This window comes from Chenopodium album, chromosome 13, assembly GCF_948465745.1.
Source record: "Chenopodium album chromosome 13, dcCheAlbu1.1, whole genome shotgun sequence".
NCBI lineage: Eukaryota > Viridiplantae > Streptophyta > Magnoliopsida > Caryophyllales > Amaranthaceae > Chenopodium > Chenopodium album.
Window position 1 is genome coordinate 53,600,228 of NC_137846.1, and position 71,505 is coordinate 53,671,732.

Below are 71,505 nucleotides of genomic sequence, written 5' to 3' on the forward strand. Positions count from 1 at the left end.
TTACAATCTATCTCACATTGCCCATTTTGAGCTTCTAGACGCTGCTATTCTTCCTCGTTTTGCGTGCTGCAACCACTCCATTCTCCCTCGGTTTGCGTGCTGCCAGCACCCCCAGCAGCCCCCTGCTGCGTGTTACCAGCACCCCCATCAGCTCCAGCAGCCACAGAAGATGCAGCGTGCTGGTCAGGGAGGTTGGCAGTCTCCTCCGCGACCTCCCTGCGGTCTGGAGCTGCCTGCCGCGGGTGGGTTGCGGAGCTTGCTGCCTCCCTCTCCACCCCCGTATCTTCACTCACACACTCCTCCTCCATCATCACGCACCACTCATCATCACTATCCCCAACATCTCCACCACTCACACTCACCTTTATGGGCTTCTCACTAGGAGCAATAAAAGGGAAGTCGGTCTCAAAAAATGTCACATCTCTTGACACAAAAATTTCACAAGTTTCCAAGTCGTACACCTTCCATCCCTTTTTCCCGAAAGGATATCCGAGAAACACACATCTCCTACTACGACTTGCAAATTTATCACCCTTACTCTTCAAATTATATGCATAACACAAGCACCCAAACACCCGAATATACTCATATGAAGGTGTTTTGCCAATAAAATTTCACAAGGAGTCTTATAATTAAGCAATCTAGAGGGAGTTCTATTAATTAAATGACATGCCGCTTGCACACACTCCCCCCAAAATTTTATAGGCAAATTTGCTTGAAATCTAAGGGCTCTGGCAACATTTAAAATATGTTGATGTTTTCTCTCGACACGCCCATTTTGTTGAGGTGTGCCCACACATGAAGTCTCAAAGTAAATGCCATTGTCAAAAAAATACTCTTTCAACGAATTGAATTCCGTACCATTATCACTACGAACCACTTTAATTTCTTGAGAAAATTGACGTTTCACAAGAGCCACAAAATTGTAAAACATGTACTCAACTTCCGTTTTATTCCTTATTAAATAAGTCCACACACCCCTAGAATAATCATCGACAATGGTTAAAAAATAATGAGCACCGCAAGATGATGGAGTCTTATACGGACCCCACAAATCTAAACGTACTAGTTCGAAAATCCGACTAGCTTTATTCACACTCAAAGGAAAACTACTCCGATGTTGTTTCGCCCGAGGACATACATCACATAATTTAAATTTATTACTACTACGACTCACAAATGGAAGTTGTTGTAGTACCTTTGCCGAAGGGTGCCCCAAACGTTTATGCCACAACTCTGTCGAATGATCCCCATCTATCTTCAAAGTCTTCACCATAGGAACACCCCGGAAATAATAAAGCCCATCTACTCGTTCACCTACTCCAATCACCTTCCTCGTTGTTAGGTCCTGTATAACACAAAGTTTATTAGTAAATTGCATGATACAATTTGATTCATCACATAATTGAGTCGTCGAAATTAAATTGCAATTCAATTGAGGCACATAAAGAACATTATCAATAGTCAAGCCCCCTTGCAATATAACCGATCCAATTTTGGAAGCATTGGCATAATTCCCATCCGGCAATCCCACCGGATAATGGCTCACATTCGTCATATTTCTCAAAAGAGAAAGATCACAAGTCACATGGTTTGAGGCACCGGTGTCTATAATCCAACCCAAATCGTGCTTATCGGGAAGCTTGGACTGAATAGAGTTTAAATGATCAAGTAGTTGCTGTATTTGAGCCTTCGTGACCCCTACAAGGGCTGTCCCATCTGAGGCGGTAACAACAGTATTAGTCATCACACAATTTCTCATAATATTCCTCTAAAAACTACACAAATCGTCACACGGTAAACCTCACTGGTAATAAAAAAATCTCACAATTCCTCACAAGCAAAGGAATTGAATATATAAATAATTGAATTTGTGAACCTCACAGACTCACAAACACACACGTGAGAACTCAAATTCCCACAATCTCAATCACTCTTACAAGCATCAAAATTGTAACTAAGAATATGATCCCACAAATACTCACAGTAGGATCGGATGCCGCAAAATTGTTCCTCTCGGAAGGAAAAAAAAAAAAAGAATTATATGATGTGAACTCTCATACCCCTCACGATTTCACGAAATTATGTAAATTACGTGCTATCAATTTGTCAAAAAAAATTTTTGGATCAAACCTAAGCTCTTGATACCATGACAAAATATAATGAATAATTCTCTGTCATTCTCATTGATATAAACGGCCACATACAAAAGTATATATAGAGTAGGATACTTGGAGGGCAAGTCCAAAATAACCTAAAGATAATCACAAAATATATTCACAATATTTATCTTTCCTAATAACATAACTACAAAACATTATCACCTGAGATATTGTTAGAATGTGTTTCAATTTGTAATTTCATTTAAGGATACATAATTAAGTAGAGCGAGATACAAATTAAAGCATAATGGAGGGAGTAATATTTTGGTCGGGTTTGTCTAACATTGTCACAACGTGAACTAACCAATACACGAAGTACATTGTGTTGTCGTTTTTTTGCTTTCAATTGTTTTGTTTCCTTCAATCAAAAAGTGATTCAAAATAGATGTTATGGCATAGTTTCCATCCTATACTATTGTGTTTAGACCATCAATAGAAATTACTACGTACATGTTCTAGTACAGTCTTGAGATAAGTAATAATAATATTTATACTAACAATTTTGAAAAAATATACTACTCCGTAACAAAATTTTGAAATACACTAGTTTTACTTGTCTCGGTGGTTTGTTCAATATTAATGTATATTACGAAGTTACCCATATATTCACATTCCGTGTAAAAATTTCAAAGTAACTATTATTAACTCAATTTTTATAAATCATAAGAAGAAAACAATAAAAATTACAAATAATTTGTGATCTAACAAAGACATAATCCAAATTAAATTATCATACATTTTTTTTTTTTTTTTGAAAGAAATTAAATTATCATACATTGAGTAAAAAAATAATGAAATTAAACAGATAATAATTACAAGATTTCATTTAAAATAATCGTGATCCTATAAACTTAAACAATGCCTTCGCCTCCTCAGCAATTCTTACATCAACTTGATTCCTTAAAAATGGTGGAAAGAACAATAGATATCCTGTACCCATTACTAGACCAAGGCTTAATGGGCCACTTAAAGCCCAATGCAACCTTAACTTACGGCCCAAATTCTTCTTCAAATAGCTCTCCAAAATAACTAAAATCCCATTTAGTCCAAAAAAGCACGTGACCTCCCACGTGGGATTAACAAATGTTAAGTAGTAAAAGATTAGTTCATGTATTAGACCAGATACTAGAAAAACAGTCATAACCGAAGGAATTAAGACCTTTTGTTGACGCACATTATTTTTGGACAAAAATACCCTCATGGGTACATATATGGTGTGTCGTAGTACATCTGTTACCATGAGGTTCCACCTTCGACTCCAAAAATCTTGGAGTGAAGTTGACAAGTAAGGCTCATCGAACGGCGGATGTAGCTCCACGTCTAAGATGGCCTTTGCTAACTTGTTGCATATTACCACAATTACATCAAGGAATAAGTACATTATGCCACAATAACTTATCCAAATAACACATGAGTGTAGTTTTCTTTTGTAGGCATAATAATATGTTGAGAGGATTGAGAAAAGCAAGGCCTCATGCCATAAAGTTAGGGGTATTACTTTCTTGGTTTTTTGTTTTTTGGATATTGAATCTTTGATTTTCATCGGAAAAATAGCAACCAATACAAATCTAACAAGAGAGGTTAGTTTTATGGGTGCATCGCCTTTCTGTTTGTCAGGTTTAGCGGTAGGATTATGTAGACAATCAGACAATGGGCCGAGGCCATAGGAAAATAAGAGTAGTTTAAAGTTTCCTACGTATGTGATGAAGTATGAAATAATTCCTTTAAGGATTACGGAGGAAAAAGAGAGGGGGAAAATGATAAATAGAAAGAAACATGGAAGATAAAAGATAAACCTTATTTTTCCCTTTGGGATCTTCAAAGCTATAAAGTAGCAATAGCATAGAGATGTTAATAGTATTGACCATGCCCGGAGAAATGACTTGATTTCACCCTCCATTTAATCTTTGTTTGGAATTTATTTGGTTGCTTGGTTTGGTTTCCAATCTTTGTTTTTTTTTTTTTTTTTTTTGGATTTTTGGTAATGATTCTAGCTTAATATGACATAACAATCCTCAAATACTCCTATAAATTTCAATTATGATATTCTAATTTTAGGGACTAATGAACTTGTTAGAATCAATTATATGAAACCTAAACAATCACGTAAAATGGATTTTTAATTTTACACATAAGAGTTGTCTTTTTACTTGGTCATGTAAAGTGAGTGCTAGGGTAGATCATTTTATAAGCAAAGGAAACGTGTTTTCCATGCATAAACAAATGTGTGTACTTAACAAACCTCTTTGTAAAGTTAAGAGTCTAATTTTAAGATTATTAAGTGATGGTTTAAGTTTAACCTTTGAAAAATAAATTAGTTCTCTTTTTTTGTTTTTTTTTTTTTTTTTGTTTTTTTTTTTTTTTTTTGTTTATTACAAGTTAATCAAGCATTGACAACTACTCATTATTTACGAGATTTTTGATGGATTAATATGTTCCTTTACTCTTTTAGTATTAGGTAACTAGAGAAAACATGTGGGGAAATTATAAAGAGCAAATTTCACTCTTAGATGAGATTATAAAAAATAAACCACAAATAAATTGTAATTTCAATACTAAAAACAATTAAGCTAAAATTTCTCAAAATAATAATAATAATAATAATAATAATTGAGGATCGTGGTTCTGATGTGGGTCTATCTATGTTGTTGGTGGATTTTCAAAATGCCTTCAATCTGGTTGATCGTTCGGTCATGTTAAGTGAGGTACGTCGCCGTTGTCCAGGCATTTCGCGATGGGTTGAATTCTGCTATTCTAATCCAGCCAGGTTGTACTATGGGGACCAAACCTTATGGTCATCTCAAGGGGTGCAGCAGGGTGATCCCCTTGGTCCTTTGCTTTTTTCTTTGGTTTTACAACCCCTGGTGTGTAAAATTAGAGAGACTTTTGATGTATGTCTTCAGGCTTGGTATTTAGATGACGACACGATTATTGGAGACACTTTGGTGGTGGGGCAAGTTCTGCAGTTGATTATGGAGGAAGGACCTCGTTCTGGGTTATGTCTTAACGTGGAAAAAACTGTAGTTTTCTGGCCTACGGAAGACCCTCGAAGCAGGCTGGTGGGTGTCTTTCCGCCTAATATTGCTCGACCTTTGCGTGGTGTTAGGTTGCTTGGAGGTCCCGCTAGTTCCGATTCTGGTTTCAGTGGTGAGCTTGTGATGCAGAGGGTGACCAAGACCATTGCCCTTATGGATAAGGTCGCTATGCTAGATGATCCTCAGTGTGAACTGTTGTTACTTAGGGCATGTACTGGAGTTTCAAAACTCTACTTTGCATTACGTACTTGTCCTCCTAGTACTTTTGAGGTAGCTCAGCGCACTTTTGATAGAGCTCTTCGATCTTCCTTGGAGCGTATTGTTACCGCTTCGGGGTCTGGGTTTGGTGATTGGCAGTGGCGGCTTACCACCTTACCATTTGCGTTTGGAGGGCTTGGTGTTTATTCTGCAGGTGATGTTCGTCACTATGCTTTTCTTGCTTCTCGGTTGCAGTCTGCTGGGTTGCAGACACAACTTCTTCGGCATACTGGCATTGTTGGTCTTGGACGAGCCTTTGAGGATGCGTTGTGTCTGTTTAATGGAACAGTGGAGTCTGACATTTTGAGTAATCCGAGTGAGGTCGCTGCCCCTAAACTCATGAAGAAATTGGCAGATATGTATTTCACAAAGATTACCGCTTCTGCCGAATCTGCTTATTCTTTAACTCCTCGACAATCAGCATTGTGGAAATCACAGCAGGGTGATCACACCTCTGCTTGGCTTCGGGCGGTTCCTATTTCGGGGTTGGGTCAGACGATGAACGCCAAGACTTATCGTTGTGTGTTGTCCTATCGGTTGGGTGTTCCATTGTTCTCTATCTCGACGTCGTGCTCTGCTTGTTCGAGGGTTTTTGCTGGAGATATTTTCGGTGATCACGCGGTGTCTTGTGCTGGTATTGTGGGTATTAAACATCGGCATAATGTTGTTCGGGATACTCTTGTTGATGTTTGCTATCGTTCTGGGATTTCAGCGAGAAAAAAGGTTGACATTGGGTTGGCTGGAGGGAACGACGAGGCCCTCAGACCCGCGGATGTGTTACTTTATTCATGGGATCGTGGTCGCGATGTCTGTGTTGATTTGACAGGGTCTTCTCCTTTGACACAGTCAGGGCTATCTGACTTTATTCCTGGGCGGGTTGTGGCTGATGCTGCTCATCGGAAGCGGGTTAAGTATGAAGCTCGATGTCAGGCGATTGGATATGGTTTCATTCCCTTCTCCTTTTCTTCGCTTGGGGAATTAGAGAAGGAGGCTATTGCGTTACTGAAGCGGATTCAGAGGTTCTCGACGACGCAAGACATTAGGGCTCGTGCTGCAGCTCATATCTTCACTAGGGTAGGATTTGCTATAGCTAGAGGAGTGGGGGCCCAGATTGTATCTCGGCTTCCCACTAATTTATTGTAGGTTGTATGACTTTTGTTTTTGAGATATAATAATAATAATAATAATAATAATAATAATAATAATAATAATAATAATAATTACAATAATAATAAATTTAGGCTAATGGTAACATTCCTTTGAGAAATCTACAAACAGCATTGACTTCCTCAAGAGATCTAACATCAATTTTATTCCTAACAAATTGGGGAAAGAACAACCAAAATCCAGTTACCATCACAAACCCAACAGTTAATGGACCAGCTAAGGCCCAATGTAATTCTCCAAAGCCCAATCCTCTTTTCAGCCCAATCTCAACAACCAAGCACAGCCCATGAAGCAAGAAGAAGCATGTGACTTCCCATGTGTGACTCGCACGTGTAATGTAGAAGAACAACAACTCATGCATCAACCCAGACACCACAAAAGCAGCCATAGTAGCCACTACTTGGGCCCACCTCTTCCCGATACGATCAATCAATCAATCAATCAATCAAAGCCTTAATCCCAAAAGTGGGGTCGGCTAACATGAACCAAATTTGATTATTCCGTGTAGTCATCAACATAAATCTTTCTCCTCCATCCCTTACGATCCAAAACTTCATCCTCACGTAAATCCATGCACTTCATATCCTTCCTCACTCCTTCCAACCAAGTCATCTTTGGTCTCCCTCTTCCTCGTTTAATCCCTCCATGGTCCCACTCTTCCACTCTTCGCACCGGTGACCCTCGGGTCTACCTCTTCCCGATACGGATTTCCCAAAATGCCATTACTGGAAAATATACAGTATAACGTAGTATATCTGATATCATAAGGTTCCATCTCCGACCCCAAAAATCTTGCAACGATGTCGACAAGTAAGGCTCATCGAATGGTGGAGACAGCTCTAACCCTAGAATGGACCCCACCATTTTATTACAAACACCCATAACAATCTCCAAATTTAGGTACACTATACAACAATACACCCCTAAAAGAACATTAGGGTGCAAACTCTTGTTGTAGTTACTAAAATACCCCGCGACAATAATCAATGAATAAATCAAACTCTTCAACGGCAAACTAAGTGGTAATTTTTGAGTAGGGGTAAAAGGGTCTTTTCCAATCTTCTTAATCTTGATGGGAAAAGCAGCAATTAAGATGAAATTAAAGAATGATTTAGAAGGTAAATCATGGGTTAATGGACCAAGATTAAAGGAAAATAGGATTAACTTGAAATTAGCAAGCCAAGTAATGAAAAAACCGGTTAATCCTGCCGTTGTTGGGGTAGATAAAGAATATGGGAGAATAGTGAAAACAGATAAAATTGGTAATAAAGAAATTAATCTGACTTTACCTTTTGGAAGCTTTGAAACTATGAAATAAGTATAAATTAGAGAGATTAATACCTTAAACCATACCTTAATTAATGCCTTAATTTCCCCGTTTTCTTGTTCTTCCATTTTTTATTTTTTTTTTAATCAAATTTGAGAAATTTTTTGACTTCAAAAATGTAGGAGTTTCAGATCTTTATTGGAATGGAATGTTTGATTAGTTCAATCTGTAAAATTATATTCTGTACAGTTGTGATATCTAATTGAATCACCATCTAGTTGACCACGTTGGTACATTATTATATAGGGCATTTTTATAACGTTAACTTTTTTTTTTTTTTTTTTTTTCTAAAGTGGAATAACGTGTAGTTTGCCTTTTATAAATTTTGATTTGCCTGATTATAGGAATTAAAAGGCACCAAAAACAAAAATTTTGACCCTAAACAGAGTTTCCATGCATCATAATTTGTTAATAGTAGTTTAGTACCACTGAATTTGATCCAATCAACTCTTTATTCTAAATTTTTTGATGGCATGAATTGTCCTACGCATTTGAAAATCTTTGATAAGTCTGATTGAAAACTCTCAAGTAGCTCTTGAAGTCGATGAAGAATGCTTGACCATATTTGTCACGGCCAATTTTCATACGTTAAATTTATTTTTTTAAGTTTTGGTTGAAGAAAATTGACAAGGATAAAAGTGGTTGGGTTTAACGTAAGTTATTGTCCTCTACAACCAAAAATAGTAGGAAGCAAATTTGAAAACAGACTATATGAATAACACTACTTGTACATTGTACTGAACTACTAGTTGTACTTTGTAGTTAGTTAATGGAAGCAATAAATAGAGAGCTAATAGCCATAATAAATAATACAAGTGCAAAAGTGCTAAATAATACACTCAACTAGTAAATCTTGTTGACAAATAATACATTCGAATATAGTAACTACATATCTATACTAAATTATAAATCCTGTCATTTAATTATCACTTTAATATAAGATCTAATACCAACCGTAAAGAAAAATTAGAGTTCTAATTCTTTCACTCATAATATAAAAATCTTCTAATTAATTTATACTTCGTATAATAATATCCTTCAAATTCTTGGCAAATACTTTGATATCCTCAATAGACTCAGAATCAACATGGCTCCTCCAAAGTGTAGGAAAGAACAACCAATAACCCGTTATCAACACAAACCCAACTGTTAATGGGCCTGAAACGGTCCAATGCAAATTCAACTTCCAGCCCAATTCCCTCTTAACAGCCATCTCCAAAACCACACACACCCCATGCAACAAGAAGTAGCACGTGACCTCCCAAGTGGGCCAAACCCGGGTTACATAAAAGATCATAACTTCATGGACAAGCCCAGATACAAAAAAGGTAGCCATTGTACCCATCACTTGGGACCATTTAAGGCCCAACAAATCAATAAAAATTGACCTGACGGGTTTATATACAGTGTGACGCAGTGTATCTGATACCATGCGGTTCCACCTCCGACCCCAAAAATCTTGAAGTGATGATGACGCGTAAGGCTCATCAGACGGCTCTTCGAGGTCTAACCCTAGGGGACCCACAATGAAAGCACAAAATGCAAAACATAGGTCAATAAAAAGAAATAATGCACATCCAAACATAACCCAACTTTTTGTACGGTCATAAATTATTACAAAAAGGGTAAAAAAGAAAGATCTTAGCCAATTATCAGGGGGTAATATTCTAGTGTGGTGGGTGTGATGTAGAGGATCTTTTTCCTTAATTTTAATGGGTAATGCAGCAATTAAAATAAAATTAATTAAAGAGTTTTGGGCCGATAATGGGCCGAGATTGAAAGCAAAAAGAAGAAGCTTTGAGTTTGCAAGCCAAGTAATAAACCAACTTATTATTGTGATTGGAATTGGTCTAGAAAGAGAAAGTGGGAGAATTGTGAAGAGTGAGAAAATTGGGAGGAGTGAAAAAAACCTAATTTTGCCTTTTGGAAGCTTTGAAGGTATCAAGTAAGAGTAGCAAAGTGATGCTAAAATTATTAAGCAAGATTGGAAGAATTTTTGTGCTTCTCCCATTTTTTTGGGATTTGTTTGAAGTTTGTGATGGTTTTTTTTGGTTGCCAATATACTTTGTTTTGTCTTTGTTACTATGTGTTTGGTTTTATAGTGTAACAAAGGATGTATGTGTCATATACTCTTAGAAAAAGTCATAGTCATAGTCCTAGTAGCTTATATATAGAGGAGACCTCTAGATATATACAAGTACAACCCAACCACTATTCATATGTTATTGAAAATCTACCTAATACTTCTTCCGATCGTTATTAAGGGTCTGTTTTCATTTTAGAACTGAGTTGAATTGAACTGAGCTGAACTGAACTGAAATGAGCTGAACTAAATAATAACTGAAGAGAACAGGCCCTAAGTACAACACTTTTTTCAATAACCTATTTTTATTTAGTGTAGTAACATTTTATATATGAAAATCCTCCATTATTTTTTGACACACCTTTCTTCATCCATAGCCTCCACTCTTATTGTTAATATGGAGTAACATTGATTAACTTTGACGATTTGAGAGTTGAATGTAAATTGTAATGCGTACAACCATAGAGTTGCATATAAAACGAGTTCTTTCATAAAAATGGATGATAGACTTAGAATACATGTAGTTTATCAAATCGGCTGATTTTTACTCTAAACTTAATTATAAGATCTAATTTTAAATTTATTTTAGTTGTAAAATTAACCTCAAGTAACGTTTGTATTTCCTTAGATTATATTTAATAAACTTAATATAATCTTAGGTATCGTTTGGTTGAAAGGCAAATTAAATTCTCATAGGAAATTGCATTTCGTGAGAAGTTATTTTCCTAATAAAATTTCTAGAAACTTCCTAACCTAAGTTTGTTTGGTTAGTAATGGGGAATTTAAAATTTTCATGAATTTTAATTGACCGAAGGCATGAAGGGGGCTGGCCGGCTCCTATGTTGTTAAAAATGGTAATTCCTATAAATTTTCATTTCCTTCATTTTATTCTTTTGTATGTCAACCAAACAAGTATCCAACTTATCAAATCTAATAAATTTCCATAACCCCCATTTTATATTGTCAATCAAACAAGCCCGGCCTAAATATATAAATCATTTTTCTTGAATTATTAAGTGAAAATAATGTGAACTACAAGTATATATTATGGCTTTAGTTATGGTTTTATTGTTCTTAAATGCGTTTAGTTTAGAGTTTATTTATGTCTTCAATTAGTGACATACTGACATTTCACTTTGAGTTGTACTGTAATTGATATACTAGTAGTTTATTTTTTTTTACTGTTGGTCGTTTGGTAGATGAAAAGATAAGCGAGGGTAACTAATACGACGTAGACTAGTCATAAAACCCTATTCAATTTTACCACATTTTTAGCTGCCTTGTCTGATCCACTTAACAGATGTATTTATTCGTTTATAAATCACATTCAATGGAACAGAATTTAAGTACATTGATAGAATCGTTGCCTGTTTGATATTAATGCCTTTTTTTGGTGCATTTTTACTTTTAGTAAGAGTGATGGATTTGAGTTGAGCATATGCAAATTGTTTTTCTTTTTTTTTTTTTTCTCTACACTAGAGATTATTGAATAATTCATTTGAAGTTACACTAGAGTTGATCTTTCTTCTTGCGGATTTATTGAGGATCTGATCCATTATGAAATTGTCTATCACTTGCTCGAATTTAAGTTTAAAAATGTAATAATGCTTAAGTTTGGCAAAATTATGATTATGATTATGAGTTAGAAGAACCTGCTTTAATTTTCTTTTAGTGCATTCTCATTTTGCTCAATGAGTGAATATATGGACAATTTGGTACTCAACTTTTATCAAGAACTTTCAAAATTGATTCACAAAATTTCCACATTACCTTATGGCTTGCATTAATTTGTGTAAATGAAACCTTCTACTAATGGGACGAAAGGAGTACCATATAACCATGCAACAAACCAACAATCGAGATGAAAGTAACTTCAATTCAAAAAGGAAAATTTGTTGAAAACCATCTTATAAAAATCAAACTTTGTTGAAAACCATCTTATAAATTTTTTTTTTGTCAAAGCACACTTGTTTTAAAATTTTTTTTGTTGAATCCCACCACTTTTCAGATTTCGACTATCGATTGACATTTCCAGCGTTGATTAGCATGTGCACCTCAAGTGACCTACTAAACTCCACTTTTCTATTATTTTCCCCCCCTTTTCCCTTCATTCCTTCCCCTTTCGTCACTTACGTTTCCGTGCAATTGTATAAAAGGCTATAAAAACCAAAATTTGATGAAGAGAATTGACGAAGAGGGGAATGAATAGAGGGAAAGGGGGGAAAACACAAAAGAAAAGTAGAGTTAAGTGAGTCACGTGAGGTGCACATATTAGTCAACGCCGGAAATGTAAGTAATTAGTCGGAACACGAAGAAATGGTGGAACTTAACAAAAAAAAAATTAAAATAGGTGTACCTTGACAAAAAAAATTTTAAAACATGTGTGTTTTGACAAAAAAAAAAAAAATTATAAGATGGTTTGCAACAAAATTTGGTTTTTATAAGATGATTTTTAACAAATTTTCCATTCAAAAATGTATACTCTCTTTGTTTTTTAAATACACGCAAAAAGGTTTTAAATAGTTTGACACAAGGGTTATATTAATATCATTCTCAATATCACAATATGCTTTATAATACACGTTGAAAGCCTGCAGGCCAGCTTGTACCAGCACTAAATTAATCAAATAATTACATCTCCAACAACTTTAAAAACTTATTTATTAATTTAATTATATTTCTTTTTAAATTAGATCACAAATACTTGTATAAAACTAACATATATTCCAAATAAAATCCTTCTAAAGACCCATAAATTTTTAGTTATTTCATAAAATGGAAGAAGATGAAGGCAAGAAATTCATAAAAGCATGGATAATAATCTTTGCATCACTTTGTTACTCCTATTTCATAGCCTCTAAAATTCCAAAGGGTATTGTTAGATTCATCTCTCTTTTACCAATTTTCTCTCTCTTCACTCTTCTCCCTCTTTCTCTCTCTAGACCTCTTACAAATATCCTCTTTGGGGGTTTTATCGTGTGGCTCGCAAACTTCAAACTCTTATTGTACGCCTTCAATCATGGCCCTTTATCATCATCATATGAGAATAATGATGATCGATCATCTCTTCTTAGATTTATTTTTCTTGCAGCTTTTCCAATCAAGATTAAGAAAGTCAACCCCTCAACAAAAGGCCAAGAGGGTAATTTAGTCATTTCACCCAACAAAAAGGAGGTAGTATTACCCTTGAACTTTTGGTCAAAGGTTGTTATTTTTGTCATTTTAGAAGTGGTGTACTCTTACAATAAAAATATGGTGGCTTTTTGTGGTTTGATGTATTTGGCTATTGATATTGCATTTGGGGTGTGTGATTTTTTAGTGGGGTCCACACTTGGGATCGAGCTCGAACCACCGTCTGATGAGCCTTACTTGTCGACATCGCTACAAGATTTTTGGGGTCGGAGATGGAACCTCAGAGTAACAGAAATACTGCGTCACACTGTATATAAACCCGCCCAACGGTTGTGAAGTTTGTTGGTCAAAAGTGGGCCCAAGTGACAGGTGTCATGGCTTCATTTGTTGTTTCGGGGTTGATGCATGAGTTGGTTTATTACTATGCAACACGAGCGATTCCCACGTGGGAAGTCACGTGGTTCTTTGTGTTGCATGGTGTGTGTGTGGTGTTGGAGATGGGTGTGAAGAGAAGTTTGGGCCAGAAGTGGAAGTTGCATTGGGCTGTTTCCGGCCCATTAACAGTTGGGTTTGTGATGGTAACTGGCTTTTGGTTGTTCTTCCCACAATTAATGAGGAATGAGATAGATGTTAAAGCAACTCAAGACATTATTGATTTTGGCAAGTATTTGAAAGAGGTGGTGATGAGAAGATGAATTAGTTTTGTAAGATCTTAGGTTCATCAAAGTTCGAAGTTTCTAATTGTGTAGTTGTGATTTGATCCTATTATTCCATTTTTCATTTTCTGTTCATGATATGTTGCTTACCTTTCATTCTTTTGCCCGGAACGAATAGTAATCGTTTTACATATAATTAAGATAGGATTCATCTTACTGAAAATATAGAGTAAGGCTAAATAACTAACACATAAACCACCTAACACTCAATAAGTAATCAAGATGTCGACAATATCGCACATTCTCTCTTATAGAGCCTAGTCATGCATGAAAGATTCAAGGTTGATCAAAGGAGCCTTACATTGATCTCCCCTTATTTCACTGGCAATTTTGCCAAATGTTAGATAATTAATCTTACATCTTACGTTACCATCAATTTCTTTTATACTTTTATCAATCACTAAGCCTGGAAATATTTTGATAACCTTAACAAAGGCAACCAGATTTTAGAAGAATTACATCATTACTAACATCTTAAAAAAACTTCTTGTTAGCAACCGTAAATTATGAGACATGTCATGGCAAAACTTAATCCAGGACAATACCATCGATATCCCCTACCTTAAAACATGCTAATAAATTAGAAGAAACGATGATTATATACACCTGATAAACAATTATGACTCCCAGCAGAAACAAAACCCAGGCCCCTAAACCGAAATTATATAATAGAGGGTCAGTGCACAGCACACTTCAGTTGAATACACTGTCAATATCTAATCATTGATCCAGCCTCCAGATGAAGAATAAGGATGGTAAGGATTGGCAGGACCTGGGATGAAGCTCCCCATTGGAATGCCAGGATGATCATGCCTTGGACCTGGATGATGGTTGTAGAATCGAGGATCAGTGGGGCTGGGGCCTATATCAGGAGGACCATGAACAAATCCAGCACCACCACCCATCATAAGGCTCGGTTCATCCAATCTAGCACTATATTTATTTATAGCTGACATATGATCCACTCTGTTATGGAAAAGAGATGGTTCTGGCATGTATGTTGGTGCTGCAAACCGTTCAGGGGTTTCACTGTAAGACTGGTTTATTCCATATCCACGAGGGTGGTGATAATTGGGAATGGGGCCTGCATCTTCAGCCCATATCTCTCTCCTGTTGGGATAAACATCACCTTGTGGATGGTACTTTGCCACTGTGTCATGACAGTAAGGATTCCCAATTCTGTAATTTGTAGCCCCTGGGTGATCATGATCATGATCATGAACTGGCCCTCCACTCATTACATTCAAAGGGGACTCGTACATAGAAGTTGGATTCTCCACGGAAAATCGTCTCTCTTCGTGATGGATAGGCTCGAAGTTTGGAGATCCTGGATGATGCCTTAAATTGTGGGGTTCCCTTCTGCCTCTTTTATCAAAAGGAGAGTGATGGAGCACTTCATGACGAGTATTATCTGGAGTAAAACGTTGACGTTTGTAGTCTTGAGAGGACTCAACAGGCCGTCCAGCTACATGCATCATTTCACGGCGCCTCTTTTTCTTTTCATTCTTCTTCTTACTTTTACTATTCCCTGGGGTAGCCTTTACTTGTTTGTCTATACTATGATCCTTGCGAGCAGATTGCTTCTTAAGATCTTCATTTCCACCTACAGCTCTGTCCTTCTGACCTTCAGGTGGATGAGTTTGTGGGGAAGCATTGTCAGCCTCCTTTGCTATAGAACTCTGACCGTGATTCTTGAATGACAAATCACGATCTAGCCTATTAGTCGGGTCGTTCCTAAGAAACAAAGTGATGTAGAAAAGTGAAACACAGAAACATTCTCCATCCTTCAAGATTATCAGAGAAAACAAAGTATTCAACTTGTCACAGTCAAGTTTGCAATATTTTTTAGTACATTCTATTGGTGGGAACTGGGAAGAGTTTCAAATCGTAGTTTTGCATCGGCATGTGTGTCATGTTACTATGGAGCACTTGAGAACAACGGAGGGAGTATCAATTTAAGAATTTTTCTTTACGTCTTCAAAATTTTACAGCTCTATTGGTAAGAGGGAGTATTTGATAGCTCAAGACATAATTCAAAGACAACTAGCTTATTAATAAACTACACAGAGGCCCTATACACTAAAAACAGGTTTTAATCAATAAAATTGAAAAAACACTTGACAATCTGTAAAAACCAGTTTAAAAATCAAAAGTAAATTCAGTTTAAGTAAAAAAAAAAAATGGTGAAGCAAACAGGGCCTAAAGTGTTTTGCACCACCCAAAACACCACAAAATGCACTGCCAGGATACAAATGGAGGGTTTTCTTACCCTCCCACACCCTCAAGATGCAAGGACAGTTTTTAGACTGATGGCTGGCTCTCACCTCATCTAAGACACCAATAAAAAAATTCCCATTTGCCACAGTAAATTAATTGTAAGAGCAAAAGAAAGTTTTTTTGCTACTGAAGAGACCTACCGGGCTACAGGGCAAGAGGGAAAGAGAACAACAACAACAAAGTCTTGTTCCCAAAATGATTTGGGGTCGGCTAACATGAAACGTCACAAGGAATTGTACGATATAAAGAAAAGGACATAACAAAATCATCATTTAAAGAGTTTGAAAAAAGATGAGTAAGTGTGTAAACGAAAGAGCAATTAAGAAAAATTAAGGGAGTTTTAAAGGAGAACCAAGAAAAAAATTCAATAAGGTTTTAAAAGTGTGGTTAAAACATTGAAGAGGGAAAGAGGGAGAAAAAAAAAAAAAAGGTAACCCATTTAGGTTTAAGGAATAAGGCAAGGAGCATCCCAAAACTTCTCATCTGTACTACTTTTATGCAATTTAACCAGCTTACCAAAACTGGGTATTATTCGCACAGGTGCACAGCTCAAGCTACTAAAAATCCAGTGAGCATACAAATCTAAGTAGGAATGGCAAATAATGAGCTGAAACAAAAATGGGATAACTGCAGCTCACTCTCTTTTCTGTCCATGCGGATGATTATGCTTCTTTGCTATTTCCATATGTTTAGCAGTCCAATCTTGGCGACTCCAAAGATAGAGGACAGGTGCTACAACGTTCCAATCTTCCAACTGTTTGTCATTTATGTCAACTGATCCAGGAAGATAGAAAGACTGCAAGGAAAAGGGGCATCAAAAAAGATATGCAACAAAAAACTGTAAATAGATAGGTAATTCAAACAAATTTCATATTACCTTTCCAGAGAGTTGATCTTTATTCTCCCAGACCAAATCATAAGGAGGTTTCTTTTTATCTAGCCTAAACAAACAAAAACACAGCTAAGTACACACACACACACACCAGAGAGAGAGAGAGAGAGAAGGGGGGGGGGGGGGGGGGGGGGGGTGAACGATACCTTTCTGTTTCAGGGGGGACAATAAGAATAAGGAGCTTTGGCTTAAATTGAAGGGCCTTGTTTATGAACTGGTTTGCCTTGCTTGCTTTAACCCCAAAAGGAGGATTTAGCCCCATGATCTGATCCAGCGTTAACAACAAAGCAGGAGAAAATTTTCCAAGATTAATAAATAATTGACTCAAAGTATCAAACTGATATAAATTTTCATGAAAATATTTCTCACCAACTTCGACCCCGTTGGCAATTCATTAGGTTGAACATCCATCCAATCTCTTGTCTCAAAGCAGAAATCATTCTGTAGAAGTATTCATTAAAATCACTTTAACATGATAAAAATCAGAGAACAAGACGAGCTATAAGAGGAAATATAACAGCCTTGGTCAATTCAATAAGCTGAAGATAAGATTATGAGCAAGAGAGACTTTGAAAATTCATGAAATTTTTTTTCAAGGCATAGGGATCATCAAAAAGGAGACCGAGGGAGGGAAACAGATGATGAAGGGGGAAGGCTGAAAGGTGCAATGAAGTTGCAAGTGGACCACAGGCTGAAAATTAGAGGGTTCAACCAAACAGCATCTCTGGGAAGTACACATGCTTTAACTCCAGCTTTGTAAAGCTAATTTATCATACAAATGCCACTGGCCAAACGCAACATTCTGCTCACACCAAGAGATGGGAAAGGATTCCAGTTCAAAACAAAAAAACCAAAAGGCAAATATGGTCCATCCTGTTGTTTCACCCTATCTTCACTGCATTTACCTCACAATAATTCTTCTGCATCCCCCTCTACTTACATCCTCTCATATCTCCATTGCTCACTCCACTCTTTGCTTGCTTTCATTATTATTTGATTTTTCTTGAATTCTAATTACACACGGAAAATATGTAATACCTCTCATTCTCACCAAATATTACTCTGTGATTTACATGTCCACTTGAGCTATACTTCATAACAAATCCATGAAAGAAACTATGGAATATATGATTTTTGGTTTGAAAATCTTGGAGATTCTTCAAATCTTTATCAATCATCAAACCAAATCCCAATCCTACGCATCAAGGTGATACCACAGTAGTAATACCATTTCTTCCCTACAACAGATAACATGGCTTTGGGAATATTTACATATAAGTTCTAATCCAAGGTGGTGGGCAATTTGATTGTTGGTGGTTAGGTGCAAAATTAAGTATCTAACAGACTATCCTCTTGGGAAACAGGGGTGAAACAATAAGCGTAAGTCCTACAGAATACACATGGAATGACAAAGGATAAGTCTCTACCCTTGAATATTCTGCGTACACTCAAATTTTCAAATATAGCCAAATTGCTGGAAAAGTTTAGGAGTTCTGTAAAAGAAGAAAATACATGACTAAAGCAATTCTCAAAACACTTATTAACAATCATATCTCATTTTCAAAATCTTCAAATATACTCTAAAAACTATTACAATCAAATCTCGCTTCAAATACCCCTTCATCTCCTATCACGTCTCAAACAACAATTGGGAAGCACAACTCATCTCCAAAAATTTTGTGCACTAAGAAATGATCAACTATTTGGGGACAAAGGGGGTGATTTGCTCAAGTCTACAAAAACTGCAGTAAGTTGGAAAACAATGCAAGGTTAAAATGAAAGAGTTCATGTGAAAGCAAAAAAGAAGACACACAAAAATTTTAGATAATCCCACTTGTTGAAGTTTCACCTGCAAACTCTCCTCTATTGAAGAATGGTGTTATTCTAAAGTAAAGAAGAAATTGAAGACTACACTAGTATGTGAGTAGATGAAAACTGTATGATATTAACTCTTTTTAAAATAATTGACAAGGCACAAGCACATCTGTACATTAAATATAAGTATGAAAATCACCAACTTGAATCTCCAAAATCCGAGAAAATATTTCCTAGTTTGCCAATTAATTCCACTGTCTCCAAAATTCAACAAAACATGTGTTAAGGGATGTTTTGTGGGGTTTGAAGCGAGATTCGGCACTTTAGCAACTGTTTAGGGATTCAGAGGGTAAGTTTGTCAACTTTGATCCCCAGACACGTGTCACTTATAGTAAGTAATTCAAGAAGTGCTTTTATCACATAAGATTGGGGTTAACAGCGACAACAAGTACATCACCAAAGTGACAATACATGCATTCACAAAAGTCAGTCTAGATCAAGGTAGCAAAGTTCAGCTCTGGATCTGGATTAATGAATCAGCCACAGGGGTAAACCTTGAATAAGAAGTTTGGCAAGTGGAGAGCATGTTATTATGGGTTCAGAAAAAACCTTGTCATACAATTGGAAAATTCATGAAATCACTACAGCTAATATGTCTCATATGTATTAATATATATGACATACCTAAACATCTGACTGCAAAAAAATTATTAAGTGGTATAACTTTAGATACAACAACAACAAAGCCTTAGTCCCAAAATGATTTGGGTCGGCTAACATGAATGGTCATAAGAAACCGTATGATATAAAGAAAGGACATAACAACAGTATCATTTGAAAGAGTTTGAAAAAAACGGTGACTAAAGCAAGCAAAAGAAAGAGCATCCAAAAAAAATTAAGGGAGTTTTAAAAGAGAACCAAGAATAAAATTCGAGAAAGATTTAAAGGGGTGGTTAAAACATTGGAGTAAACAAAAAACATGAAGGTTAGAGAAAACTTTAGAAAAGGAAATCAATACAATTCATAAAACATTAGTGGGATAAAATAATAAATATATAATCACGACACATCGTTGACGTGAATTTTCTCCCTCCACAATGCCCTATCCAATACCATATTTTCCTCAATCCCCAAAGCACTCTTGTCACTCTCAATCCCCTCTTCCAAGTTTTCTTAGGTCATCCAATACCTCTCGCGTTCCCAAACACTTGGTACAAGTTAAGATAGCCAAGGAAAAAAAATATGTAATAAGAATACCTTTGGCCTGAAAAGATCATAATTTTTGTAATTGCATTTTCTCCCCCTAGTTTCAAGCTTTTCTTTCATAAGCTGGCTGAAATCATTAGCTCCACAACAGAAATCAACTATCTGTTCAAAATGTTTAACATACAGCAAAGCATTAGCAATATAAGAAAGAACTACATCGAGAGTTTTAACAAGTAACGGAAAGCCAAAAATACCCACTACCTACAGCACATAGAAGAACAAGCGTAAAAATCAACTAGCTTAAACATGCAAATACTGCATACTACAAATACAGTTTTAGCACTAAAATTGCAAGAGAATAATTATAATTCGTATATTATCTACCTTATATGCAAGATCTTTACAAACTATTGCAATTGATTTGAAAAACAAAAAAATTGCACATTACAAATCCAAGTAACACCTTCCATCAGTAACTACCAACAGGTTTAAGTAATGCGAGCTTTTTTTTCTCAGAATGACCATGAAAAAATTGAGGCCAAGTCAGCATAGTCACTGAATCTGAAGGCACCTAATACTAACATTTCCACAGCTAAATCAATACCCTCAAAAGTCAAAACAGAGAATCACCAAAAGTTCAATATCACTTAATACCCAATATTGAATTTTCGGGAATGGAGGTAAGCATAAAAGATCTATCACCTTGATATTAATGAATGATTTTTACAGGACCTACTATAACTAATTATATAAAGCTGACCTCACTTATCAAATATAGGTTGCGCTTAAAGACACTGCTACTAACTAATACTTTTATATAAAAAATAAAAAAAATGATTTAAGTATATAACAAACATAGTGGAAGAGTACATAGCAACAGAAACTCATACCGTGTCATCGTCGTTAACATACCAATGAAGTAATTCAGCAATCTGCACACAGAAATGATGCTTTCAGAAAACCTTTCAGAGATTTTGCTTGTATAAATTACAGAAAACACAAACTACAAAAAAAAAAAAAAAAAAAAAAAAAAAAAAAAAAAAAAAAAAATAATCCAAGGCAGCGCTATAACATTGCACATCCTTCGGATAACCTTATTTACCTTCTAACAAGGATAACTTGGATGCATAGATGTGCAAATCAACATAATAAGAAGCTCATTTCAAGGGCATGGTACATATTATTTCCAAGGAAGTAAGCTCATTCATACAGAACAAGGTTTCAATGACAAACCAGAAGACTTTGCCAGAAAAGGCAAAAGTTGACTAGAAGCTTGAGCAATACAAAGCCAGGATTACCCAAAAATAAATAAAGAAGAAGTAATAGTCAAGCAGGCAGGAATTAGGGATTTAAAGAGTCCAGGGCTACAACCCACAGGCTTTTGCTTTAAGCCCTGAAACTTTAAACTTACCTTACCGCCCACTTGGAAAAAGTATTAGAAAACAGAGAGCTAATACCCTAAAACCTGAGCCAAAAACATATCCATCCCAATCTATTCCACATTTGCTTGACCCCCCAGGTAAAACATAACCACTTACCGCCCACTTGGAAAAAGTATTAGAAAACAGAGAGCTAATACCCTAAAACCTGAGCCAAAAACATATCCATCCCAATCTATTCCACATTTGCTTGACCCCCCAGGTAAAACATAACCACTGTCAAGAACTAAGGTTTTATTTTGACATTCTTGCATGACTAGTAGGACCAGACTTCGTATAAAACATAAAATTTTAATTATAATGGTGGAGATGGCATTTCCTGTACAAGAGAATCCCGATAATTACAAATGTAATTTCTGAACATATATATCCTCAATAAATAATCAGATAAACTCTCAATTCCTCCTGCATCCAACCCAGATTTGTTTATGAGGAAACAACACTCCAACATATTGGATGGGAAAGCAACTTCAACTACAACTTTTTGACTCCATTGCAAATCATTATTAAGATATATTATTTACACTTTCATTATTCCAAAGTTCCAAATTCATCAAACTAGATGGGAGGCAAGGGTAAGCAAATTAAATTAAGAGGTCGATATCTCTTAACAATTCCATAAACTTATTTCTTTCCTTGCATCTTTTCTGCAACCAAACATAATATTTTAGCAGCTTTAAAGGCAATGTCTTTCTTTTCTTTTATGACAAAAAAAAAAAAAAAAAAAAAAAAAAAAAAAAAAAAAGACTGGAAAGGATTGAATGCAGCTTATGCAACTGAAAATTAAGCAAGAGCTTATTTGAATATGCTATGGCTCACCCTAGACCTCCAGAGCTTTTTACATGGAGCAGGAGAACTCCATGGGGTAATACTAGATATATATGATAAGGATAATGTTAGCTCATAGCAAAGTTTAGTAGAGGGCATCAAGGTCTTTTTGTAAGAATTTGTTAGAAAAAAGCTTTGCTACGCCAGTAACAAGTAATAATAATAAAGGAAAGTGTGATAGATCAGCCAAGAAAAACCAAATAACAGAGAAAAAGCAATAGACCAGTAAAATAGAGAAGAAAGATTGAGGCTTTGATTAACAAAACAACGGTTTACACAATCGATAGGTTTAGCCTACCAAGCTCTATAGTGACTTGAGGTCACAACTCTCCAAATAGTGACTTGAGGTCACAACTCTCTCAAGGAAGGATTCACTCCCAAATCTCTGCCTACTTTTTCCTTTCTCCTCTCTCTGTTATTTATACTAAGGCTAAATAATATTAACCTAATAATACTAGACTTCCCACAGTGCCCTTCCTAAAGTTAGCCTATAACAGAAAGCTGTAATACGGGAGGCATGTGAAATGTAGAGACAGAGCATAGAAGGAATTATCACCCGTCAAAGAGTGATAACTTTGCAAGTGTTAATTATACTGATCTTCAATAAAAGTAGTTCAGTTTTCCACTGTTTTACTGCTTCCTTGAGTTACAGCATAATTCTCATAATTTCCAACTGTTCCAGTTTGGTTCTAGCAAATTTCCATGTTAAATCAAGAAAATTTGTAGAAATGCAATTCGCCAGCACCAATATGACTTTTTTTACCAATAAAGGCATGCAATTAAAATTCATCTAAATCAAGTGGTAGAATTACAATCACAATAAAAAACACTCAGAATTAAAGAGCTAGATAATTCTCACTCACTGAGTAAATAATATCAGAAAACAGCTTACCTCCTTTAGCTTTTCAACCTTGGTAAAATGACGACCATACGAAGTATAGCGCATACCATAGAGGAAAGGAGCAAGGTGAACTCTAAGCTTGCCCTGCAAACAAGAAGGATGCAGCATACAATCAATGTTCAAATTTTTTTTGATACCAGAGTAGCTGACAATATGTAGCCAACTAAAGCACTAAACTACAGTCAAAACTCAAAAGCAAAACAATTATGCAATCTTAATCACAAATCAAAAGATTTATTATTTCCCCGATATAACCTTTCTAAATACTTCGGTCTTCGATAACTGCAACATGAAGCCCATGTGATGACAAGACGCTTTTGGGGGGGGGGGGGGGGGGGTCAAACTGAATGTATATTTGGGAAAGTGGAAATAGTCCCTAAACTTTATAAGGATAAAGAACCATGCATCTAAAACACAATCAACCAGTTTAGGGCTTGTTTGTGACCATTTTTTGTTTTTAGTTTTCTGTTTTTTTAAAAACAAAACAACCAGAATCAGGAAAAGTTGTTTCCACATAATTGTTGTCAATTTTTTAAAAATTCATGATATTAATAAGTTTGACCAATCTTCAATTCATTATAAGACATATATCATATGATTTTGAAAAACAAAAGGCCAAACATCAGAAAACTACAGCAATACAGAACAAGCCCTTATATTTTAGTTGCAAGGTTTCAAAAATAATACTTCCTCCGTTTCTTTACTTGCAACACCTTTGACTTATACCACTTGGTTTTAAAAGGCGTGAGGCGCACCAAGGCACAAAAGGTCCCTGGAGCCTAGGCGCAAGGTTCAGGCGCGCGTAGGCGAGGCGCACCTTAAGACCCTAAAACCTCTCCAAAATGATTTCAAGACTAATATTGTACTTAAAGCTACATATCACATCTATTATAAATGCATAAAGGGAAGCATAATTTGACAAAAATCATCGCTAACTCATTAAAATGCAGAAGTATTTGACAAGTACTTAGAGACTAGTTAGAGTAAGACATAATTAGCATAATTTAATTAAAAGAGAGAAAGAAAAGCAAACATAGTGTAGTGGATGGTCTCCTAAAGCACTAAAGAGTCTCTAAATCAACATCAAAGTCTTCAACATCTTCATTATCCGCATCTTCACCAATGTTCTCCTCCCACTCCTCCTCATCATCATCATCATCACTATCATCATCATCATCATCATCAATCACCATTGGTCTCTTCCCTTTATTCCCTCTAGATGATGATAGAGCATTGTTTCTAACCCTTGATGCCCCTCTAGTAGCATAGGAAGGCTCATTGGCCCCGGTGGCTTTACTAACCGCACTACATGTCATTAGACTAGCATTGATAATTCATAGTTAAGGAAACATATAGTCATTAGAGATCATGTCACACTTTAGACCTGCCTCAATTTTTACTTTCGTAAAATATCAAATTTATATTTATTAATAATTAAACATACAGGTGATAGAAATAACAAGCGTGAAATGAGATGTGTATCAAGTAAAAAGAAACAAAGAAAGTAACTTTTTGGAAGAGTTTAGACCTTCGATCAGTTTAAATCCTGAATTTGACTTTTGAGTGTTTGTCAACCAGCTTAAGGGGCCACAGGTTCCAATAAAAAGCTCTTTTACACAATGCTCAGTTGCTCACTAGTCACTACTCAAGCTTGTTGACTAGGCTATTAAAATAAGACCTAAATAAATATACTTTAAACAATTGAAGCTTTTAAGGCTTCTTTAATGGAAGAAGATGATAAAATGTTGAAGAAGTACGATGAATCAAACTGGTAGAGTAATGGGATAGCCAATATAGTCACATAGGGAATGCCACAAAAATTTGTGGACCCCGTTGCCCCCTTCTATTTCTTATCTTTCCTTTTTTTTTTTTTTTAATCCTTAATGAGTTAATGTTGTACAGCCGTAAATGGGTAACTTTAAAAAATTTCATTATTTTTTGAAGTTATTTACCCGTAAGGCCATAATTCAGATTTTCTTTATAAAAATATACAAGTATCTTAAAATTTTCCAACACTTTGCCTGATATAAGGATTTAAAAAATTATTCGAGACACTTTTTGACCGTATCCCCATAATCGGTTATTTTTTGAATAAGAGGATCAGATCCTCCAATCCCTACTTGGATACGACACCCAAACTCGAATCTGTGCAACATAGATGGAGGTATTAACCCAACAGAGAAATGATGCAAAAAGTGGAAGTCAGAAGACATACTTCCTCCGTTCTTTTTTACTTGACCCGCTTTGACTTTTACACTATTCACCACTTCTCTTTTGACTGTCTTTTGTTAATAATATGTAAGGACGAAAATATTCATCGGGGGTCTTTTTAAATTCATCTCAATAAGTACTATCATAATACATTACTTTTGTAATTTTTACTTAAAAAGAATTAAAGTTATTGATCGTTAAAGTTTTGCATTGACAAACGTAATAAAAGAAGAGGAAGTATAAAAGTAATGCAAAATCCCACAAAGTCTACCAAGAAATTGTTGGGATGACATTTTTTATGGGACCAAAGGAGTAGTATGGAAAACCGATAATTTGGAGTTATATGACAGAAGAGACTCTTGCTGGACTACCTAGACTTTAAATATAACCAAGGATGTAAAACATTGCAGAAAGTTGTGGCGAATATAGCTTAAGAGTAAATTGATCACTAGAAGAAACTACTTTCACTTCCCACAACCAAAATACAACAGCAACCACTCCATACTTGTGGAATTGTGGTTGGGTAGGATGGCAAAATAAAATATTTAATAGCTCTCAAAAACCTCATAAACTATGAAATCAAATAACATAGCAGAAAAGTAGTGCTTAACACAGCAATGTACAGAAACTACCTTCCAATTGATCATATTGTTAAAAACTGATGGGTCACAGGCTTTTTTTACATCTACAACACTGCTTCCTCCATCTAGTTTCTTAATTGCATCACGAACAGCCTACATACAACACAAAAATGAAACATACAGTGTCAAACAGTCAATAGCACAACCCAACTGCTAGGATGTAATGGCACACTGGAAAAAGCAACAACAAATGTCAATTTAATCTTCTTAAAATAGGTCAAGAATTATACATCACATGACTTTTGCACTTTCCCCTGTGTAATACTCTTACAGGGTTCCATTTTTCGCTTATATTCACGGCTAGAAATTAAACTCTCATGTTTTGCAATGATATCATCCAAAGTGATGATAGACGAAGCTTCACTCATCAAATTGAGAATCCTGCATTACGAAACCATACATTATCACCAAAATAAATACACAGCAGAATTTTAATTAGCCAAGCTGCTGGTTATAGAACTTGTAAACTCCTCGGCACAAAGAATATAAATAAAAACATTTAGAGAAAGCAAACTCAGAAACCTCACACCAGGAATAAACATTACCATCTTTCAGACTCAGAATCTAATTTTGGCACAAAACTGTTCACGGCAGATTTACTTGTTTCAGAAGATTCAACCACTGCGAGTTTCTCAGTCTGGCAAGGCTTGAAACACTTGCGTTCTTCAACTGCAAAAGATCCATCAATGTTTGTCAAACCAGACTTCTTTTCAGATGGTATCTTCTTGGATAAATTACTTTTTTGCAATTTAGGAACTCTTCTGTCAATCTTTTTATCAGAATCAATGTCTTCAACAGCCTTTTTCTTAGACTCAATGGCAGGTAAAGCCAGAGAAGGTGCCTTCAAAGAAGCCATTTCCTTTTTTACTGCAACTTTATCTTCCTGCAAAACTCCTACAGAGGACCCTGTCTCCTTTTTTGTAACACCAGGAAAGATAATATGGTCCCTTGAGGGAGTCCCTAAATCATCCCTAATCTTATGCTTCCTGGTGTAAAAAAGAACATTATAAAAAATAAAAATAAAAAAATTAGTCACTGTTTGAAGAATTATACTATAACAATGTGACAAATATATACAATCCAAAAAATAAAAGCTTGGCAGCAGAATTTTAAATTCACTCACAAGCAATATATCAAAATGCGGTCTACCAATAGGCCTTCCCAAGCCCTTTGTTCAATGCCTGCATCTTCATCTTCTTCAAAAGCTATCTTCCTGGTGAGAGTGACATAAACAAATCAAGTGACAATCTAAAAGGACCGGTGCTAAAAGCAATCGAACCTAAAATTTAAAATAGATTTTACCTGGGTAAACATTTTTTGTGATATGCCTTTGGACAACGTCTACAAACAGCCATCTGCAGTTGAGGGTTGCTCTTATCCTCCGCTTGTTTACAGACACAGCAAGTATGAAGGGGGCATGTAAATGACTCTCCCAAACGGATCTTATCTGCAAACTCTTTAGCAGCATCTTCATTATTCCCATGTAGCCGTTTTGCAACACAATGGGGATGATAGAAGTATCCACAGGTTGCATTAATACATTGAAACACCTGGGGAAAAAAAAATTTGACACTCATAGAGGCGTCACAGTAGAGACATTTTGCACATTTGGAGAATTCATATAATCATATAGACAGACCATGTATACTTTGATGCAGCATATCGCAATTCTACATATAGTTGATAGATGTAGCTCAACCATGTATTCAAGTTTCTGAGATACAGAAGAAAAGTTTCTAGAGACATGGAAGAAAAGATAAGAGTAAAATAAAAACAGAGACCAGTCAACCAAATTTTAAGGTTCTTGTTGCACTCAGACCAGACTTATTCATCTAAAAATATTAGAAAATAAAGAAAACTGAACTGTACACATCAAACAAAGTCAAGTTTTCCAACAAATTCAATCTGAAATCACTCAATGGCCACATTGCATAAGAAAAGATATCAAAAACAGCTTGTTTAATTGCTCACAACCTTTCCAGTTCCTTATACTACATTGTAAAATAGAGTAGCCTTCTTATGCAATGTACATCAATATATTTATGTCACAAAAACTATGAAAGATTTGTACGGACAGCCAGAGATAGAAAAGTAATAAATGAGCATATAAACAGAAAAGGGTGAGCAAGAAGCAAAATCTTAATTTATCGAGCTGATACCTTGGCACCAGTCTGTTTATCAGAAGACCCTAACTGCCCACAGGAGAAGCATTGATGCTGCTTATATTGACAATTTTGACACTTGAAATAAGGCAAAGCCTGCAAGGTAACACTTCATATCAAGTTCCACAAAAAAATAAAAGTGCAGAAATTAATTTTGATAAGCAGAAGCTAGTAATTCATTTGACAATGTGAATAAAATGAAAAGCAACTCACCCGCACTTCCATCTCAGTAAAACCAAGCGAGACGCATTTTGACGGTTTACCGGCTCTTCGAGTAGCATGAAAGGATCTCATGCAACTTCCTTCACAGCTGCATTAAAACAAACAAAATATAAACTAACCATAGACATATCAACGTAATATACTGTTTCAAGTATATCGTGTCCCAATCCATAAGCTGTAATTCACATATGTTACATAGTGAAATATCATGTAAGCAGCTATACACTAAAATCAAACTGATCCGCCATATGATTTTCACAGAAAAGAACAGAAACCAAAAAAAAAAAGTTATATATAAAAAGAAAGTGAAATAAGGTCTCATGGAAGAAATGATGCATCAGGGGTAAGGGTGGGACTGTTGATTTGGGAAGGCAAAAGTGGGTGGGACAGCTGTCTGTCTGTCTGCTAATTCCCTTTTTTTTATGTTTTACTTTTACTTTAGATTATTTTCTTTGGAAAGGTGCATAAAGCACATGAATAAACTTAATATCACATGTCAATGTGTCACGTACAAAGTATATCATTTTGGCTTTGGGCCTTCTATTTTTTGGTACCAATGACATTTTTTTTTTTTCGACAATAGTACCAATGATAATATTATGGAATACCATTTTTTGTTAAATACCCTTCCATAATAATTGACAATTATTACTGTTTTTTTAATTATCTAAAAAATTTCCGACACTTTATATACTAGCCGTGTCCAAAAAATTAGTCAAGACACTCTTTTGACCGTATCCCCGTATCAGCTATTTTTTGAATTGGAGGATTGGATCCTCTGATCCCTACTTGGATATGACACCCATAACATAGTCCAAGATCAATAATACAAGATGATATACATACCACAATAAGGGACCTCCCTCATCACATAAGGAACAAACTGAATCAAAAGGCTCATCCTCATCGCTTTCCTCATCAGACGAACCACCTTCATCACTAGAGCCAACTTTGTCATCACCAGAACCATCCTCGAGATCATCTGACAAACAATCATCATCACTAACCACAAACTCACTTTTTCCTTTAGCTAAAACATCCTGTGTAACCAACAACGGGCCCGCATAAGCATAACGTGCTATGATGCCACTTCAATAGAAAGAAAACATAGAACAAAAATATATACGAAGTATTAGATAGTAAATAAACAAACCTCATCAGTTTTATGCTTCTTCTGCGGGTTTTTCTCAAGAAATGCCATTAAGCACTGTCCAGAGCCATTCTTTGATATTAGACTAAAGAATACATGACAAAAATTATAACAAATAACATAAACTAGAACCATAATACATGTATTTAATCATCAAGGCAGATAAAAAATTAGCGTATAGACAATGTGAACAGAGAAATACTGCAAAGCACATCCATAGTATAATTTTCACAAGTCATATAATAGAAGCCCCGGGTCCTCGAGTAACTAGCAAAAAATTAATTGGTGTTACAACTAGTTAGTGGCCTACAAGAATGAAAGGAGGCAAACAGAGAAAAGTATTGCAGATGATTAGTAATATATAGAAAGAACAACTGAAATGTAACAAAATATAGCCAGTTTTCAACAAACTCAAATGAATATTTTTTTAGCTCAGGGATAAGGAAATATATTAATTAAGTTGTTTGGTCACAAAATTCCAAGATATGCAATTTTTTCTTCAACTTTGTTATCTCAATTTCTCCTCACTTATAATCCATTGCTTCACGCTTTTTTTCACAATCCTTCCACAATGCATTAACCTTAAGATAAATCATTGCTTCCCTATACTCACCACTTTCAAACCATCTTTCTCTCCCCTCAATCAGACAATCACCCATTGACACCTCCCTTCTTCCATAAACCCCACTACTCCCTCCCCTAGCCCACAGTTACACTCCCTTTTGACTTTCTCCCTCACTCACCAGCCAACTCAGCCCTTACCCCTCCCACAAACATCCATTTTCTTCACAAACCGCAATCCGCAAGAATTCATCCAAAATACATATTTTTTTCCTTGCTTAATTTCCCAAATCCATATAAGTCAAACATTTCCCAGCCACAGGCCCACAGTCACCAGATTCCTCAAATTTCTTTGACCTCCTGCAACTTTTTTGTTGTTTCAAAAATCCCATATATGCACCAGTGATACAATTGACACTCCCTTGCCCTTACTCTTAGGACAACCTTACCCCAATGCTTGCCCCACTACCACCCTTCACTTTCTTTTGCCTCAGCCTAAACCAATCCACCACCACCGCCCTCCCTCTTTTCAAACCCCTCCCCAAAAAATACCCACCGGCACAACCTGCAATAACTCCTTGTCATCACAAGTACAGCGATACCTTCCAGTCTTCCACAGGTTACCTAGATTTTGGCTTTGTTGAGATCATTAATTACTAATACTACTATCACTAAAGGATTAACCCTCGTTTACCATCATCTAAGAGTACATTTTGGTAATCCAGAATTTATCGATGATTATGTTACTATGAAATAAAGAAAACCCAAACAATAATGATGAAGCATACAATTAACACAATTCAACAAAAAGAACAAATTGGTATCTTTTTTCTATCAAGAGCTTTGCATCAGGTGAATGGTTATTGGTAAAATCCCTATGTAATGATAGAAAACTGATTTATAAGCTTAACATGAGTTTCACATCATTAGAAGATTTTACTTCTATGAAATACACTAAATCTTTAACCAAAGCATAAACAAAGGAACATGTGTTGCAGACAAGGAACATGTGTTGGTCAAAGGAATGTTAAATCAAACTATCAGACAACAAAAAAATGCCTATTGTCAAATACATAAATAAGGTGATAGAGCAGATGAGAGTGTCATGAGACTGACATACCTTTGATGTTTTTAATGATTTGTCGTGCTTCACAGCTTGCTCAATCAAAGCCCTATTATGAGTGAGGTCTTTTGTAGAAGGGATGCTATCATACAAGCTACAAATCCGAAAAGAGGGTGAGAAACTATACTTCTATAAATGCAAGCAAAAGGAATGTCCTATTTACCATTAAATACCTGAAAATATCCGATAACTTGTTCCTAACACGACTCCAAGCCCACTCTGGCTTTCGTTTTACAACATGAAGAAAATTCACGGTTATCAACACCGTCCTAATATATTCCTCATAACTTTGCCTAGGCTTTTGAAGTTTGATCCAGTTGTTGTCCTTAGAAAGAACCGATATCTCCGGTTTTACTCTGGAGCAATCAAACTTCCAAGCTTTCACAGGCTTAAAGATTTTATCCAGTCCACCATCAGCATTACCACGAACGTATATCGGGCTTTCCGGCCCCTGCTCGGTCTCATTTGAATTCCAGTTCACAGGCAGAACCGAAAATGAAATCGGTTCCTCACCATCATCAACAAAGTAATAATTTGTGACGGATTCCGGCAACTCCTCCATCTCATCATCAGAAATTGCCATATTCTCAACCTTTGATAATTAACAAGTTATTAAAATCAAAAACCTAACTTCAACAAAAAAAAATCCTAAAACACCTTCCAGTAAAGCATTAAAGAAATTGACAAGATAATTTAGCATCAATAAACAAACAGAATCAATCACAAATTCACAATCAAACAATGATAAAATTCATGATAAATAAATAAAAAAAATTAAAAATAATTCACAATATACAGAAGTTCTGTTATCAAAGCAAATTGCATGTAACAAAATTCTTGCAACAAAATCGCTTCAAAAATATCATAACTTTGTTAATTTTAAGCAATAATTCAATCATTTGCCGTAGAAGAACCCTAAATTGACTATTAATAAACGATAAACCCTAAATTGTCGAATTGAAATTCGATTGTTAAACGAAAGAAAGGAAAAATTACCTCGAAAGTAGCTTCAATGGAAAATTGAGAGCACGCTTCAATGGAAGAGAAAGCGGTGTAGAGTACTACGTACTGAAAAGTTATTGAATCTAATTTATATCGATGGTCAGAATTATCCCTACTCTCCCTTTTATTTTAATAAGTGTTACAATTTGACCGGTTTATAGTTTTAGACAATTTAGGTCTTGTTTAGTTAACCTTAATTTTACTTATTTCAGAAAAAATAAATTCTGATCAAATCAGAAAAAATAAGTTCAAACCAGATCATCGTTTTATGTGCAGTTTTTTATCACCAAATATCTTTAATTTCGTAATGAAAAAAATTATGAAAATCACATATTAATAAAATAACTCATTATTACGAATCTAACAAGACCCCACTTGATGTATATTTTCCATATACATTATCATATATTTAAGGTCAAAGTTTGGTCAAATCTGACATTCAAATCAGATTAGACCAGATCAGATAAGCAAAAATAAGGTAAACCAAACAAGCCCTTTATTGAAAAATAATAAACGTGAGAGGAAATAAATAATAATAAAAAAAAGTACTGGTGGGTTTGAGTGGGGACCATAAGAAGAGAAATATATTTCCTAAAAACGAGAAGTATAACATTTATTAGAACACGACCGCATTTAGTAAGTGTAACACTTATTAAAACACGGAGGGCGGTATATAAAATTTGATCCTAGGTCTTGAGTACCTCCTTTAAACTAAGCTAGTTGATTATCCGCAAATATGACAATTTTATAATTTATGAATTTTTTCAATTTATTATGCATTAGAATAAAAACTTATTACCTATACGTACGAATACACTTTGCATAGAGTAAGCCCCACTTAATCATCTTGATAAAGAAATGTTGTATCAAGGGACAAAATTAGTACAGTATACTTTAGGGCAAAATTAGCGAAGCTGTGGAAATTAGCCCATTTATTAACAAGATTGTCATTTGATAAACAATAATGTTTATCAGTATCATAAACTTGTTTTTTTTCTCTTTCCTATAATAACTTTTTATGGTATTTGCAAAAAATCTTTTAGCAACTTAGAATGAAAAACTTCCTCTTTATGCTGCGCTAGAATAAAACTTACCATCTTTATTTCGATATAATAGTTAAACTTCTCCATTTTACAAATCAAGATATTTATTACTCCCTCTGTTTTTAAATGCTTGCTCAATTTCTCCACACGCGGAGTTTTAATAAAAATTGGAGAAAGTAATAAAATAGGGAAGTTGTGGGGTGGGTGGAAGAATAAAAAATTGTAAAAAGCAAAAGTAATGGAGAGAATTGAAAGAGAGAATATGAAATTTATAAAATATTATTTATGTTGAGTCCACTAGGTGAAAGAAATGAATTAAATATTGTAAAAGCTTTCCAAATAAGGAAATAGAGCAAGTGTTTAAAAACGACCAAAAAAAGAAAGTGGAGCAAGTATTGAAAAATGGAGCGAGTAATATAATATCCATTATAAACGTTCTACCTTATTCATCGCATGCAATTTTGATTCTATTAATTCTATGTTACCAACTAATTTTGTCGATCACATCAATTGCCAAACCAGGCCTTAGTTTAAGTTTTCCCTAATTAGTGATAGAGAAATAAGAAAAGTATTTATAATGGAATAAACAATGAAAAAATTACCCAGACTACCTCCATCCCAATTTACATGACTCATTTTCCTTGTATAAAATGTGTCATGATAAATCATGTGCAAATGGCTATAGCCGAGGGATCAACATTTTATTGAGGGTAAAGTTATGATACATGTAACTTATTTAGTCAAATTACTAAATTAGTGTTGTGAGTTATGAGAAAGAGATGGATCTTCCAACAAGGGTTTCAACATAGAATAAGAAAATCTAGCATATTAAAAGAGAAATTCTATGCACATCATCAATGGAAGGCCTAGTATATAATAGAGATCATATTATTAATAATGGACTGACACCAAAAAGTGCTATGGAAATGAAAATGCACAAAGCACAGATGCGCATATTTGAGAAAGCAGACTTATATATCACAGATGAGCACAAGAATACAAGCTCATCTCTAAACGAAAATGCTCGTATTACAATAACTAAACTTTTCTGGCTCTCCCCTTCTATGCCAACCTCTTTAACCTTTGCACTACTTCCATAACGTTGTATAATATAAACATTGTTCTCTGTACAACTCCTAATGTGTTGATGGTTTTTATTTAACTCGTGCACCAGGAATGCAGCTTTTAAGAACTACCCTCATTGCTCATCTTCAATGCTGTCAATCACTGAAGAAGCCGTTGAGTCAGATGCAGCATCATCGAGATTGAATGATGAGATCTCTCCGCAAATGGAACTCTCATCCTCGCTTTGCACTGAGGGAGCGGTAGAGGATATATCTGTGACGGTAGCAGATTCTGAGAGGGACGGGGAAGATTCTAGATCCTCCTGCTGTAAGCACCAGTACATGATGCTGGCCATCAAGGTCAGGATCATCTTTGGATTTACCTGTAAGAACCAAAGCAAAGAAACATCAACTTTTGACAAGCAGCATCACATGATTGTTTCACTAATCAAGAAACTTAACAAGATTTATTTATGTTTTTCTTTCAAGTTCACCCCAACATGTCCAAAGGAATTCAGCTCTTTGATGAAATTTCATTTATTTGGTCTATACACATGTTAGAATGTCGAGGATCCAACACAAGTAATCAAGACAAAACAAGGGTCATACAGCATAGCCCTTTTCTTCTCAGCCATTGCAAATTTATAAACTGTTGAAAATCCAGTAGCAGACCCTTTCCTCCCCTCTCCCTGTAGATTTAGCAACTCAACTAGAAAATGCCCCAAATCTCACTCTTCCTAAGATGATTTTTTCAAATTTTCATTTTCAAAAGTCAATAAATTTGATTTCCAAAAGGTTTTACAAGCTGTTAATCACAAGTCTTGAGGATTAAAATCGGATCCCATCTGGATATTGAACTTAAATTCATTCCTCAAGAAAAAAGTCGTTCTCTGGCTAACAACCCTAGAGAGGATTCCTCGTTAAAAAGTTACAGGGCAACAGAAACATTGCTCAACTATACCCATCCTAAGACATTATCCTCAAGCCAAAGATTAAGACATGTTTAATGTGCCTGACAGCTTCTTCTAAATCAACTTGGAAAACACGGTACTCAGCCATACTTTCCCAAATTACAGTCACCTGAAGCCTGCCTTCAATCCTTCATCCCACAAACTACATTCCTAAGAGCTCCCTACCTCCGAAAATACATAATTTCCTAATCAATCTTATAGTACACGCAGGAATTGAAAAGGTCTTTTAAGACACAAACAGAAGCTTACTTTTGAGTTTTCAGAAATAAGCAATGGTGGTAAATATCCTAATGGCAGAGCTGATAGCCATATTAGGCTGGAGGAATCTCGTTATTAGCAAAAGAAGTGGTGGAATGTATAACTGACAACCAATTTGCAAAGAATGTTTCTCATAATATTGTAATACAATACAGGGAACTTTTGTTGAGCTATACTGACATGAAGATTGAGCCTTGCAAAAGACAAACAACCTAGGTTGTGGATGGACACGCAAAAAGTTGTAGAATGTCAGGAATCTTTTGTCTTCAAATAGAATATGTTATATACACCCGGGTGCACCATACACCCAACTGACTCAAGGCTAGTTTTTGTTTTTCATTTGATGATTAAATGAAAAACAAACATCAAAATGAGAACAAAACACTCATGGGTGTACGGTACACCCGGGTGTATATAACAATCTCTCGTCTTCAAATCACACAAAATTATTATTCAATCCTCTTGAGTTTGTAACCTTGGAAATAACCAAGGATTCAATATCTAGCTCTTGTTTTGTAATTAAAACTGCCCACTTTTGCATCAAAATATAAAACATTATTTTCTCATGCTTGGTACTATGACAAATTTATAGCAATGGTGTGTGGAAAGTTGAGATGAAGTAGGAATTTCACGATATAAATTACCTCCATAATGTCCTCAGGCAATAAAAAGACAGAGCATCCAAGCTTTCTTGCAACACTGATAATGTATATAGCATTCAACCTTTTTTCATCATCTACAACACCAAAATAAGATTGCAATGAATATCGCTACATTTTCACATATGAAATTATGGATAATAGTCTGTTGTAAGTAAACCATAGAAACCACATTATTTACCATTATCACCCTTGGTAACAAGGTTCCAATTGACAACCCTAGGCTCCACTGCACTTAAAAGTTCAAGGAAGAATAGGCCAGTAGAAAGGCTTTTGTCCTGAGTATAACATCATAGTCCAATCAGATCCAAATCTCTGGAAAAAGGCTAAGCATCCATAAAAGAGAAAAAATTTCAATAAATACTTTGCTAGCCACTGACCTTGTAGCTCGAAATTCGAGACTTTCTCCCAGAGCTTTTCACCTTATAATTTGCCCAATTAAGGATGTCTGAATCAGAGATCTCTTTCCCGTGGGAGAAAGATCTTAAGTTTTTCAATAGTTGGAGCATGTTATACCTCATTAACTGCCACAGTAAAGCTAGATGAAAACAGAAAAGTGTTATGTGATCAATCATATACAAAATAAATCAATGTGTGTTCAAAGAGTCTCAATCTCAGAACATTTGCAGTGTTTATACCAAGTATTAGCTTCTTGTTTCCTTGAACAATATCATTTCCAGCAACATTCACAAGGGAAAACTTCAATTGCTTCCCGATTTTAATAACTTGATTGCAATTCTCCACTTTTCTGAAAGGCATTTTGATAGGAGGCTTTGTAGCGTGCTTCCAGTTGACTGATCCAGGAGATACCTTGTCCAAAGCTTCCAAGAGTACCCAGCTGCAAGACATAAGATTAGATTGTAAAAAACACAGAAGAAACAATATCCTTTACATATAGCCAGATAGTTAACCCCAGAACAGAGAGAATCATTGATATATTAGTTCTGATACTAGTAGACAAAATAATAAAACCTAGCTAAGCGACGTTTAATCTCAAAGAAGGGGAAATGATCTTAGCAGGTCTGATTAAAAAGTGACATTATATCAATTTAGTGGTTCCATCACCCCCACATCCCCGCTCTATTGATGGAGAAAGAAGAATAGAAGGTCAGAACATGCTCACCCATTTCTAACATCCTCGAACACATTGTTGACATAGGTGGCAATACCAAGACTATTCATCCAAAATCTGAAGCACCTTCCTTCCCTGGATGTCTGTACATCGTCTGTCATCATCTCTGCAAAAGAAACCTTTTTTCCATCTAACGACAAACCATTCCTGCAAAGAAAATTCACATTCTAATAATTTACATGTAGGAAAAGGAAAATAACAATTGTTCAGTCCACAAAACAGAATATTAAAAACAAAGACTGATGTATTAATTGCCTCTTACAATTATAAGACGTGTATATCTTCTAAATACTAACATCTCACCTCATCTTAAAAACCTGAGCAACAAAAGCGAGATTTAGGTTTGATGAGCCTTCAACAATGTCCTTAGAATCTAAATATCTCTTGCAGCCCATTCTCTCTGCATGGTCAAGTGCCAATTTTGCTCTCTCAGTTGGGTCCTTTGCATCTAATGTAGCTGGATCACAATGTTCCGGTGCAAGAACATTGAGCAGGTAAGTATATGCCTTTGCATCCTATTAAACAGCAGCACAATCATTCAGTCACCAGCACAATAACTTGAATGATAAGATAAATTGAAGTTTAGGGATTCTAAGCAGATACTTGACGGGATTAATTAACTCCTAGCATAATACGGAATAAAACGAGAATCTATTGAATTTCTAACATAAGCACGGACATAATGAGTAGATAAGCATGCTTAACTGTGAGTTTAATCAAAATAAGATGGGAAAGTAAAGCTTAAGGCAAAAATAGTTTCAACTTTGTGCAATATCACATCTGCCGTTGTATAAGCAATCAGTCAAGGAAAAGATTTATCCATTCCCCAAAATAGCAATGACATGCTTCTAAGCCCAAAAGCTTTCCAACAATTGGCATCCATGATTGCAAGTCAAGTTAATCATGATCATAACTAGTAGATGCTATACGTGAACATGTAGCCAACGTTACTACCAACAATATTACAATATACATTTCTGGAAAGAGCTTCCTCAAAAAGCAAATTTATCAATTCAGACATACCTTCATATCAGATGAAAAGTTTGTGACAATTTTCTCATAACCGGCTCTCTGGAGATGAAAATTCATCCATTTCAACAAGACTTTTTCCGGGGATAAACCCATGAGCTCCTCAATGTCCTGCAAACATAGATAAAATGTCATTAGAAAACAACTTCTCTTAAGCTCAAACAGTATTATTGAGCAAAAAAAGGATGAGCAGGGCATTACATCAGCGTCATCAGCCAATTCCACTAGCTGTGGTGTCTTCCTAAGGTTGAGATCGGCAAGGAGTTGGATCTGAACCAATATGATTGTCAGATAATTAGTGCCACGTACAATCATTGTCTTATTATCTAAGTTTGACCGCCAGTAAATAAGAAAATCAAAGGTCTCAAACTTGAAATATAAAGCTATACCTTTATAATTTGAGAGATTAATCCAAGCACCAAATGTGGCTGTAAAAGGAAAGGAGAGCTTCAGTTATAGAGATACAGAGAGAAATTTTCAAAAACAAAAAGTTCCTAGCTAGTTCAATTATACTTACCCTTCCTTCAACCAAGTCATGAGGTCCAATGTTAACCACAGTGCATCCAATGGCTTTTGCGGAGTTCAGACACAGAGTATGATTCTCATTTCTCTCCCAAGGATTAAGTACCCTTTTGGTGTTTATTGTTCTTTCATCTATTGTGCCAGGAACGGCAACATTTATAAGCTTACTGCAATAACCACAGAACATGTCATGATCTCATACACACATGAGAAAGTTGCCACAAAGAGAAAATAATCTTTTAAATCAACTTAATTGAATGAATTACCAGAGAAGAACTCCATCTTTTGCAATATTGAAAAGATCGTCACTATTAGGATCTAAAGGAAGAAATTGCATCAGGAAAGGGTCATCACCAAGGTAAGTGTTGATGTGATGAACATAACATCCCTTCTCGGATTGACTAATTGTATGAAGTAGGGTAGTTGTCGAGGCCTTGAGAAAGGCAGAGGAGTCCTTTGTACCACCAACCTGAGCTGAGGCTCGAACTTGGAAGCTTAGATGAACCTGCCAATGCCAATAAAATTGACCTACATGTTACTTATGCTTATACATACTACCACATTATAACCTCCAATGTCATAAAGCAAGTTGTAACTTCTACATACAGATATTAATTATAGCATTAAAAACAGACTGATTAATAATAACTTGAGCTCATCATTTTCAACAATAATTCTACTTCTTAGTTCTTAATGCATTAATACACAATCATACAAATATACAATACAGACAGATGAAGAAAAAGTGATTCACCAAGTCATTACCTTCAAGAAATCCTCGAACTCGACCTCTTGATTCATATCTGAGGCTGACTCAATCAAAATATCCTTAATATCTTCCTCTTTGAAAGACTGGTTAAACGCTTTTAACTTTGCCAAAACCGGCGGCATGTCTCCAATGGTAACCTTGCCATTGTTATTCTTCAAGGAAGTATACTATAACCAGAAAGCAAACCATAACAAAAAAAAACACCCATTAATCATCATCTACATCATTTTGTTTAATAACTACTCCCTCCATCCGGACTTAATGTTCGCCCTCGGTAGCAATTTGGATTAATAACGTGACAACTAAATCCAGACAGTGGTAATAAATTAATAATATGAAATTAATACTCAAATCAAGAAGTATGATCAAAACAATATTGTGCACCCGGGTGCACCATCTAATTTGCAATGAGCCAAAGAAAAAAAAAACAAAACCCAGAAATTGCAATAAAGACTAAAATGAAATAAAGAGGGTTTAAAGGGTAATTACTTTGGATTTGAGGCTGCGAAGTTCAACCTGAGTAAACTGGCTATGAAGCAAAGGATCAGAAACAACAACACCCGCATAACCATACATCTTGCTAATCCTTTCTTCCTCCTCCAATCAGACAATCTGATTGGGAAACCGATTGAAATCTTCCAAATATAGTAATTATATCCTACTGAATCAAACAAAATCAATATCAATACATTACTATTAAAATTAATAGAGAAATGAGGGCAAATTATTGGTATATTAATCATACAGTATAATAATATTAGTTAATTTCATACATTTATTCAAGAAAATTGCACTGTTCCATTGATCCAATAAATTAAACAAAATTGTCAACTGCTATATGTATTATTATCAGATTATGAGAACATAAACTGGTAAAATGAAAACCCAGAAAGAAAAATAAGATTTTAAACTAAAATTAATAAAAATGAACATACCAATTAACAAATTCTTTGTTCTTGCAGAAAAAAATAACCCAGCAAAAATCCTGTTTTGGTCTTGAAGTTTGACTCTTTTCTCCAAAATTATCACAAATTTTGGGAAGGGCAAGAAGAATGCGTAGCAAAAGAGCAAAGGTGACCCAAAAAGATTAAAGAAAAATGAAATCTTTTTTTATTTTTAGAAACTAAAAAATGAAATCAAAAAACCCCAAAAAGAAAGAAAACAAAACCAAAAAAATGGGTTTGTGGTTTTAGTTTAGTGGCCGGCAGAAAAAAAGAGAATTATTTGAGTTTTTTGAGGTTTTTTTTTTCTTCTAGTATTACACAAAAAAAAAAAAAAAATTAAATAAAAAATAAATAAAAAATGTTGTATTTTTTTTTTCTGGTGCATTTTTATGACACATAAAAATGGCCCATCAATCCAAGTCACCGATTATGATTTGTCTTTATTAAAAGCTTTCTTTGTCCACCTGGATTGTGGTGATGCCAGAAATTTGACACTATTCTTGATTTACCTTTTCAATTTCCCTAGTAGTCATCGCCTTTCTTGGTATTTCTTGCCATTTTTGGATTCTTCGATATTGTTAGTTTTGGTAAGTTTTTGGTGCTTGATTGAGAGTATCTTATCTTGGGAGATTTTTATTTTTCACAATTCACATTCTAGTTGAATAACACCGGTAAGAATAGCAACTATGGATAATATTACGTTATTGTTCATTTAACTAGTTTAGTTGGTAAAGTCTTAGAAGTGATACCTAAAACTTGAGATTGAATCTCGTTAACATGATTCAACTTTGAACTAAATTAATCAAATATACCTTTTTTTAACTTTCATTGTGTTTCGTGATTGTTGTGATTTGCAATGGGTTGGTGGCTAACACACTATGATAGTTAGTGGTGTTTGTAGTCGATGGCAATGGTTTTGAGGAGCGGTTTTTTTTATTATCACACACTTGAAGGGAGGAGGTTGAACTGTGGTGATTTCACTTGTTACTTTCGTCTTACTTGCTCTTTTTAGAAAGTGTAATATTTTGATAGTAGAGTACACTGGTATATTGTAGAGAGGATAGTAAGAGGAAATCTATAAAAATTAAAGTGAAAATTAGTTAACTCAAACATATCATATGAATAATTGTTAAATATGGGTCTGGATTAGGGGTGTATACAAACAGGACCGGACCTGAAAACCGACCTGACCCGGACCTGTTGGGATCGGACCTGACCCGGACCTGTAGATTCAGGTCCGGTCCCGGTCCTTGAAAATCAAGGTTTCCGGTCCCGGTCCGGATCAGGTCCAAACCCGGGGTTTTCAGGTCCGGACCTGAAACCCGGTAAAATTGTGTTTTTAAAAATATAAAAAAAAGTTTCTTTTTTTTCTCAAAAATCAAAACAAATCAGTTCATTTCTAAACCTAGGTCCCTAACTCTCTTACTCTCATAGCTCTCTCCGCCTCTCAAGCTCTCAGCCAACATCACTCCCCTCGGGCGACAACCAGACACCAGGCAGGCCACCGCCCACCAGGAACAAGTGCGAAAACCGACCCTGCACGCTGCATAAGCCACCGCACGCGAACTCCACGGCCACCAGATCGCGCGATTGTAAAGACCACGGCCACCAGATTGCGCGGCTCCAAGGTCCGTGACCACCAGAACGCGCGGCTCCAGCAGTCCGGCGATCGCGACCACGAGATAGCGTGATTCCGGCGACCTAGATCTGGGCTAAGTTTCTGCACTTCTGCTGCTTGCTAACTTCTTCGGTGCTTCCTGATAATTTTTATTTTTTTTATTTTTTTTTTATTTTTTTTTAAAGTTGAATCTGAAATTATTTGTTTTTGAAGAAGAACAATCTCAAATTAATATTAAACATCAATATTAACCAGTTGAAATTGGTTAACATGTATTATTTTTTTTTTCAAATTGATTTTTTTTAAGTAAAAAAAAAAGAAGCAGGTCCAATCAGGTCCAAAACCGGATCGGACCTGTTTTTTCAGGTCTGGTCCGGAACCGGACCTGTTGATTCAGGTCCGGTCCCCGGTCCTCGAAAAATAGAGATTCAGGTCCCGGTCCTAACAGGTCCGGTCCAGGTCCGGTCCGGTTTTGGACCGGTGTACAGCCCTAGTCTGGATTGCACCGCAAACCAAGAGAGTGAATCCACTTTATAAGTTCAAATGAGGTTCCAGCCCAAAATCATATGACAATAGGAAGAATAGCCCCCTAGTCTTATAAAAATTTAAAGTGATTAACTCTGTCTTCTTCAACTAATGTGGGACACTTACATGTGGTGATACTTGAGAGGTGTATTTACTGTAGAATTTTCGCTTCAACAATAATGTAACTTATAGTTGTGTTTTCATTAAAATCATTTCTCACAAATTCATGTGCTTCTTAGTTTAGACTAACCTATTGTGTAATGGTTATGTGCATTTTAATTAGACATCTTGATGGTTTGTGTTTTTTAAAAAAATATGTTATGACTAAAGGTAAATATACTTGTCCTATTCAAAGATTCAAAGGAATTTATTTTATTTTATTACAATATATATAATCTTTAGGATGTTTATTAAGCTTTAACATACACGTTCAAAATGATTTTCGTTTTGTCGGTATTTTATGCGTAATAATTCTTATCTTCCCTCACTAAATTCTTAATATATCATACTATGTCACCGACTAAATTCGCCAATCGTCATACATAAGTATTATCTCATAGGGAGTTAAAAATGCATATCACTATTCACTAGTGTGTAGGGATGTAGGATATACTATATTGATATAAATATTGTCCTTTTCATCATGCTAGATCCAACTACCATTGAAAGATGTATAAATGCTGATTCATGCTCTACATCTCCATGATGCAAGTATATTTCTATGATAAGACATGTTTTTCAACTTAAGCATCCACACACACAATATATCCCGACAAAATTTAAATACATTTTTATTCTATTAAATAAATTAAAAAAATGTACTTCACTCAAATTTTATGATCACAGTACAACAATTTACTCGTTGCGTTCACAGTAATTTATCTTTGGATTTTTGTAAATTTTGTTTTCATATTTTCTTTGAGTTTAAAATGTTCATAAGTTCACTTTATTTGACCTCAACTATGCTAACAACTCCTATAAAGACTCCAACAACCTAATAACAATATAAATTACCAATATAATAGGTATTGTATCTATTTTAAATTCATTACCTAAATAATAGCTATTATCTATTTAAAATTAATTAGCATTTTATTTAAAAAAAAAATAGCATTTGAGCGGGATATGAGATAGCGCCGCGTGTACAACTTTAAAAAAAAAGACAACGGTTACTACTTTAGTATTAGTTATAGATAGATAGCAACAACAATAAAAAAAAAAAAAAAAAAAAAAAAAAAAAAAAAAAAAAAAACTCAAATGCATGAGATTTGAAAATTGGCCTTTCAACATGTTGTGGTTAAAACACTACGCAATTCTATAAAAGATTCACATACAATTTACACCATTTAGCATACTTTATGATTTTGTAACCTTTAGTCACTTTTTGCAGACAAACTTTTTTTTATGAATCCAAGTTTGATGCAATGAGAAAAGGGAAGAGTAGATTCATTAGTAAATGATTCGTTTAGGCCCCCACAAATCACATACAGTAGCTTATTATTATTGCTATAGGAATTGTGGGACTAAACTTGTTACTCCTTTTTCTGATAGAGACTGGTCAAAACATAAATATATGACCATGTGTTAGTAATAAATTATAATTAATTATATTTGCCAAAATAAAATATTTATATATTTTTTAAAGAATTCTCAAAGGACATTAAATTTTATTAAATAAAGCCATACTACATCTACAATTGACAATTAATGATAATGAAAACGAATTTATCAAAATCAAACAAGAATTAATCGGAGAAGGGCTAAGAATCCAAATACATAAATATAACAATTCGGCACATTCTCGATTCGTGGTCTCATATAACTTTTTGAGTGGATCCATCGTCGCTTCGCAATTTTGTGAGAAAGTTAATCCTTGTGCTAATTCTGTAACCCGAATTCGAGCCATAATCAATTGTAGCCCCGCACAACCGAAGACCAAATTAAACGCAACTAAAAACTTTGTCTTTCGAAGGAGACCGAAAAACCTTGTCTTTCGAAGGAGATCGAAAAAATCTTGTTTTTCGAAAGAGATAGACTCTTTCTTTCGAGGGAGACATTATTATTGTAACCTAAAAAATAAAAAGCTTAAAAGAAAATAAAAATTGGGGCTTTCCACCGGTGAAATCCGATGTTCACTGGTGGAAAGCCCCTTCAAGCCTAGGGTTTTTTTTTTTTTTTTTTTTTTTTTTTTTTTTTAATCTGTCAAAATAAAAATATTAATTAATTTTAGTGTATTTTTTTATCAAATAAATAAATTAATAATCTATTAGTTTAGGGCCGAGCCCAACTTCCCAAGTTTTTGCAAAAACAACCACAAAAATTAGATTTTATTACCTCATTTTTTTTATTCATTAAAATTAATAATATACGATTTTATTTTATTTTTGGTTGGAGGAGGACATCTTTCCACATTTTGAGTCTTCTAAAATAGAGTGTGGTGAAATTAAATTTTATAAGAGTTCCATCACTTTTCCTAAGCTAACGCACAAGGCACACGGCACACCGGCCTAAACCGACCAAAACATTCCCTATACTCCAACAAAACAAAGCTTTTTGCACCTTCCCCAACCCGTTTTTCGTGTTATATTCATTTAATCTTAGTACTCCGGATATGTGTGAATTCTTCTAATCATTCTAGTTTTATTATAAATTATTTTAAATTTGAAATACGTACATTACCCGAGATATCAAATATGGTGTACTATTTACAACTTATATTCTCTCTATTCACAATTATTTTTCTTCCTTGACTATACTATAATATAGAATTAGATGTTACACCATCTCAATATAAGGTTGTATTGAAGTGTTCAAGGTTATATAAATATTAATAAGGTGTCACATGGGTGAAGAATGTTGGAGTGAACCAACGGAAATGTGACACCTTTTTCAATCATCTTAAGATAGCATATGCGACTATTAACTTTAAACAATAGTAGGTTGTTTCAAGATCTACATCTCATTGTCAACTTGTCAAGATGACAACATAGACACAATTCAGACAAATCGCTAATAACTCTGTTAAGATAAAAAATGAAAGGCTCCCTTGCTGATTGCCATTTACCATAATGAATTAGGCCTAAGTTTCCTTGGGCTAAAAGGAATAGTAATAAGTATAACAATGTAAACAACGAAGTGTATTTTACCAATAATAGGTCAAGAATGTACTAAAAAGCCTCTTCTAAGGTTCTGAAGGCAATCTAGGTGTCTTGCTACACCCCTGTGCTTCACCAGATATGCCCCCTGTCCCCCGACCAGCAGTTAAGCCAGGGGATTCGTGAGAATCATGATCATGCCGGCTACTGCAAACTGACAAAACGCACATGGATTGACAGGAAAGGATTATTAGATTCCCAATAGTATGGAACAAGCAAATATACTTCCCCAGAAAGTTGACAGGACACCAGCTGACCAAATTTGTAGAAAAAGTTTCCGGAAGCTGTCAAAATGGAGTGGCTTTGCCAATCTCAATATGTAGACATGCTCGCTCATGGCTGTAGCACCAACTGGCTTCAATTCAGCTGTTGTGTTCTTTCATTCTGCTTTGAGGACTATCTTCATACACTCATACACAAAATAACTTATTGCCGCTGATGGGAGTACCTGAAGATATTCAGAGCATAGCACCACAATATGTTAAGACATACATCAAGATCAAGTCATATAGATTCAATTCAATTAAATCAGAGCCAGAAAAATTCTTTTGCCTCCAACAGAAATGGACCCTGATTTTAATAATCAAAATGGAGGTCTTTGAGTCATTCCATTGCGAGTTTGCCATTGCCATTGGTCACCACACATCAACTAAAGGGTTTCTTCTACCAATCAAGATGTTGATAGAAACTGGAACAGAATATCTATTATTTAAGTCATTCACAATTAAAGATCCTAATAGTAAGATTCTTTCTGGAAGCATATTATCATGAATGTGAAGACAGAGCTGAAGCTCCTGCTAAGGTTATTCGAGCACAAAAACCAGAAAAATTGATAATGTGAGTGACAAAACAAATACAGCCTGCAGACCCTCCTATCTTCCTAAGAATTTAACACCAGCTTACATCCAAGATGTTAATGGTTCCTCAAGAGGTCACTTCAGAATAAATAGCCCTCATGTTTATGAAGGTTGGAGCATTTTTTCGAGGAAGAGTGAAGACAACGGAAAAAGGTAACATGGCGTCAACCTGATCCTGGGGAGAACAATCCAAAGGCTTTCCAGAGTAGATCAGTTATCCTCAGGTGGAAAAAGTAGCAATTGTTGAGGAGGGTAGTTCTAGTTTGTTCCCCAACTCAAGCTTTCTTACCTAACGATAAAGTTACCCATTGGTATAAAACAGGTCTAAACCAGGCTACAAAATAAAGTAGTTGCAATAAACTCAATTAACGTTTTAGGCCTTTTAAAAAAGCAAAAATGCAAAATCGTGAATTGGAGATATCTCGCATTGTTAAATTCAGTCTAGGGCTTCCAACTCAAAGTTTTGGTTAACTGCTGCTTCAATTATAGAAGGAATAACATAGAACGATAAAAATCATGAGGAATTGAACTAACCCTGATCAGAGAGTGCCTGAACAGAAATTTCACATCTGTGATCCATATTGAAGATGGATTAACAGGGCTCCAATAATATAAGGAAGAACACAAGACTAAAAAAAATTGTGAGCAATTGAACTAACCCTAAGCAGATAGTGCCTAAGCAGGAATTTCAAGACTGTGCTCCATATTGAAGATTTGCATTATCTAAAAAATTACCAGTCTTTTGACATACATTGCAATTCACTTAGGCCACTGAGCTTAAGAGTACGGGATGCTCATGCCTGGAAAGCATGAACAAGAAACTTCTATCTACAGCAAGATTGATAAATTGTTCACAACAACATAAAGAAAGAAAGAATTTAAAGATGTTGGAGCTGATTTCCTAAACTTAACAATCCCCATTATTTTCTCATTCTAATCACTAGTACTCAACAGACAGGAAAGCGAAAGGCTTTTAAGATCTTGAATTTCAAGGTGCAAGTGTGCAACAGCCATATTACCTCAGTATTGTCATCAAAACTCGGTACCAGATTGTGCAATAAAAGACAAACGGTGCTATTTTTAGAAGACTGATTTCAGGGGCCTTACCGTCCCTCAATACCACTTTAGAGCTGAGGAAGCCAGGGCTAAAGTCAATAACATATAGGGCAAGGTGCAGTCTGATACTAATAATGTGATGCTGTTTAATTTGTATGTCTGAGAAGAAGAAAAATGTTTAGCTACTGAGGAAAGCATTCTGAAACACAAATCCGGGATTGATTGGCTAAAGGTTAGTAATTCCAACTAAAAATTCGTCTTCTCTTTGCTTTTATTTAAATGAAAACAATTTAGGCACTGCATCCCAAAATAACAATCAAGGCAGCAAACTCAAACGATCCTATTGGTAAGGCAGCAAACTCAAACGATCCTATTGGTATTCAATCAAAAGATTCAAAACTTAATACTTAATGCAAGTAGTTGTGGGAATCTGCAGACCATGTACTTCCTGCTAGTGATCTTCCATTGATGAAAAAAGGAAAATGTTTGAGTCAAGCTTTAAATAAGATGCTGCACAGTCCACTTATTTCAGACCAGACCAGATGAGACCATATCTTTTTATTTGCTTGTGTTTATTGCTAAATATCTTTAATTCCATAAGAAAATATCATTACAAAAATTACATGATTAGAAAATACACATTAAAAAAAAAATTAAGGACATCTCATTTAATGCTTTGATTGCTCAAGGATCAGAATACAAATAAGGTCAGAGTAGCCATATCAGGAAATCAGATCAAATCACATCAACTGAACTGAACATAGCCTAGATTGAGCTAACTTTGTTGTTAAATAATGGTTACAGTTACTGCACCAGTAATCAAGGAGAATAGGAGAGAGAGTGAAGAATATGGGGCATGAGTAAGAAAACATAAGAACGAGAGTTGTGAGTAGGATTTAGGTAAGAAAGAGAGTGTTGTCAGAGGGATTTGTGGAAGGAAAGGTTTGCCACAATATGAAAAGAGCAAAAGTGTAACCAACTTTAAGGAACAGATGAAAGTAGGAAGCCTAAGCCTAACCAACAAAAAGGAATGGAGGTACTATGTACAACCTCAACCCTGATTTCTAATATTTTTAATCTGCCAGTCAGGGTGAGGGATGAAGCCTTCAGACCACTTCCTTGCTGCAATAGTTTTATCAGCAAGTTTTAGCTGGTAGAATGTTTCAGGTAATTAATTCGATTGTAGATATGATATGTCTCGTCTTTTACAGCTAAAAAGCTCTTCATTAGCAATGTAGTTTGAACCCAAAAACAGATCTAGCATGGTAGTAAGAAGATTTTGTCTCCAAGATGTATGTTTTATTGTTTTCATGTGGACCTTCAAAAACCTGATGATTCCATTTATGAGCTCTGGTTGATTGCAAAAATATGACAGCCAAGGTTAGCAAGTAGTCTCAATGCCATTACTTACAGAGTCGAATTAAGCTACCAAATTTACATGCTCTTTGCTTTAAACTGGATAAGCTATGGGTTAGCTGAACTCATAGTTACTATATAATTCAGGGTTTGTGCAAAATAGAGGTAAGCGTATAAAAAGGAGAGGAAAAACATGTCAGTAAAAGACATAAAGGTTTGAGAGAACTTTAACAAAGGAAAGAAGTATAATAAAATTAAGGGGATTTTTTTTACAACAACAAAGCATTAGTCCCAAAATGATTTGGAGTCGGCTAACATGTATCGTCATAAGGAACCATACGATATAAAGAAAGGGCCAGTGATTTTTTTTTTTTTTTTTTTAAATACCAAAAAAAAAATGTAAGCAGCACAGAAAAAGGAGTACAAGCAAAAAAGGGCAAACTATCCTTTAAAACAGAAAAACACAAATAATAGATAAAAAGGATCCTTAGAACCTCCCAAACTATGTAATCTATCAAAGCCCCCACCGCCTTATGCCGTTATCCCATAACAACGCCAAATAAGACATTTCGTTCAAAACAAAATGAAAGCCAAAGAAACCATGAATATACCCGGGAGTTTCATTCCAACCACAAAATTGCCATGAAAGCATTGTCACAACTTCTCCCTACTCTTACCACATTCTCTAATACAAATATGTAGCCACTCCAAAATCTCTAAAGGGCAAACTCATGATTGTCATGCAAACTAAACCTCTGCCATCAACTCAGCACTTCACAGGTAAAAAAAAAAACATGTGAGGGTTTGCATTTTCAGGACCTTTTGTGCTTTTAAGATGCATAAAAGTCTGGGTTGAACATGCCTTTAGATATATAATATACTTAGGTAAACTGCTCAGCACAGATTCCCCCCCACCCCCCCAATCCAACCAGGCAACTATCCAAAAAAAGAGTTCCACCTTCCCGTTTTCTAATGATAAGTGGTGGAGATGAGTAAAAGTCCCTAATAAATTTATATCTAAGCCATTATAATTATTTGATTTAGGGAAGGGAATAATATGACCATATTCCAAAAATTCCATTCTGGCTTCATAGCTTAAAAATGAAATCAAATGCTATTTGCAATATCTAATTAACAGTAGAGAAGAACATAAATGTACCTGAAGTACGCTGGGAAGCAGTCCAGCATAGAGAGCTGGAATCCCTCCTTGTTCAACTATCTTCATAAAAGTTGCTGGAGTACTCAATCTTGCTCCATGAGCTTGCAATTGAAGCTGTCTCCTGATGACTTCAAGCGGATAAGTAGCAGTTTCGGCACAAGCACCAGAAATAGCCCCATACAATAAGGTTCTTAGGGGTCCCAATTCCAGTTGACCCAATGCTGTTATATCTTGCCCCTGTGACTTTGTTTTCTGTATCCTTTCCTTTCCTTCAGGTGAATTCAGATAGGATGTTTTGAGTATATCATACACCCCATAAAAAACTGCACTGGAAGGTGCGATACTAAGAATTGATGGAAGGAAGCCCTTGTAAAGGGAAAAATATCCTTCTGTTTGGATCATATAGCGGAAAGCACCAACAATACCACCCAAATTTTCCCCACCATGTGCAACTATTCTGGTCCGAATCTGAAACAAAAAACAGCAGATATTAAAAGGAAAAACCTCATCAAAAGTGTTGAAAAATAAACACAAAGTACAATTGAATAGATGAATGAATGAATCCAACCAAATAATTGCAATGCCACTCTAAATTGATTCTGAAGCCTTCATTAGAAGTTTAAAATTTGGATTTCAGAAAATAAATCAAAAATGTTCATTCAGTGCTACCAAATATACTAATCCCACAACAAATTACAATCAGAAACATGCAATGTGGTTCAAAAGAACAATTGGGACTAATTTAACAAATAAACAGGTAGGGAAATGTGCTCCTGCTCGTTCCACATAACAAAGTCTACTGCAAATTAGGTTACGTTGCAAACCATTAGACACCCCATCAACTAACATTTATCTCTTGCAAACATACGACCACAATAGTTAATGCACACCACTTCCCTACTAGAGTAGCAATCTTTAAATATATTATGTACTTTTACTTTGTAACTGAACTCTAGAATGATTATAGAACAGGCAGTTCCAGTTTGTAACATACTGTGTCTAAAGGTAAGCAGAGAACAGAGGCAGTAATTCCCGCAGCAGCTCCGGCAATGAACCTTTCAGAATTTGCTGTTTTATCCGTGAGATGTAATTTGCGTAGTTGCTTTCTATATGTATCATAAGCACAAAAATTGATTGCCTTAAATGGAGCTGTCCGTAGAATATTAAGCAAGTTTCCTTTCCAAAAGCCCCTCAAGCCCTGAGTGGCAGCAATCGTCTTAACGAGCTCTGAGATGTTTTTCTGCTCACCACGAACTATATATTCTAGCTTCAGTCTCTCAAGTGGGGCAACAACAGTTCTGAAACAGTGAAATCACTCATAAACTGATGAAGTCGAGAAACTGTAGACCCAAAGAAAAAGGCACAGTTAAGAGTTAAAATCTTAACCTATTTTTGTTTTCAGCAAAGGGACGCAAGCTAGAAAGGATCTAATGCAGCTGATATTCTCAAACTCTCAACAGTATGTGAGATCAGCACCTCATCATCTTACGGATAAATGACATAATTAGATTAACTTTTACTAGAGGGGTATGAGTGAAGAGGAATGATACCTTAACAAGCTAACATAAACACAAATATGAAAAAGCAAGCAGAAGGTGACTTGCGCAACCATAATACTGTCCTAAAAGGTAAATGAAACAACAAAACTGTACAACAACCACATTATGTGGACCACACAACTAGCATTTAACAATTTGCTGGACCTTCTTCTATTTTAATGTTGCACATTGCACTATCACATGTATCATGCAATCAGCACAAAAAGGGGGAGGTGAGGTGAGTGTGACTGATGTCATATAAGATTCAATGTAAAATCTAGTAACTTGTGCTTTTAATCTAATGAGTTTGAAATGGCATTGATATGAAACTAACACACTACTAGAAACACGAAAAGCTTTTTCATGATGTATTAAAAAAGGAGTAAGATCTGACCAAATAAACACCCTGAAATGAAAATAAAGACTTCTATTGCTCTCTTATAAGCTATAAATTCCACGTACAGGATGAAACAGCAGCAGAATATGAGTATTAGAACTATCTGTGTCCGATAGATACTAAAACCAGAACAAAATATCGAAAAGCCTTAATCCTCAGCAAACCCATTTCTGGGCTTGTACGAAAAAATGTGGTAATTACGGCCCATTCTCGATTGCTAACTGTTATACTTCAATAATCAATCCTACATTGTATTGCCACAACATACAGCCAGTGATCACAGCATTTGCCAAAATGCAAAACATCAACTCGAAAATTCAAGGAACCAAATCATTGTCCAGAAACAATGTTTTTCAGCACCATGTCAATAGAAAAACCATAATTCCAAACAAAAATTTGCATCCAAATTCACAAAACAGTTTGATTAAAACAAACCCAATAAGCCAAAATTAAATAATCCTGTATAAATTTTCAATCAACAACAAAACAAGACCCAAAAATTAAAGCCATTGATTAATTATCAATTATCAACATAAGAAAAACCAATTAAAATACCAAATTAACAAGAATTGCAACAAAATGTAGGGAGGCACCTGGCAACCATGGCAGCAACAGCACCAGCCCAGAAATGTTTACTAGAGTTCATAGCGGCGGCACCGCGACCCGAAGACACAACCTTTTCCTTCTCCAACACCACATTCTTAATACCCAAATCCCCTTCTCCATTAACAAAACCATTACTACAATCCTTCAAACTAATCGATGAAAAAACCCCTTTAAAAGATACAGAAACTACCCTCTTCCCTTTAATTGAAACCCCAGAATTTCGAGAGCATGATTTTGAAATGCTATTGTTGATTGAAGAAGGGGATGGAATGCAATTGAGGAAAGAAGGTGGGATAGTGGGGTCGAGGAAGAGACCACCGGCGAAGAGATAAGGTGAGGAGTGAGAAGGGTAGTGTTCTAGTAGAACTATGGCATTGGAGGTGGGCATTGAATGAGATTGTAGAGGTGAAATTGAAGGTTTTTTGGAGAGAGAAAGAAGGGAAATGAAAATCTGAAATTTGCAGATTTTCAGATTTTGAAAGCGGGGGTAGCTAGAGGAAGACGAATGGGGGATTGGGGGGGTTTGCAAACGGAGTGGTGTGGCCGTGTGGGGTTTTGCTTACTCGCTTTGAGGTGTCAATACGGGTCACTGAATTGGGTTCTGTTGAAGAGTTTAATCGGGTTGGTTAGTTTTTGACACTTAATTAAGGAGTACTCTGTAATTTCGTACTATGTTCATTTATGTCCTTATTTGGTACTTGGTAGTATGAGTAAATAATTTTTGGAAAGTTTTTAGCTAATTAAACCCTATTTGAGTGTTTGGTAAATATTAGCTTATTGAAAGAGCTTTTTGGCTCAAAAAGATAGAGCGTTTTCAATTGGTTTATTAACATTTAGTTTTTTTAGTTGTTACGTACTCAAAAGCAGCTAATAGTTAATATTTACTTCATCAGTTCTTGCATAATTGACACAATCAAACTTGAAATGCATGTCAAGAGGTGAAATTGAAGGTTTTTTGGAGAGAGAAAGAAGGAAAATGAAAATCTGAAACTTGCAGATTTTCATATTTTGAAAGTGGGGGTAGCTAGAGGAAGACGAATGGGGGGTTTGCAAACGGAGTGGTGTGGCCGTGTGGGGTATTGCTTACTCGCTTTAAGGTGTCAATACGGGTCACTAAGTTGGGTTCGGTTGAAGAGTTTAATCAGGTTGGTTAGTTTTGACACTTAGGGTCTGTTCTGATTTACTGAACTGAATTGATTGGAGCTGAATTGAACTGCATAGAGCTAAAATGAATTGTTTATGAGAGAAGAAAATTAGGAATTGATTGGAGCTGAACTGAAATTAAGTTGAAGAAACAGGCCCTTAGAGCATGTTTGGTATGAGTTTTTTTGGTTTGACAAAGGATTCAATTTTACCATTATTGTTATCAAGTGTTTGATTGGAAGACTTGGGTAATAATTACCATTACCTTTTCACCCATTTGTTACCTCTCTAAAACTTGAGGTAACAATTACCTTACTCTCTCTATAACAAAAATAAAGGAAGATAGATTTAAGTGATTCCTTTTCTTGATTAAACCAAACAAATGAAAAGACAAGTGTTAAATGATCTTTTTCCTCCCTCTTATTTGTTTCCTTTCCACTCCATTTTCATTGTTCGTACTAAACGCCCCCTTGAAAGGAGTACCCTGTTCTTTTATGGCCTTGTTTGGATCGAGTAAATAATTTTTGGAGAATTTTTTAGCTAATTAAATCTTATTTGAGTATTTATTAAATAGCTTATTGAAAGAGGATTTTTTTTTTTTTTTGTGTGTGTGTTTAGAGAGCTACAAGGGCGGGCGTGGCCGTGTGGGTGAGATTTATTAGCTAATTAAACCTTATTGGAGTGTTTATTAAACCTTATTTGAGTGTATATTAAATAGCTTATTGAAAGAGATTTTTGGGCTCATAAAATTCAAGTTTTTTCAATTGGTTTACGAACATTTAGATTTTTTAGTTGTTACATACACAAAAAGAAGTTAATAATTAATATTTACTTCATTTGTTTTTGAATAACTAACACAATCAAACTTGGCATGCATGCCAAGTACACTAGTTTGACATCAATGCATGAGATGGTGCACCCGGTTAAATAAAAAAATTAAAAAAAAACGGAAAGAACATTTAGATGTTCAAAAAAGAACATGCAGGTTTTTAAAAAATAACATGTATTGTGTTTAATAATGAACGTGCATTATTAAAGAACATAAAGATATTACAAAAAGAACGTGATAAAAACTTTATTAAAATTTTATGAAAAAATACACATTAACGGAAAAAATCTTTACTAAAGATATCATTTCCCAAAAATAATTTTCTCTCTCTTCAAAAATTCAACTTGTCATAATAATTTTAGTTCTCTCTCTAAAATATTTTCAACTAAAAAAATTAAAGATTTTATTTTCTAATAAATTTCAAAATAACATAGATTAAAAGAACATAAGTTATAATGTAAAAAACATATGATTCATATCCGAAAAACACAATGATCAAAGTCAAAGAACATACGATAATAAAAAAAAAATGATATATGATAATGAAAATAAAATTAAAAAAATTGTGTGTTACTTATCACCTCAAAGAACATACGAGCCAAATTCAAAGAACATACTTTATATTATTGAAACCCAAAAAACATGTTTAATCAACATATGTTAAAGAACATAAATATAAAAGAACATATTATCAACCATATATGGGTATATTATTTGTCAAACATAAATATGTTCTTTGTCAAACACAATATGTTCTTTATCAAACAACCGTATGTTCTTTCCGCCTTCCAGGTGCACTGTGCACCCAGGTGTACTATCCTATTTTCAGATTGACATTAGATATATATGACCAAGAGGCAAGAGTTGATTATTAATCACCTCCATGTAATTGTTTTTTGGTGATTAATAAAATTTTTGTCAATTCTCAAAAAAAAAAAAAAAAGTGATATTATGAAACTTCGGGCCTGTTCTGATACGATTATTTTCAGTTTAGTTCAGTTCAGCTCTAATAAGTTCAGTTCAGTTCAGCTCTAATAAGTTCAGTTCAATTTAGTTCAGTTCAGCTCAATCCAGTCAATGAGATCAGGCCCTTCATGTTTACCTATGAAAAACTTGCCACAAAGTAATTACTAATCAACTCTTCTAACAGTCACAAGATTCATAACCCACATAGAAACTCTATCAAAAGCTTATTAATATTTTGATTTCCTATACTATTATCCATAAATTGAGAACAATACAATCACAGTGCTTTAAATATTTTGATTTCCTATACAAATTGCTCATAAATTTTTAAACAAATTTAGAAGAAAGATAATTGTAAGAAAAAGGTTAGCTAGTAGATATATAGAGTTGCATTGCATGTAGATGTATCAAAATTGTTACTCCATATATCAAGAATGTAAAAATGAAATACAAATATATCAAAACAGCATTACATAATAACCGGTACATTGCTGTGAATACCAAACATTTATTAGTTTGAAAGGTGCACCTACATATCTCACACATAGTAGTTCTTCAATGTTTTTCTTCTCTTGAATTTTTTAATAACACTTTCTTTAGTTTTAACTTACTCAATGCATTGTTGCTACAAACAAGATTAAAATAGAAAAAAGAAAACACTTTAATTAGTCGGAGGGCCATTCTTTATGAATATCGAACGTGTATTTGATCTCCAGGTAACATTTGTTGTCATCATCAAGAAACTGAAACAATCAAAATACATGTACATCAAATTAGTCATAAGATCGTTACCATTACCGAGACTTTAATTAACCAAAGTATCGAGAAATTAAATAATCACGGTACAAATAAGTACTATATAAGAGTCGATTTGAAAACTTGAGGATTTTCACTCACCTTAGACTTAGCACTATATGAGCCTCTTGCAAAAAAACCCGAAGGCGTGGTTTCCTCTGGCATCTCATGTGTATAAGGTTCTAATTGAGGGCTAAATGTTCCAATCATTTCTTTGGTACTGTCAACTGCATAATAATATAATCGAGTGAAGAATTAATCAAATATTATAACATATTTTCTTGAAAAAATTATTGAAAAATGTCTCAATAACAAGAATGCATTACAAAACAAAAAAGATCAAGTAATATGTACTTGAGATAATAATATGTACCTTTGATACCAGTTTTCCATACTGTGTTGGTGTACCTAAGGCCAGAGACAATGTTGTTGGTAACTTGAAAGCAAAAGCGAAGATTATAAGGGCTACCTTCCTTCAAAGTGAACCATAAGCCTTTTGGGTCCCCTGACTCTGGTAATGGAAGAACAATATCCTCTCGACCCGGGGATATTATTGTCAAACTCAATATCTTCACCTCTGGTTCCAGAGTTTCTACAATATTTATTTAGTGTAAAAGTTAAAACAAAAATCATAAAAATACCATTTATTTTATAATAATCACAATGGCAATACAATTTGTAAATGAGAGTGGGGTATTTGAACCTGCAATCTAATTTATTATACATTAGTTCTTAGTTTTAAACTTTTAATTACCGGGTGAAGAGCTCATTGGTGATTTGAAATATGATTGAGGATCTGTTCTCATTGACTGAAATGAGCTGGAATGAACTGAACTTATTAGAGCTGAATTGAACTGAATTGAAATGAATATTTTATGAGAGAAGGAAATTAGGAGTTGTGCTGAACTTATTAGAGCTGAACTGAACTGAATTGAAAATAATCTGATGAGAACAGGGCTTGTGTATAGTTTTGCATTTTCAAAAAGGAATAAGAATAAATGTTATTACCTTCATTTCGAGCTTTTTTTACTTAATTAATTGATTAATTAATGTTATCATATACTCCTATTAACATCACCAAATCATTAAATCATTTCCATACCTTCTCCTGAGATGATATCAACTTGTCCAAGGAGTTGCTCCTTCCATTTCCTTAAACTCTCGTCATCCTGTAACATTTTACAAAATTTCATAAAGAACATTTTTTTTTTGAAACAAAATTTTATAAAGAACAAGAAAGGACAATTAAAATATTAAATCTAAAAAAAAACTGTTAAATATGTAAATATTATGTATATCTTTTTTTTTTTTTTTTTTTGAAAACTTAAATATTAAATTATGTATATCTTATTCTCTAGTCGAAGGATACATTTAGTTGCTAATAACTATATGCCCGTAGTCACGCCTAAAATATAGGCTTGTATATTGTATAAATACTGACTTTGTTAATTAGATAATTAAGGAAAATATTCCTCATCAAGGAAAATATTTACACATTTAACAAAAACATTCTCTTTTCTCTTATAGAAACTCGACATTTGTATAATATTCTTACCAAAAAATTATCAAAAAGGCATACTTATACTTAGTATGTATTAATGCAACATCAAATTGACCATATTAGAGCAACTCCAATGACTAAGCTAATTTTACAATTAGCTTGTCATGCCACATAAGCTTTTAACCTAATTATCATGTTAGCTAATCTTTGCTCCAATGGCTAGCTATTAACTTAGTAGTAATTGTTGGATAGAAAATACTTGAAAAGAGCTTAATTGGTGCAATGAGCATTTTATTTTGACAAGTTTAATTCCCAAGCAAATTAGCTTGGCAAAGCTAATTTGCTTAGCCAAGCTAATTGAGATTTCTAGCTCCAATGGTCAACCTAGTAGCCAGGGAATTATTAAAATTGCAAACAAGTCCCTAGCTACAACCATTGGAGTTGCTCTTAGTCTATTCTCGCTCTCATTTAATACAATTTGACAATAATATTACAATTATAAGGCATAAACTATTAGGGGGCGTTTGGTTCAAATAATGGTATGAGTTTGGAATGAGGAATGAAACCTGGGTGGTATGAGGTTGGAACTTGACACTTGATTTCATGTGTTTGCTTTTTATCTAGGAATGATAGTTTTTCTTTTAATTTTAAACCTAAAGGTATGGGTATGAGTCATACTCACCTCCACCCTTGGGTTTCAAAAACCCATACCTTGGGGGTTTGAGGTATAGGTTTGAAAAATGAAATTTCTAGAAACAAACACAAGGTATGGGTTTTGGTCATTCTAAACCCATACCTTATACCTAATATGCTTGAATCAAACACCCCATTTCTATGTATCAAGTAGGAATAAGTGCATAACCATCATCGTCTTATAGAAATATATAAGAATATGAAGTAGCATATGTTCCTACACCGTAACCAAATTCAGACAACAACTTTTGATATGCAAAAATATAAAATTACTCCCTCCCGTTTTGGGACATTCAAAAAGAGTACACGTACTATATTATGTGCTGGAGGGAGTATTTCAAAATTACTCCCTCCCGTTTTGGGACATTCAAAAAGAGTACACGCACTATATTATGTGCTGGAGGGAGTATTTCATAACATTTCACCAATGTCAAAACAACAAAAGAGAGATAGATAATTAGAGATTGGTGTTTGTGGATCATCACCAAAATTTCAACAAATAAAGAAAGAAAGTCCAAAAATAAATAAATAAAAATGTAATACTCCGTATCACCTTATCTTTCTCAAGGTGTTGCCTAATACTGCATTTTGGACCCAGTTGTATATTATTTAACTCTTCCTCTTCTTCCTCAGTATGACCTAATGAAGATTCACTAGGTAATCTATTAAAAGATGGATTTGGATCTCCTTCAATTCCACTTCCATGGGTTGAAGATGATATTGAATCAATTGTTTCTCCCATTTTCTTTATTTGGAATCCCTTTATTTTATATGAAGTATATATATAATTTTTAGATAAACTTGTAAAAATTCTACCCTAAATTGATCATAGCCTATCTGAAAATTTAATTGTGAATAAAAGCACAACTAATTTTCATCATCAAACAATTTGAAATATCACAAAAAATCATAATATTAGGTTTAAAATAATGAGGGTTATGAAAGAGGTAAAATTAATAAAAGGACAAATTTTGATGGAAAGGGAGCTAATTAATTATGAAAAAGTTTTAGATTCTACAAGTATGACTTATCCTCAAAAGAAATTAAATTAGAGAAAAAGAAGGGAAAAACAGATCACAACAATTAGAGGCTAAGTTAATCATACTAATTTAGAAATGGTAATATTAAAGGTTAATTTTGGGATCATATGCTTTTATTAGTGGTGAACTAGGTTAAATCCCGTGCCATGCACGGTCATAATTAAACTTTACAACAAAATTTATAAAGAATGGTGTTAATTCAACAAATTTATACAAAAAAAAAAAAATATTGTAACAAAATAATAGTCTCTAATTAAAGATATTGATGGTCAAAGTTGTGTCTCAACAAATGTGCAAATCCAACCATAACTTATAAAAAACGGAGGAGTATAATATAATAAAATGATTTTGTTAAGCTGTTCTTATAAACGTTATGTATATTTGTAAGATTTATACAAATTATCCTACCAAAATTATTATTCCTATATTTTTAATTAAAATAAATTTTAAGTCGGAGGAAAAAAAATTATAATAATATTATGATAATCTTGGATGATGATATATGTCAATACTTTAATTTTAAACTATGTTAGTATATTTGTAACCGAAAGATTTATAGTATATAAAATATATGTTGAAAAATAAAAATAAAATAAAATTAATTGAGTATGATTGGATTAAATGTGTTGTCAAAATGGAAATAAGTATTATGGTAGGTTATAAAATGGAAGTTATTAAAATTTGGAAAAAAAAAAAAAAAAAAGGAAAGAAGAAAAGGCGGGAAAATTTTTTATAACATCGTGACAAGTGTCACTTTAGGTTCGCTTTTAGTATATGTTAATTGATTCCTCTATACATTAGTGGTGAAAAACAAGTAAATGGATCAAGGGTAAATTAAGTCTTGTGATGATCCGAAATTTGTGGGAAAAATTGTAACAATTTACTAATTTTTGCACAAATGATATATAATATGCACAAATTTATTTAACTCGACAATTTTGAAATAAGAAAATAGCTAGTTTTTAGACCTATGCGATAGTATGTGTTGCTTCATGCCTTCAAGGCTGTATCCTTAATTAATACTTTATTTATGTACGTGACTATTTGTGTATATATACACATACTCCCACTTACTATTCAAAGGATTTAAAATCTTAATCAAAAGCAGAAAATGTGAGACCATGTAAAATATTTCTAATGTTAAATTCAGAATAATAACTTACATAAAACTTTGACTTTTTTTTTTTTTTTTTTTTTTTGTAATTTATAACGCATTTGATATTGTACAAAAGCTAATGAATATAATATTGTGGAAAATCGCGGGCATGTAGATAGAAGAGAACACGTAAAATAAATATATATATATATATATATATATATATATATATATATATATATATATATATATATATATATATATATATATATATATTCTTATTTTAGCCTCATACATATGAATATATATTTTATAGTTTTAAATCATATTTGGTTCATAGGGGGTTGTAAAAAAAAATAAAAAATTGGTTCGTAGGGAGTAACTAGGGATCAATCATAAGATTATATAAAAGCAATGCAAAGTCCCATCCAAGTTATAAATATATTCTTCTAATATGTGTTATCAACCACAACAATACAACATCCAATATTATACTCCTGAGCTACTCTTACTAATAATAATTAGTTAATTACACAAATATCAACTCTTAACAAGAAAATTAAAGCATACGAGGTATAGCTTTTGGTTTACTAGCATCAAATTTAAGTGAATTATAGTAAACCATTTCTCTTTTAACAACCAACATTTTGGTTGATAACATATCAAAGCCCCTAAACTATCAACCTCTTTAATCCTCTTTCCAACCCAAACCAACCCCCACCTCCCTTCCTTTTTCAACCCATATCTTCCTTTGATTTTATAATCCAGCCCAACGCTAGTGGGTCAACCTTAGTACTTTTATATTTGATTTAAATTTAACTAACAATATACTTCCTTTTTTTTTTTTCAAAAACAATATACTTCCTTTGTTCATTTTAATCACAACCGAAAATCACAATATTGGAGATTTTACACTATACTTACACACTCCTTTAACTTTAACTTTATATATATATATATATATATATATATTATTTTTTATGATTTATGCGTTAGGAGAAACATAATATAGTAGAGTCTTATTATTATCCGTCTCATCTCAACATAAATTTTTTTAATGTATTTACTAAAATATACATAGTAATTTAAAATATTATTGATACGAAATGTGGACTAATTGACAAGCATGAATAAGTTTCTATTTTACAACATTTTTTTCTCTCTCTAGCCAACCTCATAAGATTCAGTGCGTTTTCCAGTGTGGTCGGTTGACACACACCCAAAACACTGATCGAATAATCGAGTAACCCTTAATTGACCAACTGACCAAGTAATCTCGGCTATACGGTGTAAGCAGTCACGTATGAAACTTTGTGCATAAAATTACAAAAATCAAAACAAATCACCTTATCTATCTATAAATATTATTAAAGTAACAACCGCTGACGTCATCACTGCTTACGTGTCACTCTCTTATTTAATTTTTTCCCGTCAAAATGCAAGGATGATGTCTTTTTTTTTTTTTTGAGCTACCCTATTTAACATTGAAAATTAAATTCAAATTGAATTTTAAAATTTAAGTTTTCTACGCATATTACGCTATTTTATTATTTACAAGTAGTTGTTAAAAATATTTAATAATATAGTTTAATTAAATCTAAAAAAAATATGAAAAAATGAATTTTTGAAAATTGTATTTTCATATTTAATTAGAAAGTAGTTGTTTTCTCTCAACATGTGCTAAAAAGTCTATAATTTATTTCTTATTTTAAAACCGTGCATCACACGGGGCTAATCTAATTAATAAAATAAAATCATAACTATTTAGTTTTTTCTAAAAAAATAGAAATAAAACTATTCAAAAATTTTAAAAAATAAAAAAGTGTTATAAAATATGTTATTATGGATGGTCATTAAGCTTATAATTATCTCTTTTATGACTACCTTAAGTATGGTTTTAATAGCATCCTTGTAACCCTCCTTTGTCATTAGTCCACATTAACCCTCTCATGAATGGACTCTTCATTATCCATATAAGTTACTATGTTCACATCTTGTATATATATAGATGGTCATGAAATGGATGAATATAGATATAACACAATTACCATCTACATATCTCTCTCCAATCTTCTCCTTTTTCCCTTATTTTATAATATGTTATCAGCACCATACTCTAAACGAAACTATTATATTGATCACTCCGTAAGTATACTAGCCAAGAAAAAAAGTCCAAAGGTATTATATGATGCTAGGAACTGTTTTATATCTTGATCTGATGTCGTGGTTACATACCTTCTAAAGATTTCATCAATATTGGCTTCTAAATATACGTGTCTATATATGTCATTCATATCCTTCAATTCACCTTATACGCCTTCGGTTTTGTTTTTTTTTTTACAAGGTTGTATGTCAGGTTACAATATGCTTTTATGATTATTAGTTTATGATTATTAGATTTCTTGCGTATTAGTTTTGCTTCTGACTATCAAATTATGTTATAATATACTACTTCAATTGTGACTTGCGTATTATGTTCCTGATTATTAGATTTCTGACTTGTGTATTAATTATGTTATAACATAATTTGTGATACCACATACTAATCTAATTGTGGTTGTAATATGCTTTTGTGCTTGTACGAATGAGCTTAGCCATGTTATTTTATTTGTATACATTTTTATTATCAACCATTATGTTATGATATGTATATGTTTGATATTTTATGAGATCTAATTTTGAATATTATTTTATATAGTGAAATATGTCGAATCTTGCCAAGCTTGAATTTGTGGCCCTTGATATTACCGGAAAGAATTATTTATCATGGGTGTTAGATGCTGAAATACACCTAGATGCTAAAGGCCTTGGTGAAACTATTAAGGAGGCTAATAAGGCAACAGCTCAAGATAAGGCTAAAGCCATGATTTTCCTTCGCCATCACCTCCATGAAGGGCTCAAAAATGAATATTTAACTGTGAAAGACCCACAAATCCTTTGGAGCAATCTAAAGGAAAGTTATGACCACCAAAAAACAGTGATACTCCCTAGAGCTCGTTATGAATGGTTGAATTTGAGATTACAAGATTTTAAATCTGTTAGTGAATATAACTCAGCTATGTTTAAAATAACTTCTCAATTGAAATTATGTGGAGAAAATATTACTGATGCAGAAATGCTTGAAAAGACATACTCCACTTTCCATGCTAATAATATTGTCCTGCAGACACAATATAGAGAAAAAGGTTTTAAAAAATATTCTGAATTAATATCTTGTCTTCTTGTGGCTGAGCAAAATAACGAGCTGTTAATGAAAAATCATGAATCACGTCCTACTGGCTCTACTCCATTCCCTGAAGCGAATGTGACAACCCATAACGGGAAAGAAACTAAAAACAGAGACCATTCCAGTAGTAGTGGTCGAGGTAGAGGTCGTGGTCGCGGTCGTGGCCAATGGCGTGGTCGCGGTCGTGGGCGTGGTTTTAGTGGATATGGTAGAGGCCGTGGAGGTCATTACACAAATTATCATTCCCACCAAAAGTGGGAACGTAGGGATGATAAAGAGAAAAATGAGACCAATATATGTTATCGTTGTGGAGGAAAAGGCCATTGGTCTCGGGTTTGTAGAACTCCAAAGCATCTTATTGAACTTTATCAAGAATCATTGAAGAAAGGAAAGAAAGTTGAGGCAAACCTTGTTCTTGAAGATGGTGAAGGTGATTTTGATTTTGGCAATGCAAATCATTTCGATGTTGCTAATTTCCTTACTTCCCCAGAAGGGAATAATTTTGATTTCGGCAGTACAACTCATTTAGAAGTTGGTGATTTCTTCAATGCCCCGGAAGGGAATAATTAAATTTATATTATTTTATGTCAACTTTAAGTCTTAGACTTTTATAGTTATTTACTTATGTTATTTTCTATGATTGTAATAAGGACTTTATATGCTTTATGAATTTATGAAATATTTGGGTGTTTTTATTGAATTATTTATTTTATCATCTTTATTTTTATGCTTTAACATTTTGACATATATTTTATTTCATGAAGAACATGGATATTACTCAAAGTTCAGTTTGCTATGAATGGTGAAGAATTATGTCTTGCTGACAGTGCAACTACTTATACAATACTTAGAAATAAAAAATACTTCTCTACATTAATGATGAAAAGGATTAATGTGAGTACCATATCGGGTAGTACAAATATTATTGAGGGCTCCGGAAGAGCCACTATAAAATTGCCTTGGGGAACTGAAATTAAAATAATTGATGCTTTATACTCCCCATTGTCTCAAAGAAATTTATTAAGTTTTAAGGATATTCGCAACAATGGCTATCATATTGAGACAATCAATGAAGAAAATAGCTAATTCCTTCAAATCACAAAAATAACTCAAGGCACAAAACATGTTTTGGAGAAACTCCCTACATTCTCTAGTGGTTTGTACTACACAAAAATCAATACTATTGAAACTCATGCTATAGTAAACCAGAAGTTTACTGATAATTTTGTTGTTTGGCATGACCGGTTAGGCCATCCCGGTTCAATAATGATGCGAAAAATAATTACGAATTCATGTGGACATTCTTTGAAGAGCCAGCAGATTCTTCATAATAATTTTTCATGTGCTGCTTGCTCAGTAGGCAAGTTAATAATTCGCCCATCACCAACTAAAATTAATTTTGAATCAATTAGTTTTCTGGAACGTATACAAGGAGATATTTGTGGGCCCATACATCCCCATGTGGACCATTTAGATATTTTATGGTTTTAATTGATGCATCAACTAGATGGTCACATGTGTCCTTGTTATCAACTCGTAACCTGGTGTTTGCGAGATTACTTGCCCAATTGATTAAGTTACGGGCACATTTTCCAGATACTCCTATTAAGACTATTCGGCTTGATAATGCTGGTGAATTTACATCTCAAGCTTTCAATGATTATTGCATGTCCATTGGGATAAATGTTGAACATCCTGTAGCACATGCTCATACACAAAATGGTCTGGCTGAGTCATTAATTAAACGTCTTCAGTTAATTGCTAGACCATTACTTATGAAATCCAATCTCCCAATTTCTGCTTGGGGACATGCAATATTACATGCAGCAGCACTAATTCGCATTAGGCCAACAAGTTATCATAAGTTTTCCCCATTACAATTGGTTTATGGTCAGGAACCAAATATTTCCCATCTAACAATTTTTGGATGTGCGGTTTATGTTCCAATAGCTCCACCACAACGCTCTAAGATGGGTCCTCAAAGGAGGTTGGGAATATATGTTGGGTTTGAATCCCCGTCAATAATTAAATATCTTGAACCTACAACAGGGGATTTATTTACGGCTCGTTTTGCAGATTGTCATTTTAACGAGTCACTTTTCCCAACATTAGGGGGAGAAAAAAGAGAGCTGGAAAAGGAAATTAAATGGAATGAATTATCATTATCCCATCTTGATCCTCGAACTAAACAATGTGAACTGGAAGTTCAAAAGATAATTCATTTACAAAGTTTAGCGAATCAATTGCCGGACTCGTTTGCTGACCCAAAAGAGTGACCAAGTCACATATTCCAGCTGTAAATGCTCCATTTAAAATAGAAGTCCCGGAAGGACAAAATAAATTTGCTAATGAGTCTAAACCACGTCAGAAATGTGGAAGACCAATAGGTTCCAAAGATAAGAATCCTCGGAAAAGAAAAGGAGCATTGATTGATGATGGTCAAATTGAGGAAACAATTTCCGAAGGATCTCCAGAAGAGAATTTAGACATGATACAGGAAGAAATTCAGGTACCTGATAATGAAGAAATTTCAACAAATTATATCATGTCTGGAATTACATGGAACCGAAATCAAATCGACGTCGATGATGTTTTTGCATGCAATGTAGCATTAGATGTCATGGATAATAATGAGGATCATGAACCAAAATCCATTGAAGAATGTAGACAAAGAAATGATTGGCCAAAATGGAAAGAAGCAATTGAAGCAGAATTAAAATCTCTTGAAAAAAGAGAAGTATTCGGACCTGTAGTCCGTACACCTGAAGGTGTAAAGCCAGTGGGATATAAATGGGTCTTTGTGCGAAAGAGAAATGAAAAGGGTGAATTTGTAAGATATAAGGCACGCTTAGTTGCACAAGGATTCTCACAAAGACCTGGTATTGATTATGAGGAGACATATTCTCCTGTGGTGGATGCAACTACTTTTAGATTTTTGATTAGTCTGGCAATAAGAGAAGGACTTGACTTACGTTTGATGGATGTAGTCACAGCTTATTTATATGGCCCACTGGATAATGACATTTACATGAAGCTCCCAGAAGGATTCAAACTGCCAGAAGCAGCAAAATCTAGTTCTCGAGAACATTTCTGTATTAAATTGAACAAATCTCTTTATGGATTGAAACAATCTGGGCGTATGTGGTATAACCGTCTAAGTGAGTATTTGTTAAAAGAAGGTTATAAGAATGATCCTATCAGCCCATGTATTTTTATAAAGAAATTTGGATCAGGATTTGTTATAATTGCGGTGTATGTTGATGACTTGAATATCATTGGAACTCCTGAAGAGATTTCAGTGACTGTCAATTATTTAAAGAAAGAGTTCGAAATGAAAGATCTTGGAAAGACAAAATTCTGCTTGGGGTTACAAATAGAGCACCTAGAGAATGGAATCCTTGTGCATCAATCAACATACATAGAAAAGGTTCTTAAAAGATTCTCTATGGATACAACACATCCATTGAGTAGCCCTATGGTTGTAAGATCACTTGAAGTAGATAAAGATCCATTCCGACCTCGGGAAAATGATGAAGAGATTCTTGGTCCTGAAGTACCATATCTTAGTGCAATTGGAGCGCTAATGTACCTTGCAAGTCATACACGACCCGACGTATCATTTTCAGTTAATTTATTAGCAAGGTTTAGTTCATGTCCAACTCGGAGGCATTGGAATGAGATCAAACATTTACTTCGTTATCTTCAAGGTACGAAGGATATGGGTTTATTTTTCCCAAAGTTGTCCAAAGAAAATTTGATTGGTTTTGCAGATGCAGGTTATTTATCTGATCCTCATAATGGTCGATCACAAACTGGATATGTGTTCACATATGGTGGTACTGCCATTTCTTGGCGTTCCATGAAACAAACCATTGCAGCTACTTCTTCCAATCATTCTGAGATTTTAGCAATTCACGAGGCTAGTCGTGAATGTGTATGGTTAAGGTCGGTAATTCAACACATAAAAGAAGTTTGTGGTTTATCATTTGGGAAGGAGGCACCGACAACTTTATATGAGGATAATGCAGCTTGTATTGCTCAACTTAAGGAAGGATACATCAAAGGCGACAGAACAAAGCACATCTTACCCAAATTTTTCTTCACTCGTGATCTTCAGAAGAATGGAGACATAAAAGTATTGCAGATTCGTTCAAGTGAGAATTTAGCAAACTTATTCACTAAGGCTCTTCCGACCGCAACATTTAAAAAGTTAGTTTATCGTATTGGATTGCGTCGTCTCAAAGATCTTCAGTGATATAATAATGAGGGGGAGTAATTGCGCGCTGCACTCTTTTTCCCTTATCCATGGTTTTTTCCCACAGGGTTTTTCCTGGAAAGGTTTTTAATGAGGCAGCATAAATGCGCATTATTCTATTTTTAGATAATGACCATCCAAGGGGGAGTGTTATAAAATATGTTATTATGGATGGTCATTAAGCTTATAATTATCTCTTTTATGACTACCTTAAGTATGGTTTTAATAGCATCCTTGTAACCCTCCTTTGTCATTAGTCCACATTAACCCTCTCATGAATGGACTCTTCATTATCCATATAAGTTACTATGTTCACATCTTGTATATATATAGATGGTCATGAAATGGATGAATATAGATATAACACAATTACCATCTACATATCTCTCTCCAATCTTCTCCTTTTTCCCTTATTTTATAATAAAAAGTGGGATATTGACATGTCAACTAGTAGTGGGTTTGACTTTTTTACAACCAAATCTTAGATAATGTCGTAAACCAAAAAAAGGGGCAATTTTGTCATTTTCAACAAATAAAAATCGAATAAAGTGCTATCTTCTCTCTCTCCTCTCCCTTCCCCTCTCACAGAAAACCAACAGAAGAGAGAGAAAGAAAGAGACCGACTTTCATACCAGAAAACCAACTATGAGACTGAGTGAGTGGATACTGTCCGTTTTTTTCTGTTAGAGAGAGAAACAAATTTAATTATTATTTTCCCCAAAAAAACCCCAAAAAATTATTATCCAAAAATACAAAAAAAATGGTGTCTGACCAAGAAATAGCAGAGGGTTTAGAAGCTTTGTTTCGTGAAACTAACCCTAATTCCTTCACTTCCCTAAATGAAGTTATTCATCGATTGCAATCAAAATTAGGGTTTGATCTTTCCACCAAAATCGATTTCATTCGTGCTCATATTAGCTTCCTTTTTAGCACTCCTCAGTCGGCGATTCCGCCGTCGTCGGCGCCGGCGACGGTTTCTCCGGTCGTCATTTCTCGGCCTCATCCCCAGAATTTGAATGTAAACCCTAACCCTAACCCTAATAATAGTCCTAATGTTGTTCATCCTCAACTTAATGTGAATGTTGTTCATCCTCAACATCGGGTTTTTCATCACCCTCCTCCTCCTTCGGCTCAGTCATACTTCCCAAGGGGCCCCACTGAAATCAGTTTTGCTCAGCCTGGAAGTGGGACTGTTGTTTCTGAGTCTCTCTCCTCACCAACTGCTAAAGAGAGGTTTGTTTTTTATTTTTAATAAAAATGGTTTAATTTTTTTAGGGCAATTTTTCAATTTGGGGGTTTTTGGAACGTGGGTCACTTTAGAAATGTGTTAAAAATTAGAGAAGAGCTGAGTGTTTGAGAATTTCAGGGTTAGTTTTTACATCTCTTGCAGTTAATTAGTTGTTTTTCTGCTCCTTAACTGTAGGCAAGTGATTATGAAGTAAGTTTGATATCTTGTATGATTGGTCTTGTAGCAATATGTTGTTGTTGCTGTGTAGGCCTATGAAGAATTCTGCCTTTAGGGTGAATGGGGGGTTTCTTGTGTTATTGGGTCTTTTGTAAAGTTTTGATCTTGATCGTTGTAGCTAGATTTAGTTGATGAAATGAACGGTTTTGAGATATTCTTGGTCCTTGAATGCATACTATTTAGTCAGTGGGGAATGTTGGAGAGTAGAAATCGAATGGTTGACAAAGAGATTTGCAGAAGAACTGTAAAGTTTGGGACTTTAGGCTTTTATATACTCGTTTAGCTTACACATGTGGTGTTTTGGAGTCATGGCATTCTATGGAGCTTTGTGAGGTTCAAGTAGGACCAGAGTGTATAGAATTGAGTTATGTAGTATGCTTCATACATAGTAGTTAGGTCTTAGTACCTGTCCAAGTGTCATGGCGAAGGCCTATTTAGGGTAGTTGGGCTGTTTGTCTAGATTGCAATGGAAAAACATGAAGAATCTGAATGAATGGGAAGATAAAGGTTTCATCAGTTGGAATTAATGAGGGTGAGAGGTGAAGAAACCCATAATTTGATGTTGCTGGGTCAAATGTCTCTATGCAAGGGTGTGTATGTGTTATGTAATGAATCTTCTACTGTTGTGATCTAAGATAAATCGAATGACTTGAAAGTGTATATCTTTTCTTACTCCCTCCGTTTATTTTAGTGTCCCATTGGGGATTTTGGCACTATTCATCAAACATACTTTGACCAATGTTTGTGAATTATACATAAAGAAACAATATAGTCTTGTGGGTACTTGTTGGAATTGTTTCAATGAGTAGATTATTAATATTCAATTGTTATAATTTTTAGTTAATGATAATTAAAGGTACTATTGGTCAAAGATTTGCATCGGCATGCGTGCCATGTCACTATGGGGCACTAAACAATGGAGGGAGTATATAATATGAATATTAGCATAGATTTTGTTTGATGTTTTAATTGTTATTAGGATACTATTAAATTAGGGGGCATTTGGGTGTGTGTGGTGAATCTCCTACTCTTGTGACCTAAGATAAATCAAATGACTCGAAAATTTATATTGTATAATATGACTATTGGCATAGATTTTGTTTTAATAGTGATTAGGAATTTACCAAATCAGGGGCATTTGGGTGTGTATGTGGTGAACTATGTTACATGGACACGAGTACACGACATTTATGCCGTCATACCTTGACTGACACGGACCCGGGTATGAAATCCAATTTTATTCCGGATACGCCATTTGGTCGTTGGGTACGACGATGTTTATCCAAGAAGAGGAGTCGAGGTTTTCATGGTGGCCATAAATGAAGCTTCGAGGAGGTGGGGGGGGGGGGGGAGAGGAAGGGCTTTTTACCTTTTTTTTTTTTTTTTTTTTTTTTTTTTTTTTTTTTTCTTTCACTTTAAGGTCATTTGCAGATGGTAAACTCTATAAGCAAAATGATAAGGGATTTTGTAAATATATATATATTTTTCATATGTAAGTCAACAAGAACTTGAAAGGCACGTGTTGTGG

At 34.5% G+C, this 71,505-nt stretch overlaps 6 protein-coding genes and 3 pseudogenes across 8 annotated transcripts in view; 2 read left to right on the forward strand and 7 right to left on the reverse strand.

The window, feature by feature from the left end:
* Positions 1 to 2,988: 2,988 nt before the first annotated feature.
* On the reverse strand, positions 2,989 to 4,062 carry LOC145575789 (long-chain-alcohol O-fatty-acyltransferase pseudogene; annotated as a pseudogene).
* Positions 4,063 to 6,692: 2,630 nt separating this feature from the next.
* LOC145576945 (putative long-chain-alcohol O-fatty-acyltransferase 5) lies at positions 6,693 to 8,017 on the reverse strand. The gene is made up of 2 exons (XM_081634645.1): positions 7,314 to 8,017; positions 6,693 to 7,032 (listed from the first exon to the last, which is right to left on the reverse strand). Exons 1-2 carry the CDS (start codon positions 8,015 to 8,017, stop codon positions 6,693 to 6,695), a joined length of 1,044 nt encoding a protein of 347 aa, XP_081490771.1.
* A 941-nt stretch (positions 8,018 to 8,958) lies between these two features.
* LOC145575790 (long-chain-alcohol O-fatty-acyltransferase pseudogene) lies at positions 8,959 to 10,014 on the reverse strand (annotated as a pseudogene).
* Positions 10,015 to 12,807: 2,793 nt separating this feature from the next.
* LOC145575791 (putative long-chain-alcohol O-fatty-acyltransferase 5 pseudogene) lies at positions 12,808 to 13,859 on the forward strand (annotated as a pseudogene).
* Positions 13,860 to 14,256: 397 nt separating this feature from the next.
* LOC145574977 (protein ENHANCED DOWNY MILDEW 2-like) lies at positions 14,257 to 32,392 on the reverse strand. The gene is made up of 20 exons (XM_081632878.1): positions 32,305 to 32,392; positions 31,482 to 31,900; positions 31,306 to 31,402; positions 29,628 to 29,681; positions 29,321 to 29,514; positions 28,466 to 28,562; positions 28,250 to 28,348; positions 27,393 to 27,640; positions 27,214 to 27,303; positions 26,636 to 27,076; positions 26,321 to 26,471; positions 26,082 to 26,183; positions 23,230 to 23,322; positions 20,961 to 21,002; positions 20,122 to 20,232; positions 17,419 to 17,490; positions 17,196 to 17,314; positions 17,035 to 17,098; positions 16,796 to 16,953; positions 14,257 to 15,614 (listed from the first exon to the last, which is right to left on the reverse strand). Exons 2-20 carry the CDS (start codon positions 31,889 to 31,891, stop codon positions 14,597 to 14,599), a joined length of 3,660 nt encoding a protein of 1,219 aa, XP_081489004.1. The 5' UTR covers positions 31,892 to 31,900; positions 32,305 to 32,392; the 3' UTR covers positions 14,257 to 14,596.
* Positions 32,393 to 34,223: 1,831 nt separating this feature from the next.
* Positions 34,224 to 40,962, reverse strand: LOC145574978 (fimbrin-1-like). Of its 2 annotated transcripts, none has more exons than XM_081632880.1 (15): positions 40,693 to 40,962; positions 40,247 to 40,415; positions 39,754 to 39,924; positions 39,255 to 39,493; positions 38,984 to 39,155; positions 38,856 to 38,894; positions 38,668 to 38,736; positions 38,461 to 38,577; positions 37,741 to 37,952; positions 37,429 to 37,584; positions 36,944 to 37,143; positions 36,686 to 36,843; positions 36,487 to 36,583; positions 36,291 to 36,382; positions 34,224 to 34,800 (listed from the first exon to the last, which is right to left on the reverse strand). In XM_081632880.1, exons 2-15 carry the CDS (start codon positions 40,331 to 40,333, stop codon positions 34,552 to 34,554), a joined length of 2,058 nt encoding a protein of 685 aa, XP_081489006.1. In that variant the 5' UTR covers positions 40,334 to 40,415; positions 40,693 to 40,962; the 3' UTR covers positions 34,224 to 34,551. The 2 variants fall into 2 exon arrangements, with proteins under 2 accessions (XP_081489006.1, XP_081489005.1); XM_081632879.1 differs by having other exon boundaries at positions 40,247 to 40,418.
* Positions 40,963 to 45,783: 4,821 nt separating this feature from the next.
* On the reverse strand, positions 45,784 to 53,471 carry LOC145576946 (putative mitochondrial adenine nucleotide transporter BTL3). Its single transcript, XM_081634646.1, has 4 exons — positions 52,956 to 53,471; positions 51,422 to 51,725; positions 50,428 to 50,895; positions 45,784 to 46,447 (listed from the first exon to the last, which is right to left on the reverse strand). Exons 1-4 carry the CDS (start codon positions 53,354 to 53,356, stop codon positions 46,379 to 46,381), a joined length of 1,242 nt encoding a protein of 413 aa, XP_081490772.1. The 5' UTR covers positions 53,357 to 53,471; the 3' UTR covers positions 45,784 to 46,378.
* Positions 53,472 to 56,571: 3,100 nt separating this feature from the next.
* LOC145575792 (rho GDP-dissociation inhibitor 1-like) lies at positions 56,572 to 59,637 on the reverse strand. The gene is made up of 5 exons (XM_081633592.1): positions 59,449 to 59,637; positions 57,804 to 57,870; positions 57,075 to 57,293; positions 56,804 to 56,928; positions 56,572 to 56,649 (listed from the first exon to the last, which is right to left on the reverse strand). Exons 1-5 carry the CDS (start codon positions 59,635 to 59,637, stop codon positions 56,572 to 56,574), a joined length of 678 nt encoding a protein of 225 aa, XP_081489718.1.
* A 9,459-nt stretch (positions 59,638 to 69,096) lies between these two features.
* LOC145576947 (uncharacterized) overlaps positions 69,097 to 71,505 on the forward strand; it is an 8,051-nt gene continuing 5,642 nt past the window's right edge. For both annotated transcript variants that reach the window (XM_081634647.1, XM_081634648.1), the window contains exon 1: positions 69,097 to 69,745. In XM_081634647.1, coding sequence (XP_081490773.1) covers positions 69,273 to 69,745 — 473 coding nt within the window. In that variant the 5' untranslated portion in view covers positions 69,097 to 69,272. The remainder of the gene's footprint in view (positions 69,746 to 71,505) is intronic.

What these genes read in the sequence shown, in the direction of transcription:
- LOC145576945 (XM_081634645.1), bottom strand. Translation starts at nt 8,017, where the DNA reads ATGGAAGAACAAGAAAACGGGGAAATTAAGGCATTAATTAAGGTATGG. An exon ending in GAAATCCGTATCGGGAAGAG is followed by an intron (nt 7,033 to 7,313) that starts GTAGACCCGAGG and finishes TATCGGGAAGAG; the next exon opens with GTGGGCCCAAGTAGTGGCTA.
- LOC145574978 (XM_081632880.1), bottom strand. Translation starts at nt 40,333, where the DNA reads ATGTATGGTTATGCGGGTGTTGTTGTTTCTGATCCTTTGCTTCATAGC. An exon ending in ATGACTTGGTTGAAGGAAGG is followed by an intron (nt 38,895 to 38,983) that starts GTAAGTATAATT and finishes TTCCTTTTACAG; the next exon opens with CCACATTTGGTGCTTGGATT. An exon ending in TGCCTGAGGACATTATGGAG is followed by an intron (nt 34,801 to 36,290) that starts GTAATTTATATC and finishes TGGTTCTTACAG; the next exon opens with GTAAATCCAAAGATGATCCT.
- LOC145574977 (XM_081632878.1), bottom strand. Translation starts at nt 31,891, where the DNA reads ATGGCAATTTCTGATGATGAGATGGAGGAGTTGCCGGAATCCGTCACA. An exon ending in TTACTGAGATGGAAGTGCGG is followed by an intron (nt 28,349 to 28,465) that starts GTGAGTTGCTTT and finishes GTTACCTTGCAG; the next exon opens with GCTTTGCCTTATTTCAAGTG. An exon ending in ACAATATGATCAATTGGAAG is followed by an intron (nt 23,323 to 26,081) that starts GTAGTTTCTGTA and finishes TCTTGTTTGCAG; the next exon opens with GGCAAGCTTAGAGTTCACCT.
- LOC145576946 (XM_081634646.1), bottom strand. Translation starts at nt 53,356, where the DNA reads ATGCCCACCTCCAATGCCATAGTTCTACTAGAACACTACCCTTCTCAC. An exon ending in GTTGCTGCCATGGTTGCCAG is followed by an intron (nt 51,726 to 52,955) that starts GTGCCTCCCTAC and finishes TCACTGTTTCAG; the next exon opens with AACTGTTGTTGCCCCACTTG. An exon ending in TGCTTCCCAGCGTACTTCAG is followed by an intron (nt 46,448 to 50,427) that starts GTACATTTATGT and finishes GAATATCTTCAG; the next exon opens with GTACTCCCATCAGCGGCAAT.
- LOC145575792 (XM_081633592.1), bottom strand. Translation starts at nt 59,637, where the DNA reads ATGGGAGAAACAATTGATTCAATATCATCTTCAACCCATGGAAGTGGA. An exon ending in AACACCTTGAGAAAGATAAG is followed by an intron (nt 57,871 to 59,448) that starts GTGATACGGAGT and finishes AAAATGTTACAG; the next exon opens with GATGACGAGAGTTTAAGGAA. An exon ending in TGATATCATCTCAGGAGAAG is followed by an intron (nt 57,294 to 57,803) that starts GTATGGAAATGA and finishes TAAATATTGTAG; the next exon opens with AAACTCTGGAACCAGAGGTG.